The sequence below is a fragment of the Pteronotus mesoamericanus genome, unplaced genomic scaffold, assembly GCF_021234165.1.
Source record: "Pteronotus mesoamericanus isolate MK-2021 breed Mesoamerican mustached bat unplaced genomic scaffold, CSHL_Meso_final contig_645, whole genome shotgun sequence".
In the NCBI taxonomy this organism is placed as follows: Eukaryota; Metazoa; Chordata; class Mammalia; order Chiroptera; family Mormoopidae; genus Pteronotus; species Pteronotus mesoamericanus.
Genome location: NW_026555226.1, coordinates 271 through 72,359, shown reverse-complemented (window position 1 = coordinate 72,359; position 72,089 = coordinate 271). Strand labels below are relative to the sequence as shown.

Here is a 72,089-nt window from a genome sequence, read left to right as displayed (position 1 = left end):
GATATGTGTTAAGTACATTCACATTGTGTGCAACCAACCTCCCGAACTCTTTTCATCTTGGAGATATGATGCTGCTGAGCGACGGGGCCGCGCTATCCCGCGGCGGCCAAGTAGATGCCAGGCGCCAAAGCTCCTATCGCCGGCCCAAGGAGAACGCATTTGCGTTGGCGGCCAAGGGCTCCCGGAAGGTGGGTTGGGGCATGGGGCGCTGGGGTGGGGGTGGAGGGGCAGTCCGCCTTTCGTGTCTGCCTGGAGGACCACTTCAACGGCATCCTCGCCGATCCCCTGCCCACCCGGTACAGGGCAGAGTCCCCTGAGGCCAGCGTGACACTCAACAATTTGGTGACCCTATTCGACAACCGTCGGAGTTAATGAATGGTCCTCTTCATTAGCAACAAAACAAATGCACAACGCTAGTGAAAAGCAAGACGGCAGCTGCGGCAGGTGCTGCAGCCCATCTACCCCCTGTTCAGGGCCGATGCCTGATTTTCGAGGGGAGGAGCTAGGTGGCCTGCGCAGACGCAGTCCTAGTAACTCCTCTTCTGTACTTGAGGCTGCTAAACCTCTGGATATCGGATTGCTCAGAGCATTTTCTTTCTGTTATCAACAAGAAGTTGAATCCACTAAGCAAACTTAGGTAGTAGAAACAAAGCTTTGCCTGAGCAAGTTTGGATTAAAGTGGGAGGTGGGAGAAGCGCTGTGCAAACAAGCAATAAATAAAAGGAATCGGAATAGGACAGTCAGTTAGGACACAAAGTGGAGCAAACAGCCCTGGGAGAGATTCAGAATGTGGGGGAAGTCGCCCCTGTGGCCCCTGGCTATTGGCAGTCCGGGGAGTCCTCACAGCCCCACCTCGGGGAGCAGCCCTAGAGCGCCCCAGGGGAAAGGTCACAGCACAGGGAGAGGCACAACCGCACGGAGAGGGACAGAAGGCGCAGGGCCCGCGTTGTTATGATGAGTTGAATCTCTTCCTCCCATTCTGCACTGTGGAGATGAACAAGGCCACGACCCTGCAGTGGACCATCACGTTCCTGAAATATGTCCAGGAGCAGCATGGAGATTCTCTGAAGAAGGCATTTTAATGCTGAAGTTGGAAGAAAATATGCAACATGTTTGTCATATTATACTTTACTATTTCCAGAAAGGTAAAAAGATAACTGAAATGCAAAAGAGATTTGTGCAGTGTATGAAGAAGGTGCTGTGACTGATCCAACATGTCAAAAGTGGTTTGCAAATTTTGTGCTGGAGATTTCTTGCTGGACGATGGTCCACTGTGGTATAGACCAGTTGAAGTTGATAATGATCAAATTGAGACATTAATTGAGAACAATCCATGTCCTACCATGAGGGAGCCAATATACTCAAAATACTCAAATCAATAGTTATTGGTGGAAAAAAAAAGAGAGAGAAAGAAACAACCTTCCATTGTCTCTCTCACTCCCCCACCTGGGGACCTGACCTGAAACCCAGGCATGTATCCATTAAACAACTGTACCCATTAAACAACTCCCCATTTCCCATTGTCTCTATAAATTTGACTACCCTGGGTACCTCCTGTAGGTGCAATCATACATTATTTGCCTTTTTGTGATGGGCTTATTTCATGTTGCATAATGTCTTCAATGTGGTAGCATGTGTCAAAATTGCCTTCCTTTTAATGCTGCATGATAGACCATTTTATGGATATACCACATTTTGTCATCTATTCATCTGTCCACAAACAGGTTGCTTTCACCTTTTGGCCCTCATGAATAATGCTGCTATAAACATGAATGTCCAAAATTTCTTTGAGAACCTGTTTCCAATTCTTTTGGATGAGAAATGGAACTACTAAGTCATAACATAATTCTATTTTTAATTGAGGGGAGAACCATTATAAACTATTTTCCATAGCAGCTGCACCATTTTGCATTTCCACCAGCAGTGAACAGGATGTTTCTAATTTAACAGGATGCTTAATTTAAATACCTGGTTTGTCGTGGGAGCACCATGCGGGGCGCTCCTGGATCTGAGGGTTACTGTCCAGAGCCAGCTGAGGAGGGAGCAGGGCTAAGAATCCCACAGAGCCCATCCCAGGGTTGTCGCAGATGCAAGGAATAAACAAGTCATCTCAAACACTTCTCTGTTTGCCAGGATGGGGGACATGGCTCTCCCTTCCAGTGGAGAAGGCCCTGAGCTCCCATGTCCAAAGGCTTTTATTGAGAACCATATGCACAGGGGTATGGATGCAAAGCTCATCCATCAATGTCAAAAGTCATGTTTACAGAAAACAAATAGAGATTATGGATAACAATTGGAGGAACACAAGAGATCTGCCTCAGGTCAGGGTCTATTAATAATGTAAATCTTATTCCCAGTACGAGCTGATTATCCTAGCTTTTGAGGGAAGAAAAAAAAGCATGCTTCAAGGAACTTACTTCTAGGCCTGATTGTCCCTGGGAATCACCCGATCCAGTTTAGAGCTGGACCTGCCTTTGGTACTATTTCACTTCTGAGCCAGGTGGGCAGGGCAGAGCCACCAAGAGATAAAGAGACTTCTTTCAGATAGAATGAGGACTCCAGCCTTATCAAAGCCTCAAAGCAAAGCCGAAGGGTGCAGGCCTTTTTGCCATTTCTCCGTGTCCCCCAAGTCCTTGTCTGCTGCCCATACTGGCTGTATTTGTCTTAGGTCGTCCCTCCTCTTGAGAGATCTTACCCATCTTTGACTAACCAACTATCACAGGGCCAAGCAGGGTGATGTGAGGGAGGCTGTGCCCCTGCCAGGGGGACAGATTTTGTCTCCTCAGTGGCCTGTTTTCCCAAGGCCTCCTTGATTAGCTCCAGCCTTGGGGCCCTCTCACCTGTATGCAGGGCTACAGTCCCTGAAACCAGACAGGGCATTTCTCAACACTGGTTAGCTTGTCTGGAGTAGATTAAAAGCAGTAAATTAGAAGGGATCCACAGGTAAAATAATGACATGAAGTATCATATAGAAATCTTGTGTGTCAAGAATTCTAAGAAGTAAAATTAGTACTCAATTATTATAATATTCAATAATGGATACTCTTGATACTCTAGAGATGTAATGAAGAAGTTAAATTATGTTTGATTTCTATTGTATAAGGATGCAAGCATCTATATTATTTTAGAAAAACATCTATTGGTAATTAATTATGTTAATGTGTTTGAATTTTATTATTTCAAAAACTAGGAGTTCCATGAAAAATGGTGAAATTTTTCATAGGATTGATCTTTTAGGATTTAATTTTTCACTTATCCATAAATTTCACTTATACGGAATGGGGCCCTTTCCCGTTCCATATAAGTGAAATTTATGGATAAGTGAAAAATAGTAATAGTGAGACATTATTATTTCCATATATAATAATGAATCATACAGATACCTTTCCAAATATAAATCATGAAATAATAAGAACAAATACTGAGCTAAAACAGTATTGGTTGTGACATGTTTATTGATTAAATTAGAGGAAATCCACTTAGCTAGGAAAAATCTTGTGGAGATTAATATTAAAATGTGAAATGGGATACTCGAGGTTGGAATTAAAAATCAGTTTTCAGGATACTATAGGGTTCCTGAATTTGTATCCTTTTTCCTCTCATATTTATTCAGCCCAAATTTACAAACCAAATCCTTGATGAATGACAACTCTAACAATTAATCACTGTTGATGGGGGCATATATTGAACTGCCTTCTGGACAGAGCACTAGGAGTCTGAGAGAAGTGAGGAGGTGACATATGCCCTGAGGAGGGTCATGACACAGTAATGACACATAAGGGGCATTATTACAGTGTTTGCAGGGCCGCGCCTTGGGGGGAGCGGGTGGGAGTCGGGGAGAGGTGTGCACTCTGTCTTGTGCAGGAGCTGCTGTGGCCACCCCATCATAGCTGGCTGGCTGGCTAGCTGGCAGGCTTGTCCAAAGACAGCACGGGCCAGGGCATGGCAGTGAGCCCTGTAAGTGAAGCCGGAGGTCGCTAGGAAGGGAGGGTGAGCTGTGAGTCAGGAGTTATGTTCATCAGGAAGCTTGTTTGGGGTCTTACCAACAGAGGCTGAACCCAGGGAGACATCAGAGTCAGGGGGCCCAAAGTGGTCTGACTGGAAGGTATTGAAACCAAGAATAAAGAAGCAATTAATAGTTAAATAGCAGAGAGTCACTGATGGGTATGTGGAGAATATCACAAACAATGAGATTCTAATTTCAAATCTTGAATTGGGAAAACGCTAACATCACTTGGATTGCTGCACCTCACGATCCCTTTGTAAAGTAGGTGGGTTGTTCCAAATTCACAGATGATCAAACTGGGCAGTGAACCAAAGCCCCCTTCAGTCACGTCGACATCAGGAGCTGAGCTGGAACTGGAAATTACTTCCCTTGGAGCTTTTGCTACCAAGTGAGCCTTGACACTGTAATTTTCCAGTGCTAAAAATATTTTCCTTTCTAGAAAATTTTTTATTTCTAAGAATATATGATGTTTTGATTGGCATTGGGTTGTAGGGGATATAGTGTAATTTGTACAAACATAACTGTTAAAAACATAGGTTTCTTCAGCAATGTTAGCTTAGGGAGTAGCCTGAATTTAGGTGACTTGTTATTTAGGTGCAGGAAAAGAAAACCTCAAAACCTTATTTATAGACACTGATTTTTTTGTGACTTGCATTGAGACTTCTATTCAGTAGTACAGATTCTATATTAAACATTAAAATAATGTGCTGGACTAATGATTTTTATCTAAAACAAAAGTATTTATCTCTTTTATAGGCAATGAAAAGGGGCCTTTCATGTATGTTTGAAGCCTCAGTGGAGATTTCAGAAAACAATCACTAAAATGTAAGATTATCAAGATTGCTTATGTTACTTAAGGCTCTAAAAAGTAACTAGACTGATAGGCAGTAAGTCTTGGTCAACTGAAATTTCACTCATTCAGTAGCTGAATCTTTAAACCTGAGTTACTTCTAGGTAGTTACAAACAAAATAGCCCAGGGCACTGCTATATTCTAGAATGTTCTGGAAACAAGTATACAATTGATTTTTAAATGTTCTAGAGCTAAAAGAATTTTGACTTCTGTAAAGATCATGTTCATTTTTATAATACTTTTTAAATATATTATGATAAGTGAAACACATCTCATTTGGTTAGGGTATAAGATAATTCTCCAACTACTGTAAATATTAGATACCATAAGAATTTGCCAGGAAAGAAATTAGCTAGAGTATTGTTTTCCAAAGCATAAATACCCCTAATTTTAATGTCCTCAAGTGATCAACACTGCTTATTAGAAGTATTATGAAAATAGACTCTATTGTTAAGAATAACTTGATTCTGATATTTGCTTTGCTCTTAAGAGGGTAATTTTTTAATAGACATAAAATTCAGCTATTTATATTTACAATACCAGAAACAGTGGTCTACTTTCCCCTATTTTAATTCAATATAGATTTCAGATAGTATTTATTTATGCTCTGCACACACAAAATGGATGTGGGGCAACAACATCTTCATGGAGTTCTCTTTAGAATTTTAAAAGTAGTTGTAAAAATATCAGTTATATGTGGCTAACTCTGTTTTCTTGAAATATTTTCATTTGATATTCTCAAGATAAAATTAAATAAAATTCACCCTGGCTGATGTGCCTCAGTGGATTGAGCACTGACCTGTGAACCAAAAGGTCTCTGGTTCAATTTCCAGTCAGGGCACATGCATGGGTTGTGGGTCAGGTCCCCAGTTGGGAGCATGAAAGAGGCAACCAAACTATGTTTCTCTCATATTGATGTTTCTCTCTCTCTCTCTCTCTCCCTCCTTTCCCCTCTCTCTAAAAATAAATAAATATAATCTTAAAAAAAATAAAACTAAGTAAAATTTAACTTGCATTGATCTTGAAATTTGTTAGGCACAGTGTTAAGAAAACCTCTTTGGGAAAGAGCTGCCAAGGACACTAAAATGAGACCAACTCTACTTTTTAAGATTTTTTGTTTATCTTCATTTAGCACAATTAAATAAGATTTTAAAAAAATAAAGTGGACTTGCGGCCAAGATGGAGGCGTAGGTAGAAACACATTGCCTCCTCACACAACCAAAAGAAGGACAATAACAAATTTAAAAATAAAAAAATAACCAGATTTCCAGGAAATCAAACTGTATGGAAGTCCGACAACCAAGGAGTTAAAGAAAAAACATTCATCCAGGCAAGTAAGAGGGGCGGAGACGGGCACCTGGGGTGGAAAGGATGTATGGCAAGGCAGCAGCTGGAGAACCTGTCAGGTGAGGTGGCAGCTGGTGGTCCAGGCAGTCCCACACTTGTGTGCAGATAAACCAGGAGGAACAGCTAGGGAGCGAGACAGACAGCGCAATCCAGCGTTCCACTGTGGGAAAAGAAAGCCTCAAAACCTCTGGCTATAAAAATCTGTGGGAGTTGAGAAACTCCCAGCCTCAGAGGAGAGTGTGTTGGAGAGACCGACAGGGTCCCAGAGGTACGTACACAAACCCACCCACCTGGGAATCAGCACTAGAAGGGCCTATTTTGTTTGTAGATACCAGGGGAAGTGACTGAAAGCCAGCCAGGAACCAAGCATGCGGCATTGTTCCCTCTGACCCCTCACCTACATACAATGCCACAACAAAGCGACCTGGATTGCCCCACCCTGATGAATACCCAAGACTCCGCCCCTTGCAGTGTAGCAGGCATGCTGAGACAAAGAAATATGGCCCATATGTAAGAACAGATCAAAGCTCCAAAAATAGAACTAAGCGATGAACAGATAGCCAACCTATCAGATGCACAGTTCAAAAATACTGGTAATCAGGATGCTCACAGAATTGGTTGAGTATGGTCGCAAAATGGAGGGAAAAGTGAAGGCTATGCATAGTGAAATAAGATAATGAGGGGACCAATAGTAAAGGGAAGGAAACCGGGACTCAAATCAATGATTTGGAACAGACAGAAGAAATAAACATTCACCTGGAACAGAATGAAGAAACAAGAATTCAAAAAATGAGGGGAGGCTTAGGAAACTCTGGGACAACTTTAAACGTTCCAACATCCAAATCATAGGGGTGCCAGAAGCAGAAGAGGAAGAGCAAGAAATTGAAAACTTATATGAACAAGTAATGAAGGTGAACTTCCCCAATCTGGCCAAGGAAATAGACTTCCAGGAGATCCTGGAAGCTCAGAGAGTCCCAAAGAAGTTGGACCCAAGGAAGCAAACACCAAGGCACATCATAATTACATTACCCAAGATTAGAGATAAGGAGAGAATCTTAAAAGCAGCAAGAGAAAAGGAGAGAACTATCTACCAAGGAGTTCCCATCAGACTATCAGCTGATTTCTCAAAAGAAACCTTGCAAGCAAGAAGGGTCTGGAAAGAAGTGTTCAAAGGCATGAAAGGCAAGGACCTACATCCAAGATTACTCTATCCAGCAAAGCTGTCACTTAGAATTGAAGAGCAGATAAACTGCTTCCCAAATAAGGTAAAGTTAAAGGAGTTCATCATCACTAAGCCCTTATTATATGAAATGTTAAAGGGACTCTTCTAAGAAAAAGATGAAGGTCAGAAACTATGAACAGTAAAATGATAACAAACTCACAACTATCAACAACCAAACCTAAAAACAAAAACAAAAATAAAACAAATTAGACAAACAACTAGGACAGGAACAGAATCAGAGAAATGGAGATCAGAGGGGAGGTGGAAGGGGGAGAATAGGGGAAAATGTGCAGGGACTAAGAAGCATAAACAGTGGGTACAAAATAGGTAGTAGGAGGTTAAGAATAGTATAGGAAATGGAGAAGCCAAAGAACTTATACGTACCACCCATGGACATGAGCTAAGGGTGAGGGAAGGGGGGCGGGAATGCTGGTGGGATGGGGCGGGTGCAGGGAGGAGGGGAATAAAAGGAAGAAAAAATGGGACACCTGTAATAGCATAGTCAATAAAATATATTTTTTAAAAAAGAACATTATTTGGGCTTCTGCCTGAAGCAGTGTTTCCTGAATAGCTATTTGTTGGCCTCAAATAAATGCATGTTGCCTCTTAAAAAAATAAATAAATAAAAATAAAAAAATAACGTAAAATATTTTGCATCCTTATTTGTGTTCCCATTTATAATATTATTTTACTGTTTTCTTTTTTCTCTTTCTCTTTTTTTAAATTAATTTATTTACTTTTTAAATACATTTGTCTCTGCCTTCCCCCAACCTCTTTCCCTTGCCCCCTCCCACCTTCCCTCCCTCAGCTCTTCCCCTTTGGTTTTGTCCATGAGTCCTTGCTATATGATCCTTGACTTTCCCCTTCCCTTCCCTTTCCTGCCCCCGCCTTCCCTCTTGTCTCTGTTGATTTCTTTTCCTTTCAGTGTTGCTGGTCATATTTTCCTTGCTTCTTTGCATTGTTGGTTAGGTTCCGCTTATAGGTGAGATCATATGGTATTTGTCTTTCGCCCCCTGGCTTCTTTCGCTTAGCATGATGCTCTCCAGTTCCATCCATGCTGTCGCAAAGTTTAGTACTTCTTTTTTTCCTTCTGCTGCGTAGTATTCCATTGTGTATATGTACCATTACTTTTTGATCCAGTCATCTACTGATGGGCATTTAGGTTGCTTCCAACACTTGGCTATTGTAAATTGTGCTGCTATGAACATTGGGGTGCATAGGTTCTTTTGTATTGGTGTTTTGGTGTTCTCAGGGTATAGTCCCAGCAGGGGAATCGATGGATCAAAAGGCAGTTCCATTTTCAGCTTTCTGAGGATATTCCACACTGCTTTCCATAGTGGCTGCACCAGTCTGCATTCCCACCAACAGTGGACTAGGGTTCCCTTTTCTCCACAGCCTCGCCAGCAACTGTTGTTTGTGGATCTATTTATGATGGCCATTCTGACCGGTGTGAGGTGGTACCTCATGGTGGCTTTGATCTACATTTCTCTGATGGCTAGTGATGCAGAGCATCCTTTCAAATGCCTCTGGGCCTTTTGTATCTCCTCCTTAGAAAAGCATCTGCCCAGGTCCTTTGCCCATTTTTTGATTGGATCGTTTGTCTTCTGGAGTAAAGTCGAGTGAGTTCTTTGTATATCTTGGAGATCAAACCTCTATCTGATGTATCATTAGCAAATATATTTTCCCATATGGTTGGCTCCCTTTTCATTTTGTTGATGTTTTCTTTTGCCGTGCAGAAGCTTCTTATTTTGATGAGGTCCCACTTGTTTATTCTTTCCTTTATGTCCCTTGCTTTAGGAGACATATCAGTGAAAAAATTGCTGCGTGGGATATGTGAGAGTTTCCTGCCAATGTTCTCTTCTAGGACTTTGATGGTGTTGCAACTTATATTTAAGTCTTTTATCCATCTTGAGTTTATTTTTGTGTATGGTGTCAGCTGATGATCCAATTTCAATTTTTTGCATGTAGCCCTCCAGCTCTCCCAACACCATTTGTTGAAGAGGCTGTTATTGCTCCATTTTATGCTTCTGCCCCCTTTGTCGAATATTAGATGTCCATAGAGACCTGGGCTTATTTCTGGGCTTTCTATTCTGTTCCACTGGTCTATGGGTCTGTTCTTGTGCCAGTACCAGATGGTTTTGAGTATGGTGGCTTTGTAGTAGAGTTTGATGTCCGGTATTGTGATCTCTCCTACTTTGTGTTTCTTTCTCAAAATTGCTGCAGCTATTCGAGGTTGTTTATGGTTCCATATAAATTTTTGAAATGTCTGTTCTATTTCTGTGAAATACGTCACTGGTATCTTAATAGGGATTGGGTTGAATCTATAAATTGCTTTTGGTAGTATGGACATTTTAAGGATATTAATTCTTCCAATCCATGTGCACGGTATATGCTTCCATTTATTTGTGTCTTCCTTAATTTCTTTTTTCAATGTTGTATAGTTTTCTGCATACAGGTCTTTTGTGTCTTTGGTTAAATTTATCCCTAGGTACTTTATCTTTTTTCGTGCTATATCGAATGGTATATTTTTCCTGATTTCTTCTTCTTCTATTGCATTGCTGGTGTACAAAAACGCCTTTGATTTCTGAATGTTGACTTTGTATCCTGTTGTTTTGCCAAATTCACTTATTAGGTTGAGGAGTTTTTTGGTAGAGTCTACAGGGTTCTCTATGTACACTATCATGTCATCTGCAAACAATGATAGTTTTACTTCCTCCTTTCCTATTTGGATGCCTTTTATCTCTTTCTCTTGTCTGACCGCTGTGGCTAGGACTTCCAATACGATGTTGAAAAGAAGCGGTGAGAGCGGACATCCTTGTCGTGTTCCCGATCTTAGTGGGAAAGCTTTCAGTTTTTGCCCGTTGAGTATGATATTGGCTGTAGGTTTTTCATATATGGCCTTTATTACGTTGAGGAATGCCCCATTGATTCCCATTTTGCTGAGTGTTTTGATCATAAATGGGTGCTGTACCTTGTCAAATGCTTTTTCTGCATCTATCGAGATGATCATGTGGTTTTTGTCTTTTCTTTGATTTATGTGGTGTATCACGTTTACTGATTTGCGTATATTGAACCATCCCTGCATCCCTGGGATGAATCCCACTTGATCGTGATGGATAATCTTTTGAATGTATTGCTGGATGCGGTTTGCCAACATTTTGTGGAGGATTTTAGCATCTATGTTCATCAGCGAAATTGGCCTGTAGTTTTCTTTCTTTGTAGGGTCTTTATCTGGTTTTGGGATCAGGGTGATGCTGGCCTCATAGAAGGAGTCTGGGAGTCTTCCCTCCTTTTGGATTTTTTGGAATAGTCTGAGAAGGACAGGGGTTAGCTCTTCCTTAAATGTTTTGTAAAACTCTCTTGGGAAACCGTCTGGCCCTGGGCTTTTGTGTGCTGGGAGTTTCTTGATTACTGCTTCAATTTCCCCAACTGTTATCGGTCTGTTCAGGCTTTCTGTTTCTTCCTCCTTCAGTGTTGGAAGATTATACTTTTCTAAAAATTTGTCCATTTCATCAAGTTTTTCAAATTTCTTGGCATATAATTGTTCATAATAGTTTCTGATAATCATTTGTATTTCTGTGGTATCAGTTGTTATTTCTCCTCTTTCATTTCTGATATTATTAATTTGGGTCCTCTCCCTTTTTCTCTTTATGAGTCTGCTTAAAGGTTTGTCAACTTTATGAATCTTTTCAAAGAACCAGCTTCTGGATTGGTTGATCCTCTGGATTGTTCTTTTTGTCTCTATGTCATTCAGTTCTGCTCTAATCTTGACTATTTCCTTCCTTCTACTTGCTCTGGGATTTATTTGTTGTTGTTTCTCCAGTTCTTGAAGTTGTAGTGTTAGGTCTTTTATTTGAAATGTTTCTATCTTTTTAAGGTAAGCCTGTATTGCTATGTACTTCCCTCTCAGGACCGCCTTTGCTGTGTCCCATAGGTTTTGGACAGTTGTCTGTTCATTTTCATTTGTTTCCAGAAATTTTTTGATTTCTTCTCTTATCTCATTATTGACCCATTCATTGTTTAATAGTGTACTGTTCAGTCTCCATGAGTTTGCAAGTTTTTGAAGTTTCTCTTTGAGGTTGATTTCGAGTTTCAAGGCCTTGTGGTCTGAGAAAAAGTTTGGTATTATTTCAATTTTCCTGAATTTGCTGAGGCTTGCTTTGTGTCCTATCATGTGGTCTATCTTTGAAAAACTGCCATGAGCATTTGAAAAGAATGTGTGTTTTTCTTCTTTGGGATGTAAGGTTCTATATATGTCAGTTAAGTCTCTTTGATTCAGTGTGTCATTCAGCGCCACGATATGTTTATTAATGTTTTGTTTGGAAGATCTGTCCATTTTTGACAGTGGGGTGTTGAAATCCCCTACTATCAGTGTGTTGCTGTCTGTGTCTTTTTTGAAGTCATCCAACAATTTCCTTATAAACTTGGGGGCTCCTATATTGGGAGCATATAAGTTTACAATGTTGATGTCTTTTTGATAGATTCTTCCTTTAAGTATGATAAAGTGCCCCTCTGGGTCTCTCTTTATGGCCTTTGCTTTGAAATCTACTTTGTCTGATACAAGTATGGCAACGCCAGCCTTTTTCTCATGTCCATTTGCTTGGAATATTATTTTCCATCCCTTTACTTTCAATCTGTGTAGGTCTCTTGCTCTGAGGTGGGTCTCTTGTAGGCAGCATATGTGTGGGTCATGTTTTCTTATCCATTCAGCTACCCTGTGTCTTTTGATTGGGGCATTTAGTCCATTCACATTGAGAGATATTACTGATAGAAACTTACTCATCTTTTCTCTTTGTACTTGTGTTCCTCTCTGTCTCATTCTTTTCCTTCATCTGCTTAAACCAGTCCCCTTAGCATATCTTGGAGTGCTGGTTTGGTAGAGATGTATTCTTTTAGCTTTCTTTTGTCTGGGAAACTCCGTATTTCTCCTTCTATTTTAATGGAGAGCCTAGCTGGGTAGAGCAGCCTTGGCTATAGGCCCTTGCTTTTCATGGCTTGGAATATTTGTTGCCATTCTCTTCTGGCTTGGAGTGTTTCTGTTGAGAAGTCAGCTCCTAGGCGTATCGGGGCCCCCTTGTATGTTACTTTCTCCTTCTCCCTTGCTGCCTTGAGGATTCTCTCTTTGTCTTTGACATTTGCCATTTTAATGATGATGTGTCTTGGAGTGGACCTCCTTGGGTCCCTCTTGAGTGGGGTCCTCTGTGCCTCCTGGATCCATGAGAGCCTTTCTCTCCTCAAATTAGGGAAATTTTCCATCATTACTTTTTCGAGGAGGTTCTCTATTCCTTGCTCCTCTTCTTCTCCTTCTGGTATCCCTATTATACGGATATTATTGCGTTTCAGGTTGTCCTGCATTTCCCTAAATGCTTCTTCATTCTTTTTGAGCCGTTTTTCCATTTCTTGTTCTTTCTGGGAGCTTTTTTCTACCTTGTCTTCCATCTCACTGATTCGATCCTCAGCTTCATCCAGCCTGCTTTGGATTCCTTCTACTGTGTTCTTCAATTCAGAAATGATATTCTTCATATCCTCTTGTGTCTTCTTGATAGTTTCTATGTCCTTTTCCAGGCTGATATAGTTTGCTGTAAGATCCTGATAGTTTCTGTGCAGTTTCTCATAGTTATCTTTGAGCTGGCTGAGCTCATTGAGCTTCCTTAGAACCATTGTTTTGAATTCCATATCTGATAGTTCCCTTGCCTCTATTTCATTGAGCTCTCTCTGTGGGGAGTCCCCTTTTCCACTCATTTGGGGGAACTTCTTTTTCTTCCCATTTTTGTGAGAGTCTGTTAAGTATTTTTGTCCTTTACTTTTCTTTCTGGGCTTGCCTCTGATGATGTCAGTTGTTGACCCTATAGGGCCTTGGGTTGTTTGTTTGAGCCTTTCAGGAGTCTAATGCCTGTGTCTGACTCCTGCTTGGAGCAGCTCTGTGACCCCTTCGGTCAGGGTTGGGCTATTTTTTGGGATCTCTCTGCGCTCTCACGAGAGCTCCTTGAGCGCGTTCCCAGCGCGGCAGGGTCCCCCCACCTGCCTGGGCTCGCATGTGTTTGCCCCAGACCAGGGGGCTTATTCACGACCTCCCGTACTCATCTGGCCTCCCTGGCACGCGAGCTTCACGGCACTGGTCAGTTTAGGGTCTTCTATTGTGTGTTTTCCCCGCTTTTGGCTCTTTGGGTGCGTTGCTTGCCCTCGCCAAATGGGGACTACGGAAATGGGAGGAAATCAGCTCTAGGACTCTCCGGTTAATCCTGTTTCTGGTCTCTCCTCCAGGGACTCTGGGCACCTCTACTAATTTTGTGGGTCGCTCCGCAATCGCGGCGGGTAGGTCAATTTACGCCTGCCCTTGCCCCTCTGTGCAATCCCTCGCAGGCCGTATGGGTGCCAGTCTGTGTGAGGCCTTGCCGGCAGGTGCAAGCGTTTGCCAGCCCGCGTGGGTCACACACGCTCGCCAACCCTCGCCAGTCACTCGGCGCAAGTGTGCGCGCCTGCTCTGGGTGTTTTGGGGGTGTCTATGTTTGCTTTTCGGCTTTTGGCTCTTTGGGGGTGTGGCCTCTTCCCGCGCAATGGAGACTTCGGCAAGGAGAAGGAGTCGGGACTCCCCGGTTCCTCCTCCCGTTCTTTCCCCAATGCCTCCGTTTCTAGTCTCCCCTCAGGGGCCTCTGGGCAGTTCTGTGACCCCTTCGGCCGAGGATCCAACCCCTGTGCGGACTGCGTTTCAATCGCAGGCAGTCTGGTTCATGCGCTCCCCGCTTCTGCCTCTTTGGGGTCGCGCCTTTCCAGCCCACAATGGAGACTACCGAACGGGGAGGGAGTCGGGACTGCCCGGTTCCTCCTCCCGTTCTTTCCCCAATGCCTCCGTCTCCAGTCTCTCCTCAAGGCTCTCCCAGCCAGTCTGCACTCAGCCCCGTAGTTCACACAAAAGGCAGGTTAATTGATTCCCTTATGCCTGGGCGAGATGGTAGCTGCAGAGTGGGAAGTGCGTTATCACCCGGGCTCCACCAGCCACCGTGTCAGTTCTCTTCACAAAGTTTTCCTCACCAGTCTTTTCCCAGGCACCAGCCCACCCTGCTGCTGCCTCTACCCAGCGATCAAGGAGGGTGGCTGCCGCTGCAACTTTTGCGTTTGCCCTTTAAATGTCTTTTTGCATCCCCAGGCACCTGTCTCTGGCAGAGAGCACCCCTAAGCTTTTTGGGGTTGCGTTTTGTCTGTATTTTCTCGGCTTTAGCTGCTGTAGTTTAGGGGTTCCTGTTTATGATTCAGACCCCGTTCTTCTCGGGGGGACGCTAACTGGCCGTTTCAATGTCCCTCTGGTGCCAGTGCCCGTGGGCACCCAGCCCACCCTCTCGAGCCTCCACCTCAATTCTCACCCGTTGGGATGTGTGAGAGTCGAATCCGCTGTCCGCGGCACCAAGGCTCCTCTCCCACTGTCGCTCCACTGCTTTCCAGGTGATTACTCCATTATTTAGTTGCAATTCCAGTTTGGTTTTGGGAGGAGGTCAGCGTGACTCCCTTTCACTCCTCCGCCATCTTTTCCCTTCTCTATTTTACTGTTTTCAACCTTAAAATGTTTGAAATATTCTTTAAACACTAGTTTTTCATAGAAGAAACAGACTTCTTTGAGACTCTGGTCTTAATACACAGAAATCAAGATAGCTGTCCAACTTACTACCTGGAGCGTTAATGGATTTTCATTGTAGTCTTTGAAATTAAAACAGCTTTTAGTATGTAGGTGTGATTTCTCAGGCAGTAGAGTTGATAGCAAAGTCTGTTTATATTGTGAATTCACAATTTTTCATTCTTTATTAACTGACTTGAGTGCCACTCAGTACATGTGACATTTGCATATACACTATGACATCATAAACCCCACTACAAGGAACCTGGCTTCAGACTACGGCTAATCTTCTAGGTGTTAATCAGATGCTGTGTTACGCATTATGAGGTTTCCCAGTTATAAATGTCATTATTAGAATTTATTTTTAAGTTGCAAAGCTAAGTAAGGCTGTCAGTGCGTCATCTTAACTTATTTCTTCAGACCAACTACGGTCTGTAGTGGGTTTTCGGTGGATGTGGTGGCATCAGCATAACCTATGTTTCAGGCATCCCATAGAAGAGGATTATTCAGGGGAGCTGGAACAAAAGGTAAATTATGTGTATTCTGAGTTCATTCTACACACTTTCAGAGCCTCATAGAAAGAGGTATAAATTATGAAATACAAAATACATCCATTTAATGATTTTTATTTTTGAGCAGGTACCTATCTGATTGTTGGAATGTGGTAAATATACTCATAGTTCTTCCTATGGCTTTCTCCCTCTCTTCATTTTGGCTTTCTGCACAGATGTTTCCTCCGATGAGAAGCTTTCACATCGGCTGTATCCTAAAGAGCCTCCTTCCACATTCCCTAGTCATTCTCTGACTATTTTACCTTGCTTTATTTTCTTTCAAGGATTTAGCACCACCCCAGGTTATGTATTTGTCTCTTCATCTGTTTTCTGTCCCCTCCTGATCTAGGAGAACAGAGACTTTTCCTCGCTCACTGCTCTATCCCCACTGTCCAGACCAGTCCACATGGCACCTCCCTTGTTTCTGTGAGACTTGCTTATTAGAAAGTCTTGGAGTGAAGAGTTGATGTTTATAAGGAGTTTTCTATTTCTACCTTCAGTATGCATATTATAGTCCAAATGAACTGAATTTTATGTCTCTGTAACAGTGGTATCTTTTAGAAAGGAATTAATTTCCCTCTCTTTCCAGAACTGCTTTAGAATTCTGTTTGTACATTGTGAATAAAGTAACTAGAATACTCTATAGATTATGCTTTGTCAGTATTTTCTCAGATATTTACTTCCTGTCTGAGCTTTAACCCAAGCACGAGTCCCACAATTTTCCTTGCCTTTTAAACATTTCCCCCTTACTCTCCTACCATAACTTTCAACCTAGCCCTACCTAAAATTGAATCTACTACCTTTCCCCAGACAAAAAGATGCTTCCTTATTTACCCATTTTTGCCTTTGCAGCCATCAGGCATGCTCTTCGGTCAATGCCTATGTTTCTTCCATGCCATCTGTGTACCGTGATTCAAGGGTGCCACGTATTCAGTTGTGGCCCATGTGATCAGTATAATAATGAAATAATGCTAAGATGTTAAAGGTAGGGAACCATGTGAATGTTTTTCTTATGAGTAATGGTGAAATTTAGCCTGTTAACTCTACCAACACAATTACTAAAGGCTTAATGCTACCCACTTAATGCCACTCCCTTTCGGTAGTGAGAATATGGAAGGTCTGATAGTTTCTCTAGATCTAAGGGTTTTTGTTGCTTATTTTATTTTTGTTTTTAAGGGTACATCTGAATTCTGACCCTAGGGTATGTCACTTGTGCTGGTGCTTAGCCTTTATTTCAGTAGTTTAGTCAAAGAGTTGTCTCCTGAGCTTTTACACTACCCAGAGTTTGGACATAGAGAAGTTTCGTAATAGAGCTCATCCCCAGGATTCCAGGAATACAGTTTTGCATTAGTGGGTAGAGCTCCTTTTCTGCAGCAGGTATCTCGACACTAAGCCATTGTGATAGGGTGATTGTTTAATAAATTAAAATCCTGAAAGTTACACTTGAAAGACAGTTTAAACAACTTAAAGCATGACTTAAACTTATCAAAACCCATAACTCTTTTGAGTTGTTCTTCAGTCCTTCAAAATATTTGATTTCTTTGAAGCTGGGTCATTTTCCCACAGAAAGTGGATGTGAGCACTATCTGCTCTCTCAACCCACAGGCCTAGTCTGTTAGAATACTTGTGGTACTCTTGGGTATACTATATATAATACTTTGCTCAATCTCTGACATATGAACTCTCTGTCAAGATTATTGGATGTGGTGGTTTGGCTGTGGAGATGAAATCACAGCCTGCCTCAGCATCCTGCTCTTCAAGCTGTGTGCCAGGTGTAGCCCCTGTTAGGAGAGAGCAGCAGTTTTCAAAGTGTGATGCACAGAAACCGCGGGGAGTCTGAGGCCTCTTCCTGGAGGCTTGGGAGGATAAAACTATTTTCACCCGATGCTAAGATGTATTCTCCTTTTTTCTCTGTCTTGTCATTTGCATTAATGGTACAAAAACAATGGGGAGTAAATTGTTGGTACCTTAGGAGGAATCACGTCAGTGGCACCAAACTAGATAGTCATCATTGTTTTCTTCACTGCCATTCACTCGCAGTAGGAAAAAAAAAAAGTCAGCTTCATTTAGGAATGTTCCTGATGAAGCAGTAAATATTAACAATTGTATTAAATCTTGACGTCTAAATACATATTGTTTTAAAAACATTTTCTGAGTTATGAAATTAGGACATTCACTGGAAGCATTTCTGCTGCATGCGAAGATTGATGGTGTTCTTGGAAATAAAAACCAACACGAATTATTGTTTGAATGGCAAGATGAACTAGTGAAGTTTTTTTCACAGGACATCATTTTTCTCAAAAGAATGGCTAATAACCAAACTGGCTATTCGAATTTATTTGATAAAACATTTTATCAAATGAATGAGTTTGTCACTTCAAGGAAAACAATTGACAGTTTTTATTGTCAATGATAAAATTCCAGCTTTCAGGCAGACGTTTTGAATTTTGGAAAACCTGCATCTGTTGTTTTGAGCTTGACAGCTTCCCGATATTTATAGTTTTCTGATGAGATTGATGTTGCTTTTAATGAAAGTGCTTTTCTGATGGCATACAGTGATTGGGGAGACATAAGAGTAGCTGTGATTTGTCAGTGTAGAGGCAAGGCATTAGATTGCATCTGGAGTAATTCTAGAATATCATGTTGAACATTTTATTTGTTAAAAAATAATTTACCGCATTGAAGTTCTGTCTATAATTTCTCTTAAGTTAGAAGGGGTAGTTTATACTCTGGCCTAAATAAGACTTCACTGTTAGTAGTTGTGAGGTAGTTTAACTGCTTTAGAACTTTGTGCTTGGAACATTCTTAGCCACCGAAGCATGGGAACCAAAGGCGAGCGGTGTGGGTTCTTTACTATCTATCACATCAGAGAATGACTGTTCCAGGACAGTGACCACCTCCTGATGGTAAGGACCCCAACTTGCTTGTTATTTCTTGGAAGCAGGAAAAATAGTCCAGTCATCGTAGTAATGCTGTTTCTTTTGTTTAAAAAAGCAAAAAAAACAATAAAAAGTTCTAGCCTTAACCCTCAATGATGATTGTTTCTGCAGGTTTCTGTAGCTGGATCAGGCACCGGAAGAGGCTCCCCCGCTCTGACTCTAGTGCAGTTACCTTCGGGCCAGACTGTCCACGTCCAGGGAGTAATTCAGACACCACAGTCATCCGTTATCCAGTCACCACACATACAAACTGCTCAGGTTAGCTTCCTTCCTGCGTGGTTTGTCTTTGACTTTCTCGAGCCTGGGCTTTTTTTTTTCTTTATTAATTTATCATCTTTTCCTTGTGTAACTTTTAAGCTCAAGTTGTTTTATTAGAGATTTGGAGGAATTTCCTTTTACATATGAAGCACATTGTACTCTGTTAGATACATAGATCTGACTTAAGAGTTGCCATTTTGTTGTCACCTTTTAATTTGCAGGATGAGTAATTGCCAGATGAATAATTCTTCAAATGGTTCTCTGCTCAAACTGGGATTTACTTAGCAGAGCTCTCCAGTGGTGCTTAAAAATATTTTGAGGATTTTTTGGAGAAGATGTCTGATAAACACAGTAATATAAAAGATTATAGTACTGATGCTATTTTCATGAATACCCACATTATTAGGTGGGTAGAAATTTAAGTGTATGTTTAATTCAATACGTGCAACCCATAGAAAATAATGATGTCATTGTCTCTTGGTCTTATGTTTATACATCATGTACCCCTCTCAGTTTTAACCTCGGTTTTGTAGATGTGATTAGTATTATGGTTGTGATCCAGCGATGTGTTTTATTGTTATCAAGGTTGGTTGTAAACCCTTAGCATTTCTTGAAGCGTACTTTTTGTGTTTACTGAATTTACTTCTCTTTTTTTAGGTCAGTTTGTTATTGTCCTATAAATGTTAGAAATAATTAAGCCTAATTGATGACAAAAAGACCTTTGAGGAAAAAGTAAATATACTAATTCGGTCTTGTTCTTTTTTTTTTTTTTGTAGTCTTGTTCTTTTCCTGCATATTTGTGTATAATTTATTGCAAAACCAGAATGGGGGTGGTAATAAAGCCACGAGCAGTAAAAGCTTGGTTGCCTGTGCAGCACTACGTGTCTTAATAATTCTCAGTACTGTCTCCCTCCCCCCACTTGATGACTCTTGGTTCCAAGAGTTTCTGACTCTAATTATAAAATAAGAAAGTCTTTCCACTCTCTTTTTGGTATTATGACTTGTATTTGGGGTGCAGGTATTTCTTAGTTTTAACCTAGCTGGTACCAGAAGAAAGTTTTGTCTTATATTTAGAAGGATATTTTTTTTTTATTTTGTGAAACAATGATTTAATTATCTTTGTACAGATACATGATGGGGGATCTTGTCTTAAAAGTCCTACCTGTTGAAGGATGGACAAGTCCCTTAATCTCTCTGTGTGAACTTCAGTTTTTGCCTTTCTGAAATGGGTAAATAAACAGCCTGCCTCACACAAGGAGGTTGTTGGGATTTATATGAGAGATGTATGAAAGCCCAATGTAAAGTGATAAATGTTTGATAGTGATACTGCAACAACATTTTTTCTAATAAATTCTATTTATTGGCTATTATGCTCATTTGTTGGGTGTCGGTGAACAGAGATGTGTTGTCATATGTGCAGGTGAACATGTATGCTCATCCATGTCCTTGGGAAGTATGTATTCCTTCTTGCACTGTTGACATATTTTTTTCCTTACCCAAGGATATTTGTTTTTCATTGCTTTTAGAGAGAGAGGAAGGGGGAGAGAGAGAGACATCAATGCAAGAGGGGAGCATTGATTGGTTGCTTCCTTGACTGGGGATCATATGCACCTGGACTGGGGATAGAATCTGCAACCTAGGTTATGTGCCCTGACTGGGAATTGAACCCTGCATCCTTTTCAGTTACCGGATGATGTTACAACCAACTGAGCCACACTGGCCAGGGCACATTGTTCATAGTTTAATAAGCTCTTTTGATTTTGCCCAAATCAAATTCCCATGTAATTGTAATATTAAGTAAAATGAGTTTTGTAAACTACTAACTATCCTAGGCCTTAAATGATAAATGGCTGTATATAATGAGAGCAGTCATGTTGTAGATTTTTAATTTTAGTCCTCTGACTTTGTTTAATAATCATGTTATTGTATTATTGCTTGACTCGAAAAAAATGAAATCATGCTTAAAACTGATCTTTTTTCTTTTCTTTTCTATTTTTATTTTATTTTATGTTATTTTATTTTATTTTTTATTGTTCAAATACATTTGTCTCTACCTTCCCCCCACCACTTTCCCCTGCCCCGCCCCCCGCCACCTCCCTCCCTCAATCCTTCCCCACTTTGGCTTTGTCCATAGGTCCTTTATACATGTTCCTTGTTTTAAGGAGAAATTCCTTATTTTGACCTTCAAGACTTATCATTATCAAGCTTGTTGTAATATAAATCCTAACTTCAACCAGGCTTGTGTTATCTGCTTAAATATTCTTTCTTCTTGGGACCTATCTAATGTCTAATTTGAAGACCCAGCTCAAGTCAGCTGTGGTATTGTGAAAAGGGCAATGAAATTGAGACTTTTTTCCTGCCTCTGTCATTCGTTCATTTCCTGCTGGATTTGTGAGAGTATTTTCAGGGTTGGGACGTGAGGTCTTATGTATCATATATTTAGGCCTTTCCTGTGAAGCCCCACTTGACATTCCAGCCATTATTTGACTTGCATTTCTCTAGTATTTATTATCTGCACTGTTCCTTTCATACACGCTTGTCCTATAACTGAAATGCCTGTGTCCGTGCTTCCTTTCCTAAGCCAAGTGTGAGCTCCATTAGTGCGGGCGCAGTGTGTTCTGTTGCTGGGTGCTTCCCAGCACCTGGCTTAGTACTACTGCACATGGAGACCCTTAGTCGCACTTTTTGAAGGAAGGAAATCACATCTTTTATGATGCATTTCAGAAACTCTTCTATTATAGGTAGCAACAATTGCAGAGACAGATGAGTCTGCAGAATCAGAAGGTGTAATTGATTCTCATAAACGTAGAGAAATCCTTTCACGAAGACCCTCCTATCGGTAAGTTAAGTTTCCACTATAATCATACTTTTTTTCAAAAAGTGAGTGTTATTAGACATCAAACCAAGGCTTTCACTATAGCTTTTCTGTTTTAAATCTCTTTCATATATCTTAATTATTTGTTAAGTTGTTCTGTTATTGTTAAATTCTGTTGTAGAAAAATACTGAATGAACTTTCTTCTGATGTGCCTGGTGTTCCCAAGATTGAAGAAAAATCAGAGGAAGAAGGAACGCCACCTAATATTGCTACCATGGCAGTACCGACTAGCATATATCAGACCAGCACGGGGCAGTACAGTATGTATGCTGCAATTCAGTACCATACAGTGCCAGCTTTAAGTCTTCTCTCGTTACATGGAAGCAACTCGGGTTTTGCATTAAACTGTTCCACTTTAAATCATAATACATAATCTGTATAACGGAATGAAAAGTACATGTTAAAGGACTAAGGGATTTGTATTGACAGCTGTCATATAATTTGAAAAGTAAAATTTTTTTTACTGAATATAAAAGAAAATTTTGAGTTTAAAATAAAGGGAGGTTTTTTCTTATTTATATATTTATATTCATGTTTAGTAAAACTTTAAAACTTACTTTTTGTTGCCTTTATGATGCATGCAAACATAATAGATATAAATGTCTGTATTTCATTCTTGTTGGCTTTTACTACCAACAATTACATTTTCTACTTACTAATTTAAAAGACATATATATGTTTTCTAAATTATGTTTTAAATGTAGTTCTGTTTTCACTGCAGTTTTGTGCTGCAGTTTTTCCTTAGACAAGAATGGAAAAATGATTAATTTTTAAAGCTACAGTAATTATGTTATTGTATTTGAAATTTTATTTTTCCTTTGTATTATATTTTATGGTATTTTAAGTATATTTTATTGATTATGCTATTACAGTTGTCCCATTTTTTTCTCCCCTTGGATTTCCCTCTACCCTTCACTACCCCTCCCTCTAGAATTCCCCTTCCTTAATTCATGTCCATGAGTTGTACATGTAAGTTCTTTGGCTTCTCCACTTCTTATACTATTCTTAACCTCCCCCTTTCTATTTTGTACCTAATATTTATGCTTCTTATTCCCTGTATCTTTTTCCTCATTTTCCCCCCTCCACCTCCATGCTGATAATCCTCGATGTGATCTGCATTTCTGTGATTCTATTTCTATTCTAGTTATTTGTCTAATTTGTTTTGTTTTTGTTTTTAGGTTTGGTTGTTGATAGTTGTGAGTTTGTTATCATTTTACTGTTCATAGTTTCTGACCTTCATCTTTTTCTTAGAAGAGTCCCTTTAACATTTCATATAATAAGGGCTTAGTGATGATGAACTCCTTTAACTTTACCTTATTTGGGAAGCAGTTTATCTGCTCTTCAATTCTAAGTGACAGCTTTGCTGGATAGAGTAATCTTGGATGTAGGTCCTTGCCTTTCATGCTTTTGAACACTTCTTTCCAGACCCTTCTTGCTTGCAAGGTTTCTTTTGAGAAATCAGCTGATAGTCTGATGGGAACTCCTTGGTAGATAGTTCTCTCCTTTTCTCTTGCTGCTTTTAAGATTCTCTCCTTATCTCTAATCTTGGGTAATGTAATTATGATGTGCCTTGGTGTTTGCTTCCTTGGGTCCAACTTCTTTGGGACTCTCTGAGCTTCCAGGATCTCCTGGAAGTCTATTTCCTTGGCCAGATTGGGGAAGTTCACCTTCATTACTTGTTCATATAAGTTTTCAATTTCTTGCTCTTCCTCTTCTGCTTCTGGCACCCCTATGATTTGGATGTTGGAACGTTTAAAGTTGTCCCAGAGTTTCCTAAGCCTCCCCTCATTTTTTGAATTCTTGTTTCTTCATTCTGTTCCAGGTGAATGTTTATTTCTTCTGTCTGTTCCAAATCATTGATTTGAGTCCCGGTTTCCTTCCCTTTACTATTGGTCCCCTCATTATCTTATTTCACTATGCATAGCCTTCACTTTTCCCTCCATTTTGCGACCATACTCAACCAATTCTGTGAGCATCCTGATTACCAGTATTTTTGAACTGTGCATCTGATAGGTTGGCTATCTGTTCATCGCTTAGTTCTATTTTTGGAGCTTTGATCTGTTCTTACATATGGGCCATATTTCTTTGTCTCAGCATGCCTGCTACATTGCAAGGGGTGGAGTCTTGGGTATTCACCAGGGCAGGGCAACCTGCATTGCTGCATTTAGGGAGCTGTATGTAGGGGAGGGGTCAGAGTGGGAACAATGGCACTTGCTCAGCTCTTGCCCCACTTTTAGTCACTTCCCCCACTACCCACAAGCAAATTGGGACCGTCTAGTGCTGATTCCCAGATGGGTGGTTTTGTGTATGTTCTAGGACCCTGTGGGTCCCTCCAATGGACTCTCTTGTGAGACTGACAGTTTCTCCCACTGTTGCAAACCCCACAGATTTTTACAGCCAGAGGTTTCGAGGCTGTATTTCCCCATGCCAGAACTTTGGATTGCACAGTCTGTCTCACTCCCCAGTTGTTCCACTTCATTTATCTGCATGTAAATGTGGGACCGCCCTGTACAGCACCACCGTCCTCTCCACCCTGGCTGCCTGTCTCTGGCCCTCCTACAGTCTGGATGAATGCTTCTTCTTTAACACCTTGGTTGTCAGACTTCTATACAGTTCGATTTTCTGGAAGTTCTGTTTGTTTTTTATTTTTAAATTGGTTGTTGTCCTTCTTTTGGGTGTGCAAGGAAGTGAAGTGTATCTACCTACGTCTCCGTCTTGGCTGGAATTCTGTATTTTAAACACCAGAACATTTAAATAAACAAATTAGTCTTGTGAATTTTAATAGGTTGTTCATTCTGTGCTTTTTGCTTTAAGCACAAATATTTTCCCCCCAAACCAAGACCATTTGATAAATAAAAATACTTTAGTAAAAAGTAGATCCAGGAAAAAAAAACGTGTGTGTGTGTGTGTGTGTGTGTGTGTGTTGGGAGTGGGGGGATAAGACAGCAAAAGGACTGAAAAAGAGTAAAAAAAAAACCCAAAGCTGCTCAGGTACTATAATATGTGTGATAATAAGTACTGTGTTGGTCCAAAAACAGTTAATATTTTGGATATGTTTTCTGTTGTCCTTTAAAAAGTAGGAATGTGTAGAAAAGTCTCAAGTCTTAAGACATGGCTGTTAAAGCAAGCTGTAATCTCCTCTAATCTATGGGAAAACCTAAAGAGTCATTAGTTTTTTAGGGTTTTACTTACAGTGGTGGATTTACAGCATTAAACACTGTGGTAATTTTGGTTCCTTGGGTAGCTCCTACCATAGTACCTGGCAGAATTGGGGTATAACTTGTCCACAGCCTCTACAGGACGCTGAGTGGACATGCCTGAAAGTCCATGTTAGGAAAGGAAAACTCCCCGCTGTCTATAAGGATTGGACCCTGAGAGTATCACTCTTGTTTCTTTTGTTACGTCTCTGATTTGTATGCCTTTGTGTCTGGCTCTCTGGGAACACATGGTGGGAGTTGTAGAACTGAAAACTGGAGTTTGCCAGCTGTGGGCTTGGCAGAGCAGCACACGGGCCACAGGGGCACTGAGCTCCTCCTGCCCTCGGCCCCAGAGTGGCTCTGCAGGGTGTACGTGGACCTGCTGGAACCTCCTGGCTGGTCAGCTGTACACATATTATCATTTCCTATTTGGGCTGTGAGGAAAAGGCTGGAAATTACTGATGAAATAATGCTCACACACCTTAAAGTTTGGAGAACTATCCAAGATGCTGTCATCTTGAACCTGTCATCTTGAACATCACCATGCATATGCTAATGCCACCTAGGAACTGATAAAAACAGTGATCTCTGTACAAGGCAATATGGATAGGGATGCCATGGGTTAATATGCTTAGATTATTAGCTGAAAATTTGATATCATGAAAACATCGGGTTGAGAGAATGTTGAAGCTATAGATGATGTGGAGAAGGCATTCGTTCTGGTCCTGTCATTTGCCAACTGCATCAGAGCGAGCTTTGTTTTCCCATCTCAGGTGTTTAGCGTTTGAAGTGGGAATGATACTAGATTGGGAAACTCTGGGGTCAGTGTGAGGACACAAGAAGATAACAGGTAGAAGTGGGGAAAAGAAACATACTACTTTGACATGTCACAGAGAAATGTATGCTAGCTGCGGCCATGTGTCAGCCATGTTCCCAAAGCCTTTATTTCCCTGCTCTTCGTGTGGCTTGGAGAAGAGAGCTCAGCATGAATCATCACTGTGACGGGGGCGGGCAGGGGTGCAGTCAAGAGCTCTGCTTGAGAACTAGGAAATCTGATGTTTAGGAGTTGGGGGTGTATCTATCTATTTGCCACAATAGAAGTCCTGGGCTGTCTCCTACTGAGGTTTCTTAATTTGGACCCACACAGTATTGACCCTGGCAATTATTTTAATGAAATTTGTGCTGGTTCTATATATGCTGTCCCCTTGTAAAAATTCGATTTATTGGTTCACAAAAAGTGATACTGCTTTTGCATTTTGCAAAAATGCATTTTGTAAGCACTTAATGACACATTTTGGTACGATAATTCTTTTGATTGAAGAGTGAATATTAACATTTCAACTTATTAAAAACATTTACTTTAATTGGAGGGTAAATATATATTCACACATACACAAGATCTATTTTCTTTTGTTTTATTTCTTACTAAATATAACTTAAGAGATATTAATGCTTTAGTGTTCCTAGATATCTAGATATAGAAACAATCTGGTGTCCTTTGGTTTTTAGACTAGAGGCATTTATTTTACTAGAATTTCTGGAGATTTTTCTATGTATTTTTGTGTTCCTATTTTTGAAACCCTTTCATAACCTTTTATTATAAAAGTTAATTCTTCAACATTTTTCCTTGGATGACTTCCCTCCAAACTTTGATTTGCTTCTTTTTTGAAAAATTATTATATTAGATTGTTCGTTTATCATTAAAATTTTTTTTAAATCATGTTTATTCTATTACAGTTGTCTCAATTTTTCCCCCTTTACCCCCCTCCGCCCACCCCACCCCGCCCCCTTCTCCCACAGTCAGTTCCCACTCTGTTGTCCATTTCCATGGGCCATTCATACATGTTCTTTGTTCTAGTCCCTTCCCCTTCTTTCCACCATTTTCCTCTTTCCTCATCCCCTCTGGTCACTTTCAGTTTGCTCCATGTTTCCTTGCCAGTGGTTTATTTTGTTCGTTAGTTTATTTTGTTGAACAGATTCCATTTATAGGTGAGATCATATGGTATTTGTCTTTCACCGACTGGATTATTTCACTTAGCATAATATTCTCCAGTTTCATCCATGTTGTCGCAAAAGGTAGGAGTTCCTTCTTTCTTTTTTTAAGTGCAGATTGATTTTATGTATTTATTTTTTAAATGTCAAGATCCATTATAAAATATTAAAAAATTTAAATCCATTATAAAGTCTTAGCAATTAAAACATCATGACACCAGCACAGATATAATCAAGTAGATCAAAGAAATATAATGAGCATTCTAGAAACAAACTTATATATGTCAACAATATAATATATAATTAAATTGATGTTTCAAATGAATGGGTAAAATAAGGCTTATTCAACAAATAAGGTGCATAGACCACTATTACTTGAAATAAAACAAACATAGAGCCCTATTTCACACATTATACAAAAAATATTCAAGTGAGTTAAAAATCAATGTGTAAAATCTCAGGAGGTTTAGGAGAAATACAAACTAATATTTTTCTTACCCTGAAGTAATGTATTCAAACCCAGAAGCTATAAAGTAAAATATTGACAATATGACTATATTAAATATTTAAGATTATATAGTAATATACATATAAAAAAGTTAAAGGACAAGTAATAGAATAGGAAAGTATAACACATCTAAAAAAGGGTTAATAGGTTTTTTTTAGGGAAAAAATTCTACAAACATTTAATCAAAATATGGATAAAGAATGCCAAAGAGTCATTTAAAGCTTTTTAAAATTAATCAAAATAAGCAAGAAATAGACTAAAACAGGTTTAGTTTCAACAAATAATAAAGTAAAATTAAAATAACATCATTGTCACAATCAGGTTAATAAATATTAAAAATATTGGTAATATCAAGTATTGGTGACTATAAAGGGAACTGGATAGTCATAGACTCTTTTTCTTCACCTTCTTAAAGCAGTCCCTTTAGCATATCTTGCAGTGCTGGTTTGGTGCAGGTGTATTCCTTTAGCCTTTTGTCTGGGAAACTCTTTATTTTGCCTTCCATTTTAAATGAGAGCCTTGCTGGGTGGAGGAGTCTTGGTTGCAGGCCTTTGCTTTTCATGACTTGGAATATTTCTTGTCATTCCCTTCTAGCTTGTAGTGTTTCTGTTGAGAAGTCAGCTGCTAGCCGTATTGGGGCTCCCTTATATGTTACTACCTCTTTCTCCCTTGCTGCCTTTGGGATTCTTTGTTTGTCTTTGATATTTGCCATTTCAATGATGATGTGTCTTGGAGTGGGCCTCATTGGGTTCTTCCTGAATGGAATCCTCTGTGATCCATGGTCTTGTGTGACTTTTTCTGTACTCAAATTAGAGAAGTTTTCCATCATTATTTTTTCAAACAGGTTCTCTATCCCTTCCTCCTCTTCTTCTCCTTCTGGTATCCCTATTATACAGATAGTATTACGTTTCAGGTTGTCCTGCACTTCCCTCAACGCCTCTTCATTCTTATTGAGTCTTTTTTCATTTTCTTGCTCTGTCTGGGAGTTTTTTGCTCCCTTGTCCTCCAGCTTGCTGATTTGATCCTCTGCTTCCTCTAGGCTGCTTTTGATTCCTTCTATTGTGTTCTTCAATTCAGAAATTGTATTCTTCATTTCCTCTTATCTCTTATTGATAGTTTCTATGCCCTTTTTCATGCTGAGGTAGTTTGCAGTAAGTTCCTTGTAGTTTGTCTGTAGTTTCTGGTAATTCTCTTTGAGCCCACTGAGCTCATTGAGCTTCCTTAGAAGCATTGTTTTGAACTCAATATCTGATAGTTTACTTGCCTCTATTTCATTTATTTCTCTTTGTGGGGATTCTTTCTTTCCTTTGATTTGGCGGTGTTTCTTTGTCTTCCCATTATTTGTGAAGCTCTTCTTTTTTTGCTTCTGCTTCTTAAACTGATCTCTTGACTTCCTGACTTTGTGGTGTGAGCTCCTATGGTAGGAGACTGCTGGGTTTTTTTTTCTTTCTGGATCTGCCTCTGATGATGTCAGATGTTGACCCTGTCTGACTTTAGTCAAGTCTGTTCAAGGCTTCCAGGAATTTACTGTCTGTGTCTGTCTCCTTCAGCTATTAATCTAGTCACTCTGCACTCAGCAGACTGGCTTAGAGACACCATGGGGTGGGGCAGAGTCCCTTCTGGGGGTGGGATTATTGGGACTTCTTATGCTGTTGCCACTCAGGGAAGTGGTCTGCCTATGTCAGATGGCTGCTGCCATATGGGGGAGGAGTCAGCACTCTTTCCATTCCCTCCCCTAAGCCTCCTTTCCCAGTCTCTCTTCAGGCATCTCTCCTACTCTGCCTCAGCCCTTTTGGAGACCAGGGTAAGTGGTTGCAAATAAAAATTTATGCGTTGGTCCTTTAAACGGCTCTTTGCATCTCCAGCCTCCTGTCTCTGGCAGAGAGCAACCTTGCTGCTTTTCACAGCTGGCCATTATCTGTGTACTTTTTCAGCTCTGGTGCTATAGGCTGGAGATCTCAGCTTATGGTTTAGACCCTGCTCTTCTCAGGGATATCCAACTGGCCGTTTCAATATCCTTCTGATGCCGCTGCCCTTGGCACCCTGCCCACCTTCTTGAGTCTCTACCACACTCCTTACCAGTTAGTTTGTGCTAAAGCTGATTCTTCTGTCTGAGGTTATAAGGATCCTCTCTCGCTATTTTTCTGATATTTGTTCCAGGTGATTTCTCCACAATTTAGTTGTAATTCCAGGTTGGTCCTGGGAGGAGGTCAATGTGACTTCTACTTACTCCTCCACCAACTTGATTCTCCAACCTATTTATCATTAAATTTTTTTTGTTCTTTTACTGATTCTACATAGGGGGGATGGGAAGGAGAAAGAGAGGGAGAGAAACATTGTACAGTTGCCTCCCATATGTACTCTGATGGGGATCGAACACACAACCTAGGTATACGCCCTGATCAGAAGTCAAACCGAAAGCTTTTTGTATATGGGATGATGCTCCAACCAACTGAGATACATGGCCAGGGCTAAAGACAATTGTTTTTTTTAATCCCTCACTCTACTTTACCCAACCTGACCTCTTCCATTATCAATTAAGTGCTATTACCCAAGTCTTCAAATTATTTTCTTCCAAATGTCTCTTATCTCTTTCTTTGTTCCTACTTTATTTTACTAGGGATTTTTAGAATGAGTTACTTTTAACTCATTTTTACTGAAATTCTTATATACTAAAGGTAAGTGGGTCAATCCAAAATCCACCATTATGAGAAAGACACATTTATGAACTGTGTGGACTGATGAAGAAGTGATAATTCTCAGGATACTCATGAATAAACACTAATTCCAATTCTTCATTAAAAGAATTTGCATAGGACAGGCTTACACAATCTAAAGTAAATGCAGTTGCATTTATTATTACTCTTAATGACTTTGCTTACATTCTCCCAAGGTAATTTTCAAAGCAAACATAGAAGGTATCTACTTTATATAAATCTGGATTCTAATATTGGTGTTGCTATTCTTGTTCTAATTTAAGGCTGTTTTACTATTTCTTCTGCTTTTAAGAAGATACTTCCATGTTAAGTCAATGAAAATTTAATCATGAATCTTTTCGTTGCAATCTGGGATAAAGATGATTTTAAATTATCATTACTTAACATTTACATGTTTATGGATTTGAACCTGGGTCTGGCCGCGATTCCCAGCCCCCGCACTCTGCAGCTGCCAGGGCCGCCTCCTGTATTGGAATCAGCTCATTTATACAGGTTTAGGGTTAAAAAGATGTTAGCATTAAGTAAAAAGAGAGCAGATGAAATTTTTTTAGATTTTATTTATTTATTCTTTAAAGAGAGGGGAAGGGAGGGAAACAGGGTGAGAAATATCAATGTGTAAGAGAAACATAATAGGTTGCCTCTTGCACCCTCAACTGAGGACCTGGCCCAAAACCTAGGCATGTGCACTAACTGCGAATTGAACCAGTGACCTTTCAGTTTGTGAAACAATGCCCAACCCACTGAGCCACACCAGTCAGGGCAAGCAGATAAAATCTTAAATAAGTTCCCTTTCCCCATTTGCTTATGTACCCTGCCTCATTTTCTATCCTTATTTATATTTCCCCCCTTATTTATTGACTTTATAAGACTTTAAAATGCTTTTGAATTTTCATCTTGTAAATAATATTTTCTTTTTTTAAATTTTACTTTATTTTTTCAAATACATTTGTCTCTGAATATTTTCTTTCAATGATATTAATAGTTTTAAGAGAGAAGTGCTCAATGGCAATGAGTAGTGGAAATTGCAGATTTTTAAAATATGGTTCTGTACACCAGGAATAGCCCATTTCCAGTATCCTAAAGCATTAGGAAATCTTGTACATTGTCAATGAGAGGTAGCATTTGAAATGGGAATGTCCTTTTTTATTTGATAATGCCAAAATTAAGAGTATCTTTGTTATTAAATAAATAAATAAATAAATAAAAGCTAGACTTAAGTATAAGACTTATCAGTAAAAATGGTCCCTCCAGAGCCAGTTTGTTTGTGTATTTAGCTTTTGTTTTTCACATCTCATTATATAATGATTTAGCCAGAAAATGAAGTGATAAGAGTAACAGATTCTTGCTGTATCAGCTTTTCAGATTGTGAAGACAATAAGTTTTGCTTGGAACTATGGGGAAACAGTGAAAAAAAAAAAAAAGACAAAGCAAGGACCTTGGTTACTTACCTATTTCATGGTTCATATCTCCAGAAGCCACTACTCTTACCTCAGACATTTTTTTTACTAGTCCAAAAGCTTACTAACTGGTATTGAATTGAACTTTTCTAGATTCCCAAATGGCTTATGGCCTGTCTTGAGGAAATGACAGCTATTCATTTGTCATATTGAGTGCCTGCTGTATGTGGTTGTGAAAAATACCAGGAATGGGCCATTTTAAAATGGAGCTCAAGCAGCCATTCCAGAGGAACTGTCTTGCTTGTGCTGTCTCTTGAAACTGTGGACTGGGGCCAAACCACAGTTGTTTTATAAACAGTTGTTGATAAGGTCAGCAGGACTCTCTGATCACAAGGACTGATGATTATGCACCCTCAATCTGAAGATAGAATCGGGAAGCAATCACATGTAGCCAGTAGTGGCTCAGCATGTGAGCACCAATAGGATTTTTTTTTCTTTTTTAGATAATTACTTCTTTCCTTTTTCTCATAAAACCTCTTGCTTTCATCCTGTAATCAGGACAGAGTTCTACTTGAAACTGTGCTCCCAAAATTACAATTCTTTGATCCTAAATACAAGCTTGTTGTCTCATTTTTGCTTTTAAAATTTAGGTTAACACTAGGCTTTGTGCTTCTTGTACATTGTAGTTATACTGCCTGTTCTTGTTTTTTCTAAAGCACTATTGCTGTGACATCAACTGAAAATTACACATTCAATTCAAACTAATTATCACCTGAAAATACACATTCAAATGTCTGATAACATATAAAATTTATCCATGTTCAGCCATGAAGATTTAAGGAAACATTACCTCTTATTTTTCTTATGTCTCTTTTAAGAAGGTAGACATAGATCTCTCCCAAACCCTTTTATTGTAAGGAGGGAACACTGAGACCCTTGAAATCTTTGGAGAGTCATGGTAAAATATTGTTTTTAAAATGTGTACAGAATATAAGGCTCTAGATTAGCCAGAAAAAGCGATATTGCATCAGAGTTTATCAACCTGAGCACAACTGATATTTTGTAACTGATTCTTCAGTTTCTGTCGATCCTATTCTAATAGCAGACTGTCAATGAACTAAAACAAAAAGAATGTATCTATGTTGAACTCTTTAAAAAAACGTCAACCCATCTTCTTGTGTTAGGCTTACCCCATCAGGTCTTCACTTAAGTGATCCTTTGCTTAGATACTGTTAAAATGGCTAGGTAATGACTTGGAAATGTTCCAAGTATATTTTAGATGCTACTGTAACATTCCTATAAAGCATTTACATTGATTTATCAGTGTTGCGTTATTCTGATGATGTATTATTTTTATCTTCATTGTTAAATCTAGTTAGCTAGTTTATATGCCATCTGTTTTAAAGGATAGCCCTTGTTCCGCTTAATCTCTAGCGTTTAAACTAAAACGTGGAGTCATAGTCTTATGTTAAAGTATATTAACTCTCAGATATTTAGATTTATTCATCTGTTCAAGTGAAATTTAAAAACATTTCACTTCATCAATTCTTCTTTTGAAACTCTCAGTTAATATGTTACTTTTGAACATGACTGGCGAATCTCAGTATTTAGAAGAAACCCTCCTCATATTTGTTGCCATTGGCTGAGATAGTTATTTCAAGACACTTGGTAGAGGTAAATATTGCAGCACAAATGGTTTCAGTAGTTACCTTTTAAAGTCCTTACCAGCCTAATATTTTATATTTCAGGTTTCTCCTGACATAGTCAAAATGGTAAAGGCTTTAAAACCCAATATTTTCTATTGGTTTTTATTACTATTGAATAGCATGAAAAGCTATTTTCTTCTGATGATAAATTAGAAAAGTAGTTAGCTGAATGAAGAAACAAATTCATTGTATGCATGATGCTCAATGGAATGTCACTGATCATTTCTTAAATATAAGAAGAATGCTCTTTATACAGATCTAAAAATATCTGAAAGAACAGAGAAAATCAAGATGCTGGACTTTCTCCCTGTCTGTATCTCTATTCTTCCTCTTAAATAATTTAGTTTATTAAAACTAAATGCAGCAGAAATAAGGGTAAATTGAGAATGAGAAGCATTGGTAATATCTAGACCCAGAGTACATTCTTCCAATATGAGATGATTAAAAATGAAGCTTGGAATTCTCTAATATTTCTTTTCTCTTTCTGTTAAGTTGCTATTGCTCAAGGTGGAACAATCCAGATTTCTAAACCAGGATCTGATGTTGTTCAGGGAATGCCGGCATTAACAGTGACAAGTTCAGGAGCTCCTCCACCAGGTGCTACAACTGTGCAGGACACAGCGCAGGCAGCTGACGGCACACAGCAGTTCTTTGTCCCAGGCAGCCAGGTGGTTGTGCAAGGTATAGTTTATTAACCTAACGCATTTAGAGTACCTGTGGGTTACTAAAGCACACCACTCTGGTGGTTTTATAGTTTTCTGAGACACACAGGAGGTAGAAGGGTTTCCTTAAAGATTGAAGAAGTATTTTAGTATATTATACATTACATGATTTTTATTCTTTACCAGGTTTTATTGGCTGTAAAGAAAAGTTAAATTCAGAGCAGCATAATGAAAAAAGGGAGTTGAAAACATGAGTGAATTCTTTAATTAAGTAAATAATATTTTATTTGAGAGGATGATAAATGTTATATCTAAATGTTTTTTACCTACAGGGTCTAGCACAAGTAACACCCTGTTTTATTACAAAATCTTTTATTATAAAATCATAAGCATGTAACATAACAATATCACACTCAAGCACACTATATGACATTTTAGATGAAATGTTCAAATTAAAACTACAAATTATCATACCTATGTTATTACCCTACCAACCACACTCAAGCAGACATTATTTCTGCCAGACCCTGCAGCTTATGAAGACTGAAGTAGCCAGTCTGTGATGTTCTGACTTTGGGTCTTTCCCCAGCTGTTACACTCAAGCCTTAATTTACAGACATCTTATGTCAAAACAGTTGCTTATTTTCTTTTCTTTAGACTGTTCACAGTATATTTGAATTCTGAGGTGCCCATTCTACCTCTTATGGAAGCTGATAGTAGTGATATAAGGTGGTTGGAATGTAGCCCTAAGCTTTTAGGGGAAACTAAGCTTTCAATTAAACTTGAGTTAGGCATTATTTTAACTTTATTCAGTTGTGCTTATAATAACTATAATGTGTTTATTAGAACTTCAAAAATTCTATTTTTTTAACTTAATTCTTTTCCTTTTGGACTACTTGCTGAGGACTTATGATATAGCACTAATTTTAAGGGGAATAGTATTAGTCCCTTTAATTTGAAAGTCTTCCAAGTGTAGAAAACAGTAGATTACAACTGATCAATCTTTTGTTAATTAGCTTTCCTCCTAGGTATTTGGGAGGTTAACGTGGACTGTAATAAAAGTGTATGAAGAACTGCAGTGGTGGCATTTATGGAGTATGAGAAAAGTTCATAGTATTTACGCAATACTCTAATGTTTCCTTTTAAATGCATATTAAAGCCACCCATCAGAGATGCTCCTCAGCTTATGGTGGAATTACATCCTGATAAACCTATCGTAAATTGAAAATATAAGTAAATTGAAAATGCATTTAAGACACCAAACCTACTGAACATCACAGCTTAGCTGACTCTGCTGTAAGCATGCTCAGCTGGGCACAGTCATGTCACACACTGAACACTGCAGAGTATGGGCTGTTGACCCTTGCGATCACCTGGCTGACTGGGAGCTGTGGCTCGCCGCACCTGCCCAGCATCAGAGAGAGGGTCAGACCTCATACCACTAGCCCTGCACAAGGCCAGAATTCAAAATTCCAACTGCAGTTTCTATTGAATGTGTACCACTATTTTGTAGATAAGAATCATATGACACAATCATATGAATGTGTACCACTATTTTGTAGGTAAGAATGTAAAGTCGAATAATTGTAAGCCAAACTATCTCAAGTCAGGGACTGTATATATCCCTCATACTCATGAAACCTCTATATCTAAATGAATAATCATAAAGAATCATCATTTCTTCTAATTTGTTTATTATAGAAAGTCCACCACAAACTCGATGCTTTAACAATGAGAGGTTTTTAATTGATACCCTACCAATGAGAGTTTTGCACAGATAACACACAAGTGTTGTGATTTGAGGGTTTATTTAAGAATTCTTTTCTTCCAAAAGTCACAAAGATATTTTCTACAAAAATTCTATTAGCTTCATAGTTTTACCTTTTACATTTAGGTTCTTAATTCACCTGAGGTTCACGTCTGTATGTAGTATTAGGTGGGAGTCTGGAGCCACTTTTCTCCTGCTGATGGTTTATCCTCTCCCAATTAATTTATGAGGCAGTCTTAATTATATAGTAGGTTTTCGTGTATACTTGGATCTGTTTCAGAACTCTATTTGTTATCTCACAGGACAAGTTCATCTTTTTTTGTCTCTTTTTTTAAAGTGCTGATTTAGCTTTTGTGAACCGTTACTCTTTCATGTGCATTTGGAATAAATTTGAGTTTCTAAAGAATAATAATATAAAATCAATAATGAGATTAAATTTAATTTATAGATTAATTTTGAAAGAACTAAAGTCCTTTTTTATTGTGATATAACTGACATATAACATGATATTAGTTTCAGGTGTACAACAGAATGATCTGACATTTGTGTTAAGTCACAATAAATGATCACCACAATTGGTCTAGTTAACATCTATCCCCACAAATAGTTATAAATTTGTTTCTTGTGATGAGAACTTTTAAGATCTACTCTAGCAACTTTGAAATATACATGCAGTATTAACTGTAGTCAACCAATGTATACATCACATCCCCCAAGTTTTGTTGCTCTTTTGAACAATAACATTCTATTGCATTTTCTAGTTGTTGGTGGTATGGAGAAATATTATGGATTTTTAAAAAAAGTATCTTTTGACTATTAACCTTCAAAACTCTAATTACTTCCAATGATATGCTAATTCTTTGTGACTCTATCTGTGATACTATGTGAATATTTATATCAAATACATATAAGATACTTTGTTTCTTCCCTTCCCATCTTTATTCTTCTTGTTTTCTTTTTCTCCTTATCCTGTCTCTTCTTTTTTTCCTCTTTTTTTCTTCTTTTTAAAAATAATGATGGCCAGGAGTTCTAGTTTGGTGTTAAGCAGAGCTGGTTGGTGGGCATTCCTGTCTTACTCTCTATCGCATTGAAAGGTCACAGCAATTTCTTTCTGAGATCTCAGTTCTTATCTTGATTGAATCCCTCCGCAGTATTTAGCACTGTTGACCTCTGCTTCCTTCACTTCCCTGATACTGCTTTCTTACCATTTTTTTCTTCTGTCTCTCCTGCTTCTCTTTCAGGCTCCTTTATTGGTATAACCTTCCTCTCCCATCTGTAAGTGTTAGTGATGTTCCTTGGGATTGCATCCCGGGCCTTCTTCCATCTGACTTGGGTGCTGTGCCTGGATGAACTCATGCCTGCCCATGGCCTCAGCTCACGGTGACTCTGCCCCTGATTCCAGTCGGCTACTGACATATTTCTCACACATCTCAACTTCTTAAATCCAAAACTCCCCATCCATTTCCCAGCCCCAGTTCCCCTTTGTTTACTTCAGTGATGGATCCTCCCACCCTGTTGCTTTAATTCAGAAACCTGGGTGTCATGTCTTACTCTCCCTCACCTTCTCCATTCATTCTTCTTCTTGCTAAATCACAAGCCCCTGCACCCTTCTCCACCCCTGTCAAAATTCCAGGTCCAGCTGCTGTCCCCTCTCGCCTGACTCGGGTCTGCCAGAGGCCTGGCCTCAAGCTGGTTGCTCTGGAGCAGCGTCCTCAGTTTCCTAATCATGCTGGGGACAACATATCCCTTGGCCTGTTTTTCAGGAAACTGTTCTGAAAGTTCAGCTAGGCTCTCTTTCTTCATCCCTCCCAATGATTCTGGGAGCTGATAGTTCTTAAAAACAAAGCCTGTGTCTCCAACATTTCCTTTTCTCCATTACACTCTCGATTCTGCAGTTCTCAGTGGTAATTCTAGAATTCACATCTCATTGTGTCAGCCTCATGCCCAAAACCCTTCAATGGGTGAAAACCTATTACTTGTTGGACACAGTCAAAGTCCTCAACATGGCCCAAACGCCTGCCTGAGCTGGGCCTTACTTCCTCCTTCTCACTTCTCCCTCTTATGCTGGATTTCTTTCATTTCCTGTCATGTGTTGTGCCCGCTCTCCTCTACAGCCTTCGCACATCGCTGTTTGCCTTGAGACATTGTTCATGTTTCATCTTGGATAGCACTATCCCCCGGGACGCCTTCCGTGACCTCCACAACTGGCTTAGGTCACCCCTTGCAGCATCCACTCCACCTTCTCAGAGCACATATCACTGAATTGTGACTCTCGGGGTCCTGCCTAGATGGTAACTTCTCTTTGCACAGGGACTCTTAGTCCCTAGTACAGTCCCTGGCATATGATAAGTGGGTTCAGTAACCACTTACTGAATGAAAGTAAAATACATTTCCTCTAGTCAAAATGCTACTAGTTCTGTGTGCTGATTAACTGAGTTTTTTGGGCGCAGGGAATTTATTAAAACTTTACTAAGAGTAGTCAGTCAAGCAGCCAATTTCCCTCTTTCCTTTCCTTCTTTACACTTTCCTTTACACAAATATTTATAGAGCATCTAAGTGCCAACTTAAACAAATATTGAGAATAATTTGAACTTTCTAACATGTGAATAAAATCAACTAGCAGTATTAGATCCAAACCCTTAGGTGTAGCTGGGATGACATGATTTTTTATGGAGCCTCTGATGGGCTTGATGTCTCAGGGGCTCCCCAGACTTCCTTATACATTAGCAGGACGTCTTCAGTTTATATGTTCTGGGGAATTACTGGAAACACAGGTTCTCCCTGATGTTTCTCCTCCTAAGCACCCAAGTGTCCCTAACTTTAGTAGAAGATGTTTCTTTGAATAAGGCAAAAAATGTAGTAGGATGTACTTTCATTGACTTAAGGTCAGCTTGAATCCTAATCATGCAGGGGACTGGGCCTTTTACAACACACTGATGAAAGTAGCAGGTCTCAGGGACATGTCACTTACTTTTGTGCTACAGAGATGCAAGTCTTTTTTTCCCCAGGCTATGGTCCATTATACTGTTGAACATGTGCCAGTTTTGTGCCCAATCTTGAAATTGTTAAATTTATAGTGACCCAGGTCTTTGTGTGCCAAATCTTCATTAAGTAATCTAAATAAAATTGGACATATTTTTAAAATTTATGAATAGTAATTACAATTATTTATATATTTTTAAAAGCCACAGGATGCTTTTTAAGGGATTTTAATTTAGTAAAATAATGTGTTAGATCAAACCACATGTAACTGCTGTTTTTGTGGGCCAAAAAGTCAAATATGAGCAAGTTCATATGATTAAATCTAACATTAATGAAAGAATGCTATATTATACTTGCTACATTTGAAATTTTAAAATTTCAGTGTCTATTCTTTTCAAGTGAAATTAGCAAATTGTATGTCACCTTAGGAACAGCTGGATTTTCTAGTGTAACAAATAGAGAAATGTATTATAAGCAAACAAAGGTGGCTAGGTATTTCTTACCCAGAGAATCTAGAAATGTCTACAAAATACATTTCTGTTTACTTCACAGCATCTCCCTGGACTGATTATCAGTTGTTTATTTTTTTAAATCTCTAAGTGTTTTCTCCCCCAACTTATGAAAAATCTGTAGGGCTTTATAGTCCCTTTGTTTATTTAGAAACCTTGGACAGACTAATAATAAATAGCCCCATAAGAAACAAGCAGGTATCTTTTAATGCTAATGAGACTTTCCTTTTTCTGCAACAGCCCATCTCAACAGATTTTTGTGTAAAAATGAGAAAAGAGCATTCGATGGTTTATTGCAGGGTTTTTACAGGGCTTTGGTTTCAATGAGCTCGTCTGTGACAAAGCAAATTTATGGCAGTGGTAGCCTAGTGATGTCATTGTGATGTCAGTGCTGCCACTTGTAACTGCACACGCTGCTGGTCAGAACACTTTGTGTTGACCTGTGAAAGGAAGAACGGGGCAGTTCTGTATGCAGACGCCCGTCATGGCTGTAACTGGAGATGAAACAGGTAAGAACTTCAGAGAAAGATTTAATTCTGCAAAATTATTTTTGAAGTTTTGAAAACTTATTTAGGGACCTCTGAGTGTATCAAAGATACTACTTTTCTAGTAGCTGAGGAGTTTTATATCCATTCCACACACTTACAGGGGTGTCCAACCCGCGGCGCAGGATTGCTACGAATGCAGCCCAACACAAAATAATAAATTTACATGTTTGTGTATTTAATGTGTCGCCCACGACAACTTGTCTTCTTTCATTGTGGTCCAGAGAGGCCAAAAGGTCATGTTAAAGGCCGCCCTGCAAAGCATGTTAATGGAATTGGTTCTTTGCTCAACGCTACATCGCTTACTTGATCAAGACAGTTTCTCTCTCCCTAAAGCCCCCCAGCTAAAATAAGCTGTTGCTTCATCTGCAACCTGTTGCATATACAGTGCAGCCACAAATTAAACATACTGTGCAAGTTGTAAAAAAAATTAACCTTCTGATTTCATTGCTATGGACAAATGTAGCTCCAAAGCAGACCAGAGTGTTAGGATGTTTGTGTGCTTCCTCTTTTCTTTGCTCGAGCGTCTAAAACGGCCTGTTCCTCCCTAACGGAGTTCAAAGGGCTGACGTCATTGCATTTCCTGGAATCGTGGTTCCTTGGGAGAGTGGAAAAGTTAAACTCCAAGCGGGCTGCACATTGACGTCAGCCCGGAGGCCAGGCTGTGACTGAGCCAGTTCCTTTCCGCTCTGTCCAGCGCTGCTGACAGCTTGAGGTTGTTAACCAGCTCCCCACTCGCCTGTCTCCACGATAGCTCCTGGACCGAGTAGCTTGACTTCTAAGCCTCACTTTAGCCTTTCTCTGCAGGTAGGTATCTGCTGTAGGCAGCCAGCACCGCCCCCATGTATGAGCAGATCCCAGGAGCTCTGCTCCACTCCAAGGACCGCGCACGTGCGTGGGCTCCGTCCGGGTCAGGGGCCCTCACCCCATCGCTCTATGGGATCTGCCGCTCACGGCGCCGGCGCACAGTCAGGGAAGCGCATGTCCGAGAATCCTTAACTCTTTCCGTGGTTTGGTTTCCTTAGATATAGGTAATGCTTCTGACTTAGTCACTAATGTTCATTATGTTGTCGCAACTATGTTTATTGAGTGGTGTCTTATTTCTAACTAAGTACTGGTTTGCATTTGAATTCATGAAGAATAGGTTATTGTAAACACCTTGCTCACGATTTACCTTCAGAGTTAGTGGGTCTCAGTTCCTCCTCCTAAATAGAACATTCCATTGTCCTGAGCAAATAGCACTTGTATAAAATTGTTTTAAAAATTACCTTGAGCTATTGTTGTTTCTCAACACTTCTGTGACGTTTTAGAGATGCTATAGATTACAGAAGCTCTCAAAATGGCAAATTTATTGTAAGATATAGATGAACTTAAATAATCTTAAATACTGCATGTCATGTGATTCTTAGAACTAAAAAGCGCTTTTATGTATATATTTATTTTCTAACAATTATTAGTTGGTTTACAAATTTGAATTCACCATTTGGCTTCTGTAAGCATGAGAGAGGATCATAACAAAAAAGAAAATAAATGATTTGAAAATATTCAATACATTTAAAGATGAACATTTAAGGTAAAAATTTACATAAATTTTTTACCATTGTTTATGAATAAATGAACATTTACAGAATGAATATAACATCTTTGAAGAGATATTTTCACAGTTTTACCCATAATGCTTATACATGATTTATCCTTTCCAATTCAAAATTTTCTAAATGATGAAAATCTAAAATGTCAGAGTTTTTCACTCCCTCAATGTACCTTTGGAAATCATTGTTTTTTGAAATCTGGTCAGTCCTCACAGAATCAATTGTATTTGAGATGCTATTTGAAAATGGAAAAGACATTTCTCTCTCTCTTTATGTCTCTCTCTCTGTCTTTGAGATTAATTGATACAGACTCTTGGCTTACCAACTTTTTGACTGTGTCCTACACCTTCATCACAGTAGTCTTGTGTGTGCCTTAGGTTTATATAAAATACACTTCAAAAGTAATGCTTAGTCTTAGTGTATGTAATATGGTCATACTTTTCTATTTCATTTTATAAAATGCTGTTCTTGACCCATGAAATTGATTTTATGACTCACCAATGATCTACAACTTACAGTTTGGAAAACTGATCTAGATCAGAATCAGCCTTCTGACAATAATGATGGGTCTGGAAGAGTTTTTAGAAGCATTTACATACAGGACCAGGGAATCGAATGTGCAAAGGGAATATTTATAGTTTACAGAATTATATTATTCTGTTGGATGTAACTTAAATTTTTATTAAAAATAGTTTTGGCTTTATAAGCTGATTGTTAAGAGTCTAACTCTTTATCTTTTAGTCTCTGGGTCTAAAAATCTCTAATGAATTGTATTCAGCCTGGACTCTGAATTATTAAAAACAAACCTTCCAACTTACTCAAACGTAAAAAATAGTATCTTAATTAATATTCAATATAAGAGAATAAGGATACATTTTACCTTTGTGAAAGGAAAGGTTTTTTGGAAATTTTCACATAAAAGAACGTTTCATATCAGGTATAATAGCTCCTTGAAGTTGGTAGGAAAGCAAGTTATAATCATATTGGAAGTGAAAATATAGAGGAGTCACTTACCCACCTTAAGTTTCAATAAAACTCCAAATATGTATGAAATTGCCATTATACTATTTTCCCACTATTTTTGAAAAATTTTTAATGAAAGATAACTTAGGATAATTGTTTCACTTTGCCCAGCTTTATTTGCCTATATAAATATACTGACTAGTAAAATAATACTTTGCATTTATGTAAACTTTAAAATAAAAAATTACTTAAGGTCACAAATAAAATATAAATATAAATGTGATAAGTATTATCAAAGAAACTATCAGATTGTGAGAGACTTTAAAATTTAAAAAATCACTTAACGTTACAAACAAAAATAAATATAAATTTGGTAAGTGCTATCAAACTGTCAGGTCGTGAGAGACCCGCAACAAGTATAGGTTGAAGGATCAGAGTAGGCCTCGCTGAGGAAGCCATATTTAATACGTACAAGGAAAAGCACGTTTACGCATACCCCCCATTTACTCAGGGCAGATATGATTACGTTCATTTTGCATATACTTAATCACACAGATCAGAGTGGGTATATGACTGTTACAAGCTTATAAAGCTAGCAAGTGGTGAACCAGTTTGACTCTTCAGAGTCCTTATTTGGCTCTGTTCACACCATATTATGCTGCTCCTCAGAATTCACCTGACATTGATAAACTAATGCTAATGTTAGGTGAGTTACAATAGCATGCTACACACTGCCTAGAAAACAAAATAAAGGTAGCATCGTTTTCAGTAGTCAAAATAGATTTTTTTTCCTAGAGTATTTTTACTCTCATAGCACAACAGAGCATATGTTTGTTATTACATAGAACTAGAAATATCAATATAATTTCTCATTTTCTACAAACTTTTTTTTACTCTTAAGTTCTTCACTGAATGCATAACTCATGTGTAACTTAAAGTAAAAACTATTTAATGACTTAATTCTGTATGGTCTATGTGTTGCGACATATTTGAATGTTCAGTGCTTAAATAGTCCTGTTTATGTGGGATTTAATTTTCCGGGGAAGCCTGGAGCAATGGAGGAGGGAACCTTCTGGACAGAGTGAGGCACCAGGCAAGGACAAGCCCTTTTGGGCTTTCGGCGTTAGGAGCACTGGTGTGGTCCTAGGGAAGGAGAGAACCAAACCAGAAAGGCGAAGATGTCAGTAGCTTTCTGGAGCTCCCTGCTTCTCAGTATGACTTCTAAGTTAGCTCTATTGCTTATTACTTAGGTGTGTTTGTGATTAGTGACATATCGTAAAAAGACATTATGAAAATGGTTTTGTTCAGTTAATGTGCTCAGTACTATAGTGATATCAATCAATCAGTCAATCAGTAGGCAAATATAGTCACCATTGTGGGGTGTTGATAAACTTTCACTTTGGAAGCTATCAAGGTGGGCATTGGGCTGGGTTTCTCATTTCTTTCTCTGTTAGGAAGAAACAAGCACCTCTTTGGCTTGTGGATTTTTTCAATTTTCTTACTACCACTCTGATGAGTGTGTATCATTTTTTTTTTGATTCTTCACCTTCACAGTTATATATTTTAAATGCTTACATATATTTAAATGGATATTTTGTAATACTATCTTTTAATAATTTATTGTCTAAAGGGATATAATAAAATACAGTATAAATTTTAAAAGTTTTTAATAGGCTTTTTTTTTTAACAAAATAAAGAATGAGAGCCATACATTTAAATCATTCCATTACCCAGGTTTGTTAGAAGGAAAACTCCAGGAAAATAATTTATGGATTTTATTTTCCTTTTAATTAATATGCAGTATAAGCATAATTTGGAACATCATCTTTCAGAGCTTAAGGGAGGGAAGAGGAAGGGAACTAACATTTGCTGAATGCCTACCATGCGCCAGGCACTGTGCTAGACACTGACATACATTGCAGGGTTTACTGTGAGTATTAAATGAGATAATGTATCCTCATTTTGCAGATGAGGAAACAGAACTTGCCCCAAGTCACATGACTGGTAAGTGGCAGAGCTGCACTAGAACCCAGACTCCAAATACCATGCTTTTTCTTCTGTACCGTGTTTAAAGCTTGCAGAGAGGTATGAGGTTCATGACCAGAATTTGAGAGTTCTAGGCATTTTTTTTTTCTCATGAAATGTTTGCTACCGAACCTAAAACATTTTTTCATGGCAGGATTTAGATGGTTAGACACACTATACAGTATTTAGAACTCATTTACTTCTAAAATGCTAAGTTAGATGACTAGAATCTAAGGGAAGACTTAGGAAATAATGCCTTATATCCAGAAAGGCCAGTTTGAATAAATACATAACATCTTTTAGGACTTTCCATGTCTTAGTGTTGATGACCTAGATATGATAATGGCTAATAATAGTCTTATAATAATAACAAGACTGCTTATTTGAAACATTCCAGCTAAGAAGGGGCTTGTACAAAACCCTGGGAAGTTCAGCGCTTCCTTCCTAGTGCACAAGTAATGTTATATGCCAAGTGTTGCTGGGTTCTAAGGAACTACGTACAAGGCACAAAAGATACCTCGGCTTCTCTAAAGCTTTTGCTGCCTCAGAATGAAATTAAATTAATGTATCTTTTTTATTATCTTTCTTGGATCATAAGTTTAAATTCCCCACTGGTGACCCATTTATTTTTAGAAATAATTCATACAGTGAAATATTAGAATAAAAAATAATGTTGGCACATTAGTAGCTAGATGGAGCAGGAATTGGCCTTTATTAGCCTACAGGGGTAAGAACGTGACATCCAAGAATGCAGGATGCTCTTTGAACTGTGATGCTGGGTATCTCATCTGCGCTAAATTACCACTGAATTTTTGTATATGAACTTTTTATCACTTGCTTCAGTAACAAAACTTCTTGACACTTGGATTTCCTTAAAACAAGACCTTCTCTTTGCCCATACCTTTTTAATGTATTTAGTAATAAGATCATTTGAATATATGGAATTCATCCATTGATATTTATTCAGTGACCCTTAGAAGTGTACCATCATCAGAGAGTTAAACTAACTCCTGCTCACTTATACTAATTCATGTTTATGGCTTGAACCAGTGAGTTGCAATTCAATTTTTGTTGAAAGAGATAAAATGAATGTATAGTATATCTGAAATATTGTAATAAAACCCAGTTTGTAAGCTAACATTCAAGGATTAATACATCCACATATATAATCCTTTCGGTTTACCATTTTAGGGTATATTTTCTAAGCCGTTGTTCAAAATGTTTTAAGAATGCTTCTTTTGGAATTGCCATTATCCTTCACAGTGCCACATTCAGCCTTTTGAAGCTGGCTTCAGTTTTGGAAACAGGCAAAAATTTAGAACCATTTCTGAGTCCAAGACCAATGAATGAACTTCCATTAAAAAGAATTTATTTACTTATTTTTAGAGAGAGGGGAAGAGGGAGGCAGAAAGAGAGGGAGAGAAACATTTTTTTGGAGAAAAGAAACATCAATTGGTTGCCTCTCCCACGCCCCCTACTGCAGACCTGGCCTGCCGCCCAGGCATGTGCCCTGACCGGGAATGTAACCGGCGACCTTCCTGTTTGCTGGAGGATGCCCACCTGTCAGAGCCACACCAGTCAGGGCTGAACTTTCTTTTTCATCTGTGAAGTATCCCTGCCTTCCCTTTTTAACTTTTTACTGGGTACCCTCAAACTAACTTGTATATTGTGTGAACATCCTGCTTTAACTTTAAGTACAGAGAAAAGTAGATGTATACAAAACTAGAGAGAAAGAAATGATCCTTTCTGTACCTTTGTATTAAGTTTATTGCACTTATTTGTGAGCTATTTGGCAAGAACAACCCTAGACCAAGGTCTGCATCCCTGCTGCTTACATATGTCAGTGTGATGCCAGGAAACTTCCCCTTCGTCACTGCCATTGTTCCAGTTTTGGAAAGCCTTTGCCTCCTCCAGCTGTCGCATTGTTTCAGCCTTTATTACCCCTTAAGCTTCTTCCCTGATGTGGGTAAAGAGAACTGTTTATTCTAGGCTCCACTCTATCTCCTCTACAATATGATTTAAATATATATTGTTAAATCTTTAGTAAGTTAACAGTTTATAGCTGACTTTAAAATTCTCTTCTGAACTATTTCAAAGGTATAAAATTTTCCATGGCGTATAATGAAACATCTGTGTATATAGTATTTTAAATTGTCACAGAAACAAATTTAGGATTTTCCCCAAGTTGGTGATCATCATTATATTTATCACAGTTACAACTGTTCATCATTGTGTCTTAAATTATATATAGAAGGCCCTTGCTGGTGTGGTTCAGTAGACTGAGTGCTGGCCTGCAAACTGAAAGGTCACCGGTTAGATTCCCAGTCAGGGCACATGCCTGGGTTTTGGGCCAGGCCCCCAGTAGGAGACATGTGAGAGGCAACCAAACAATGTATCTCTCACACATTGATGCTTTTCTCTCTCTCTTTCTCCCTCCCTTCCCCTCTCTCTAAAGTAAATAAATAAAACCTTAAAAGAAATTATATATAAAAGGAAGAGGCAGTATAGCTTTACAATCTTTTGAAGACCTTTAAGTGATCTTCCCCCAAAGCCATGTTTTTAATGCTTTATTCTTTCATCTAATTCTTAAGTCCGGGGGTGATAAAAACCTGGCATTTACCCGAAAAGAAACACATAGATCAATTTTTTATTAACCTTTAAAGCAGTTGGCTATTTTCAGTGATTATATTCCATTTACCTGAAAAAAGCCTTTGTCTCCCTTTTGAGTAAAATTTCGGTTCTTATTCAGTGAAATATGGAAGCAATGTGTTTCATGTTTTGATTGGCATTTGCTTTGAACCAACTTTTATAGGATTTTATAATTTTTAACCCATTTTCTCGCAGTAAGTTCTGAGAAAGCATGCATTTTGTCATATCAGAATGTCACATGACTCTGGACTGTATGTTCTCAAAGTTGAAACAGTGGTGGCAGGAACATGTTTCATCATTTTAATCCATCTTTCTTAAGGAGGCTGTTTATTGCGGTAGATACACACATGTAGAATATAAATTAGGACACTTTGAGGACTTTAGGATTCAATCTGAATAAATAAATACTAAGTCTGTCATTTAACTATGATTATACTACAATTAGAAAAATATTTTTTAATGAATACTTAGGAATATATTATTATCCCAAGAAAACTAAGGCAGACAAAAATTACCATTCCCCATAGAAACCAATTTTAAGTGGAGCTTTGCTGTTTTGTATGTTATTTTTTGCTTTTAAATGAAAATACAATGAGCAAACATTTCCCTTCTAGTACTTGTCCTGGTAATAGGAGTTACACTTAAAGACATTAGGTGAGGATAGAGGCTATAGGAAAATCTAACTGGATGGAAATGTTCCGTTTCTTAAAATTTCTGCAGTGGCGTGCTAGAGCAAGCTCTCACTGATTTGCTAGAGCTGATTGTTAAATTTTCAGGATTTTTGTGAGCTGGTTTTTAAATTGGTATTAAAAATTTAAAAATATATTTAACAAATTACTTAAAAACATTAATAAGTATTCAAAATTTATCATTTATACTTTTTAAGTCCATGCTCTTGCAGTTATTTACATCTATTTTATCTGCATGCTGTGCTACTTACGCTATGTGTCTTCCAAATTCTGCATTCACTGAAGTCATATTGGTAGCTTCAAGTTAGCCACAGTGAAAGTATTTACATCGTGGGAATTGATGTGCTACATACAATCTCAGGTTGCTCCCAGAGAGCTGGCTGTTAACCTTTATCAGCACACCACTGATTTTAGGCTCAACAAACTCTCAGTTGAAAAGCCCCTCTACTTTTAGCCTTTGATAACAACCTACCTAAAATGCGTTGGGGCATTTTTCTACCTTAAATGTGTAGAGCATGCTAAATATCATTGTTCCTAGTGCTGAAGAAGATCTTTCATACCTACAATTTCTGTAACGCTCAGAATAATCATCTTAAACAATAGCCACATCACCCCATAAGACATGAAAACAGAAAATGCTATTTCCAGGTCAATTTTATATAGAATATCCAGTTGTAAACTGTTTATAGAAATATGTAACATTTCATTGCAGCTGCCACTGGTGACATGCCAACTTACCAGATCCGAGCTCCTGCAACTGCTCTGCCTCAGGGGGTAGTGATGGCTGCCTCCCCAGGAAGTTTGCACAGCCCCCAGCAACTTGCAGAAGAAGCCACACGCAAACGAGAGCTGAGGTTGATGAAAAACAGGTAAGATGTTCACCAGAAATCAGCAACCACTTAGAGGACATATAACTGTGGGGCTTTTTCAAAAATTACTTTTCCTAAGCTATTTCCCCCAAGTTCAATGTTAAGTGGCATTTTATGTGGGTTTGTGCTCTGCATGTGATGATAGACTGTCTGCTAGTCATGAAACTATTTCCCTATGTGTGAGAAAGGTAATGTCTCTAAGATACATTAATTTTTTTTAATGATGATGGGGGACTTTATTATAAGTAAAATTTTGTTTTGTACTTGGCATTTACTTTGTGAAATTAGGTGATAAGTATAATTTCCTAGTTCTTTATGAGCAACAAATTTAAGTGTGAGTTAAGTATTTTATAAGTTTTTTACATGTTGTTTCCTTTTACTTATTTTATAACTGTTTTTTTTCTGATAGTACTGAAATACGTCTTTATTCTGATAAATTCTAGTCATGTGAAAATACAAAACAACAGAATTAAAATTACCCATAACCCCACCACCTAGAGATACCTACTAATATTATAGTATATATGTTTCCAGACTGCTCTCTCTCATTTTCTCACTTATTCTTGCACTGTCTCTCTGTAACTTTATTTTTTAAAGGGCAGTATATCATACAAATGCTGTTTTCCAGAGTTCTTTTTTAAATCTAGTGTGCACCCTGGCTGTGTGTCTCAGCTGGTTGGAGTGTCATCCCATGTGCCAAAAGGTTGTGGGTTCAATCCTTGGTCAGGGCACATCATATTAGAGGCAACCAATCAATGTTTCTCTCTCATATCAATATTCTCTGTCTCTCTCCACCACCCTCCTCCCTCCTTCTTCAGTCTCTAAAATCAATAAACACTCCCTCTGGTGAAGATTTAAAATAAATAAATAAATCTAATTTGCATATCATTTTTTGGTTTTCTTTTTTATTAGGAAGAATGGTGCAAATTAATCTGATTTTTCAAAATGAACAGAATAAGAACAGCCTTTTCCCAGGAGTCTTGTCACCTCATTCCTAAGTTTTAATAATGTCCTTGTAAGAAAACAAAACATTTCAGATGGAATCATGTGTTTGCCTATGATCAAGACTACATGGTAGTAGTTAATTTACTAGGTGTTAACAACCAAGTTAATGCAGAAATTGTGGCTTGTAAGACTCTCAAATAGAAGAGAAGAAGGTGGTGATGTAGGTGGGAGCTGAGCTCGTGCACCCAATGGGGACCCTTAGCCTATCTTCCGAAAAACAAAGTGAACAGCCAACAGAATCTCAGCTGATATGAAGTTTGGAAGTGTGCAGAGGGTGCTTCAAAATGGGCAGTAAGAAAATCCTATAGGCTGACGGAAAGGTCCCCAGGCCTAGTGCTGGAGACTGCAGCTACCATGGGTACATTGGAGGAGAGCGGGGTCTGTGATAGCAGCCTAGTGGCTCCAGGGTGGGGAAATCCTAGACCCACACCAGGAGAGACCTGGTAACATCGCTGGGGGTGAAAAAGGCAGCAAGCGACACACAGCCAGTAGCATACCCAGGCTGGAGCAGCAGTTGCCCACCGGGACATTGCCAGAGAATTTGGGGGATCCTGGTGGCACATGGAGCTGGGAGAGGAAGTGGGCCGCAACTGGCCATGACCCTGATAGACTCTGGGCTGTGTGGAAAGCCAGGCAGTTGTTCGGAGTGGCATGGCACCCAGGAGACTTTTTGCAAAAGAAGAACTTAGGCACATCGTGTGGGGACTTTGTGTGCACAGTGGCCTGGCCAAAAAAGAGGGAGGAGTGTGGGCACAATTTGCTCACACTCAGTGCACCTCATGGACTGACCAAAGGGGTGCAAGGCGAGGTGGCTTATTGCGCTACCTGGGCACAAATGCTCAGAGCGGAGAGTGCAGGCCACACAGTGCTCAGAGGGCTGCGCTGGAAACTGGGCACCTCTGATTATTAGCCCAGACTGAGCCCCTCATCCTGGCAGAACCACAAGGAAGGGAAAAACAGAGCCCAGCTCCCCTCTACCAGCATGAAACGGGAAGTTCTGCAAAACCGGCTGGATAGACATTTTTTTTTCTTCCCAAGAGCAAGACAGTAAGAACTGGAGCTGAGAGAAAACCCGAGACAAAACAGAAAGAAGTCAGAAGGCAAACACTAACAGCTGAGACAGATTTCACTTTGCTTTTCATCAGAACTTTCATCTTTTAAAATTTCTCTCTTCTTTCCAGTTATTCAGTTTGTGTTCATTTTTATTGTTTTTTATTCTCTCTTTCATATTACAATTTAATTTTTCTTCTTTCTCTTCACTCACATTCTAAATATAACACAATACTCTTGGTCTTTTACTTTTTATTCTTTTTAATCAGATTATACATTTCTTTTTTTTATATCTATTTTATTGATTACGCTATTACAGTTGTTCCATTATTGTCCTGCCCTTTATTCCCCTCCATCCTGCAGCGCACTTCCTCACAGCATTCCACCCCCTCCCCCGCCTTAGTTCACACCCATGGGTCACACATATAAGTTCTTTGGCTTCTCCATTTCCTATACTATTCTTAACCTCCCCCTGTCTATTTTGTACCTACTATTTATGCTGCTTATTCCCAGTACCTTTTCTCCCATTCTTCTCCCTCCCCTGCCCCTCTGTTTTACTGTTCATAGTTTTTGATCTTCTTTTTCTTAGATAAGTCCCTTTAACATTTCATATAATAAGAGCTTAGTGATGATGAACTCCTTTAACTTGACCTGATCTGGAAAGCACTTTATCTGCTTTTCCATTCTAAGTGAGAGCTTTGCTGGATAGAGTAATCTTGGGTATAGGTCCTTGTCTTTCATTACTTTGAAAACTTCTTACCAGCCCCCTCTTGTCTGAAAGGTTTGTTTTGAGAAATCAGCTGGTAGTATGATGGGAACTCCCTCATAGGTAACTGTCTCCTATTCTCTTGCTGCTTTTAAGATTCTCTCCTTCTCTTTAATCTTGGGTAATGTAATTATGATGTGCCTTGGTTGGTATGTGCTTCCTTGGGTCCAACTTCATTGGAACTCTCTGAGCTTCGTGAATCTCCTGGAAGTCTATTTCCTTGCCCAGATTGGGGAAGTTCTCCTTCATTATGTTTTCAAATAAGTTTTCACTTTCTTGCTCTTCCTCTTCTGTTTCTGGCACCCCTGTGATTCTGATGTTCGATCATTTAAAGTTGTCCCAGAGGTTCCTAAGCCTCTCCTGAATTTTTTGAATTCTTGTTTCTTCCTTCTGTTCTGGTTGAATGTATATCTCTTCCTTCTGCTCCAAATCATTGATTTGAGTCCAGGTTTCCTTCTGTTTATTGTTGGTTCCGTATAAATTTTTCTTTACTTCGCTTTGCATAGGCTTCACCTTTTCTTCCATTTTGCAACCATACTCAACCAATTCACTAGGTATCCAGATTACCAGTGTTTTTTATTATTATTTACTTTTATTTTTATTGTTCAAGTACATTTGTCTCCATTTTCCCACCACCACTTTCCCCTGCCCAACCCACCTCCAATTCCCTCATTCAATCCTTCCCTGCTTTGGCTTTGTCCATGAGTCTTTATACACATTCCTTGATTTGACCCTTCCCCTTCCTTTCCCCATTACCTCATGCCACTGCCGGGTTCTTTTTTCTTTCAATGTTGCTGATTATATTTTCCTTGCTTGTCCATTTTGTTGATTAGGTTCACTTATAGGTGAGATCATATGGTATTTGTCTTTAACCCACCTGGCTTATTTCACTTAGCATAATGCTCTCCAGTTCCATCCACGCTTGTCGCGAAGGGTAGTAGTTCTTTTTTTCTTTTCTGCTGTGTAGTATTCCATTGAGTAAATGTAACACAGTTTTTTGATCCACTCATTTACTGATGGGCACTTAGGCTGTTTCCACCACGTGGTTATTGTTAATTGTGCTGCTATGAACATTGCGGTGCATAGGTTCTTTTGGTGTTTTGGGATTCTTTGGGTATAATCCCAGCAGTGGAATCGCTGAGTCAAAAGGCAGTTCCATTTTTAGCTTTTGGAGGAAATTCCAACCTGCTTTCCACAGTGGTTGTACCAGTCTGCATTCCCACCAACGGTGTACTAGGGTTCCCTTTCCTCCACAGCCTCACCAGCACCCGTTGTTGATTTATTTATGACCGCCTTTCTCACCAGTGTCAAATGCTATCTCATCGTAGTTTTAATTTGCATCTCTCTGATGGCTAGTGATGCTGAGCATCCTTTCATATGTCTCTGGGTCCTGTGTATGTCCTCCATGGAGAAGTATCTGTTCAGGTCCTTTGCCCATTTTTCAAGTGGCATATTTGTCTTCTTGGAGTGGAATCGTGTGAGTTCTTCTTATATTTTGGAGATCAGACCCCGTGTCAGAGGTATCATTGGCAAATATATTTTCCCATGCAGTTGGTTCCCTTTTCATTTTGCTGATGTTTTCTTTAGCCATGCAGAAGCTTCTTATTTTGATGAAGTCCCATTTGTTTATTCTTTCCTTTATGTCCCTTGTTTTAGGGGACATATTGATGAAAATATTGCTGTGTGGGATACCTGAGATTTTCCTGCCTATATTCTCCTCTAGGACTTTTATGGTATCACAACTTATATTTAAATCTTTTACCCATCCTGAGTTTATTTTTGTGTATGGTGTAAGTTGGTGGTCGAGTTTCAATTTGCACATGTAGCTGTCCCAACACCCAACACCATTTGTGGAAGAGCGTATGTTTACTCCAGTTTATGCTCCTGCCCTCTTTGTCAGATATTAATTGACCATAGAGACATGGGTTTATTACTGGGCTCTCTATTCTGTTCCATTGATCTATGTGTCTGTTCTTATGCCGGTACCAGGCTGTTTGGATTACAGTGTCCTTGTAATACAGTTTGATGTCTCCCTATGGTTTTGAGCTCCCTTGTATGTTACTTCCTGTTTCTTTCTTGTTGCATTTAAGATTCTCTCTGTGTTTAAAATTTGGCATTTTAATTATGATGTGTCTCGGAGTGGGCCTCTTTGGGTTCATCTTGATTGGGACCCTTTGTGCTTCCTGAACTTACATGGCTTTTCCCCTCTCCAGGATAGGGAAGTTTTCCATCATTATTTTTTTTCAAACAGCTTTTCTATCCCTTGCTCCTGTTCTTCTCCTTTGGTATTCCTATGATTTGAATGTCGTGTTTCATGTTGTCCTGCAGTTCCCTTAAGCTATCTTCATGTTTTTTTAATCTTTTTCTGTGCTGCTCCTCTACCTTGCTATGTCTTTATACCTTGTCTTCCAGCTCACTAATTCAGTACTCTGCTTAATCCAGCATGCTTGTAATTCTTTCTACTGTATTTTTTATTACAGATATTGTATTCTTCTTTTCTTCCTGGCTCTTGTTTATAGTTTCTATTTCCTTTTTCTTGCTGTTGTAGTGCCCACTCAGTTCCTTGTAGTTGTCACAGAGTTACTTGAGCATTCTTATAACCATTCTTTTGAATTCTATGTCTGATAGTTTGCTTCCCTCCATTTCATTTAACTGTGTTACTGGGGATTCTTCCATTCCTTTCAATTGTGGGTTCTTTCTGCCTTCCCATTTTAGGTGATTCTTTTTGTTTGTTTCTGTGGCTCCAGATGCTCTACTTTGCCAGAGTCTTCATGTGGTGAACTTCTGTAGTAGGGGTTCTATGTGACTTAGTGGTCTGGTCTCTTTGATCCTCTTGTCTGGATGTTCTAGGGTTGCCCTTTTGCCTGCTTTTGTGGGTTCTCTTGTTGTACTTGGGCTTTACTTGTTGGTGCCTTCCTTGTTGGTCAGTTCTCCCCTCCAGCAGGCTTTCTGGCAGTCACAACTCCCACCTTGTCTTTTATGCAATTGTACAGGTGTTGGTTAACAAAGAAGTATTACCAAACAACCAAACCTACACCAGCAAAAAGAACCCCCCCTTCCCTGCACCACCACATAAGCAATCTCAACTGCAATTGAACTAAGGTTAATAAAGGTGAAGAGAGATTGTGGATATTATAAGATATGTCAAAGGGAATATGAGATGACTGTAAGACGGGAAAATGTTATTGAGTGGTAAGAGGAAGGAAACTTGATAAGAGTTAGGATAGAACCAAGATGAAAAAAGGGAGAGAACAAAATTTGAAATGTAAAACAAAAACACAAAAGTAAATCACAAAAGGGAGAAGTAAAACACAAAAGGGTAATGGGAAGAAAGGAGTAAGGAAAGGGAAGAGTATGCTATGAGTTTTGGAGTAAAATTGAAAAGGTACTGGTCCCATGGGAGCAAAATTACAGAAAAGTCACAGCAAGAAAAATTGATGGCAGTGACAGCTGAATGAAGTTTAATAAAGGTGGAAAAGGAATAAGAATACTGTAGGAAAGCAAAAAGTGAATATGAGCTGTCTACAGTAAAGAAATACGATTTTGAGAGGATAGGGGAAGCAAACTAATACGAGTAAGAAGCCCAGATTGAGAGAGTGGGTAAAAAAGGGAGAGAGGAAACAGTTAAATAAAATTCCTCCCTCAACTGATCGGGGCAGGGGGAAGGTGAAATGGAGTAAGATAGTGGGAGAGTATTCTATGGGAGTTAGAACACAAATAAATAGGAGTTCCTTTGGAGAAGAAGTGCAATAACCACGGTAGTTCACTCAACTAGCCACTGTTTATAAAAGGTGGAAAAGAAATAAGATGCTTATTGTGGGGGGGGGGTGGAATGTGAGCTGAGTTAAGAAGGAAAAGTGCTAATGTGAGGTTAGATGAAGGAGAAATAGTGAGAGTAATGGATAGAAACTTGGCATAGTGTGAGAGAAAATAAAGTTTACAACAACTGTAATAAAGCTCAGGAAGATGGCAAAAGGGATTAAGACCAGGGAAGAGTGTAGTGTGGGATTTGGAATAACAGTAGTATGATAAACCCAAGTGCTTAGTTCAGAGCAGCATTCACAGATAGTAGATTCCTGGCCAAAGCGGGCACAGAGATGCTTAAGGAGAGTCTGGAAATGGAGGCTTTGGGAAGAGAGCTGAGGGAGTAGCCAGCCAGAACCCAGTGCTGATGACTCCCCCATATGGCAACAGCCATCTTGTTCAGTCAGACCACTAACCTGAGCAGCAGCGACCTGAGAGGAAATAACGACACACACAGGAGGGACTCTGCCCCACCCTGCGGTGCCTAAGCCTGACTTCTGAGAGCAGAGTGACTATATTAACAACTGAAGGAGACAGCCACAGAGAGTAGATTCCTGGAAGTCTTAAGAAGACTGTCTAAGGTCAGTTGGGGTCAAGCACTGACATTATCAGAGGCAGGTCAAGAAAGGGGAAAAAAACCCAAACAGGTCTCCTACCATAAAAGTTCACACCACAAACTCAGGAAGTCAAGACTGATTAATTTAAGAAGCAGAAGCAGAAAAGAAGAGTCTCACAAATAAAGGGAAGACAAACTAATCGAAGGGAAAGGAGGAATCCCCACAAAGAGAAATAAATGAAAGAGAGGCAAGTTAACTATTGAGTTATTGAGTTCCAAACAATGGTTCTAAAGAAGCTCAGTGAGCTCAAAGAGAATTACCAAAAACTACAGGGAAATTATGAGGAACTTACTACAAACTACCTCAGCATGGAAAAGGACATAAAAACTATCAGTAGGAGGCAAGAAGAAGTGAAGAATACGATTTCTGAATTGAAGAACACAATAGAAGGAATCAAAAGCAGCCTAGAGGAAGCAGAGGATCGAATCAGCAAGCTGGAGGACAAGGGAGCAAAAAGCTCCCAGACAGAGCAAGAAAATGAAAAAAGACTTAATAAGAATGAAGAGGCGTTGAGGGAAATGCATGACAACATGAAACATAATACTCTCTGTATAATAGGGATACCAGAAGAAGAGGAGGAAGGGATAGAGAACCTGTTAGAAAAAGTAATGATGAAAAACTTCCCTAATTTCAGGACAGAAAAAGTCACACAATTCTAGGAAGCACAGAGGGTCCAATTCAAGAGGAACCCACCGGGGCCCTTTCTAAGACACATCATAATTTAAATGGCAAATACCAAAGACAAGAGAGAATCTTAAAGAAAGCAAGGGAGAACCAGGAAGTAACATACAAGGGAGCTCTGATAAAGCTTCTAGCTGATTTCTCAACAGGAACACTGCAAGCCAGAAGGGAATGGCAAGAAATGTTCCAAATGTGAAAAGCAAAGGCCTTCAACCAAGACTGCTCTGCCCAGCAGGCTCTCAATTAAAAATGGAAGGCCAAATAAGGAGTTTCCCAGACAAAAGGAGGCTAAAAGAATACACTTCCACCAAACCAGCGTTGTAAGATATGCTAAAGGAACACCTTTAAGGAAATGAAGAAAAAGAGTGAGAAAGAGAGGAACACAGGTACAAAGGGAAAAAAATGAATAAGTACCTATCAATAATAACCTTAAATGTAAATGAATTAAGTGCTCCAATCAAAAGACATAGAACAATTGAATGGATAAGGAAACATGACCCACACATGTGCTGCCTATAAGAGACCTACATCAGAACAAAAGACCTACAAATACTGAAATTGAAGAAAAAATATTCTAGGCAAAATGGACAGGAAAAAAAAGTCAGGGTTGCAATACTTATATCAGGCAAAATAGACTTCAAAACAAAGTCCTTAAAAAGAGACACAGAAGGACACTTCATAATTCTTAAGGGAATAATCCATTAAGGAGACATAAACGTTGTAAACATATATGCACCCAACACAGGAGCACCCTAATATATATGGAAAATCTTGGAGGACTTCAAGAAAGATATAGAAAGCAACACACTGATAGCAGGGCATTTTCAACACCTCACTGTCAAAAATGGATAGATCTTCCAAACAAAACATCAACAAGGGTACTGTGGAACTGAACAATGCATTAGATCACATGGACTCAACTGATGTCTATGGAGCCTTTCACCCCAAAGAAGCAAAATATGCATTCTTTCCAAATGCACATGGAACATTTTCTAAGACAGACTGCATGATAGGGCACAAAACAAGCCTCAACAAATTCAGGAAAATTGAAATAACAATGCACATTTTTTCAGACTGCAAGGACTTGAAACTAGAAACCAACCTAAAGGAAAAAATTCAAAACCACTCAAACTCATGGAGACTGAATAGCATGCTATTAAACAATGAATGGGTCAATATCAACTTAATCGTATATTATATTCTTACAGATATACATTTGTCTCTAGAATGCTCATTGTATTTGATTGATCTACTTGATTATTTTTGTGCTGGTGTCATGTTGGCTTAATTGCTGAGACTTTATAATGGTTTTAATTTTTTAAAATATTTTATAATTAACTTTAACATTTAAAAAACAAATAAAATCAATCTGCATTTAAGAAAGAAAGAGAGAGAGAGAGATGGAACTCCTACCTTTTGCGACAACGTGGATGGAACTGGAGAATATTAAGCTAAGTGAAATAAGCCAGTTGATAAAAGACAAATACCATATGATCTCACCTATAAGTGGACTCTCTTCAACAAAATAAACTAACAAAGAAAATAAACCACAGGCATGGAAACATGGAGCAGACTGAAAGTGACCAGAGGGGATGGGGAAAGAGGGAAATGGTGGAAAGAGGAAGGGACTAGACAAAAAACATGTATGAATGACCCATGGACATGGACAACAGGGTGGGAATTGACTGTGGGAGTGGGGGGGTGGGTGTGGGATGGGTGGAGGGGGTAAAGGGGTAAAAATTGAGACAACTGTAATAGAATAAACATGATTTATAAATTTAAAAAAATAAATTTAAAAAATAAAAAAATAGTGAGATCAAAGAAGAAATCAAACGTTTCTGGAAACAAATAAAAATGAACACGCAAAAGTACAAAATCTATGGGACACAGCGAAGGCGGTCCTGAGAGGGAAGCTTAGCGCAAATGCAGGGATACCTAAAAAAGACAGAAACATTTCAAATAAATGGTGTAACCCTATAGCTTCAAGAACTGGAGAAACAACAACAAATAAAGGCCAGAGCAAGTAGAAGGAAGGAAATAATCCAGATCAGAGCAGAATTGAATGACATTGAGACTGAAGGAACAATTCAAAAGATCAACCAATCGAGGAGCTGTTTCTTTGAAAAGATAAACAAAATTGACAAGACTTTAACCAGACTCATTAAGAAAAAAAGGGAAAGGACCCAAATAAATAATATCAGAAATGAAAGAGGAGAAATAACAGCTGATACCACAGAAATACAAAGGATTGTAAGAAATTACTATGAACAATTATATGCCAAGAATTGGAAAACCTGGGTGAAATGGACAAATTTCTAGAAAAATAGAACCTTCCAACACTGAAGGAGGAAGAAACAGAAAGCTTGAACAGACCAATAACAGCTGGGGAAATTGAAGCAGTAATCAAGAAACTCCTGGCACACAAAAGCCCAGGGTCAGACGGTTTCCAAGTAGAGTTTTACAAAACATTTAAGGAAGAGCTAACCCCTGTCCTTCTCAGACTATTCCAAAAAATCCAAGAGGAGGGAAGACTCCCAGACTCCTTCTATGAGGCCAGCATCACCCTGATCCCAAAACCAGATAAAGACCCTACAAAGAAAGAAAACTACAGGCCAATTTCGCTGATGAACATAGATGCTAAAATCCTCAACAAAATGTTGGCAAACCGCATCCAGCAATACATTCAAAAGATTATCCATCACGATCAAGTGGGATTCATCCCAGGGATGCAGGGATGGTTCAATATACTCAAATCAGTAAACGTGATACATCACATCAATAAAAGAAAAGACAAAAACCACATGATCATCTCGATAGATGCAGAAAAAGCATTTGATAAGGTACAGCACCCATTTATGATCAAAACACTCAGCAAAATGGGAATCAATGGGGCATTCCTCAACGTAATAAAGGCCATATATGAAAAACCTATAGCCAATATCATACTCAATGGGCAAAAACTGAAAGCTTTCCAACTAAGATCGGGAACACAACAAGGATGTCCGCTCTCACCGCTTCTTTACAACATTGTTTTGGAAGTCCTAGCCACAGCGGTCAGACAAGAGAAAGAGATAAAAGGCATCCAAATAGGAAAGGAGGAAGTAGAGCTCTCATTGTTTGCAGATGACATGATAGTGTACATAGAGAACCCTGTAGACTCTACCAAAAAACTCCTCAACCTAATAAGTGAATTTGGCAGAACAGCAAGATACGAAGTTAATATTTAGAAATCAAAGGCATTTTTGTACACCAGCAATGCAATAGAAGAAGAAATCAGAAAAAAAATACCATTCGATATAGCAACAAGTAAAATAAAGTACCTAGGCATAAATTTAACCAAAGACACAAACGACCTGTATGCAGAAAACTATACAACATTGAAAAAAGAAATTAAGGAAGACACAAATAAATGGAAGCATATACCGTGCTCATGGATTGGAAGAATTAATATCATCAAAATATCCATACTACCCAAAGCAATTTATAGATTCAACGCAATCCCTGTTAAGATACCAATGACATATTTCACAGAAATAGAAGAGACATTTTAAAAATTTATATGGAAGCATCAATGACCCCGAATAGCCTCAGCAATTCTGAGAAAGAAAAACAAAGTAGGAGGGATCACAATACCGGACATCAAACTCTACTACAAAGCCACCATACTCAAAACAATCTGGTACTGGCACAAGAACAGACTCATAGACCAGTGGAACAGAATAGAAAGTCCAGAAATAAGCCCAGGTCTCTTTGGGCATCTAATATTCGACAAAGGGGGCAGAAGCATAAAATGGAGCCATAATAGCCTCTTCAACAAATGCTGTTGGGAGAGCTGGACGGCTACATGCAAACAATTGAAATTGGATCATCAGCTGACACCATACACAAAAATAAACTCAAGATGGATAAAAGACTTAAATATAAGTTGCAACACCATCAAAGTCCTAGAGGAGAACATTGGCAGGAAACTCTCAGATATCCCACGCAGCAATTTTTTCACTGATATGTCTCCTAAAAGAAGGGACATAAAGGAAAGAATAAACAAGTGGGACCTCATCAAAATAAGAAGCCTCTGCACGGCAAAAGAAAACATCAGCCAAATGAAAAGGGAGCTAACTGTATGGGAAAATATATTCGCTAATGATACATCAGATAGAGGTTTGATCTCCAAGATATATAAAGAACTCACTTGACTCCACTCCAAGAACACAAACGATCCAATCAAAAAATGGGCAAAGGACCTGGGAAGACGCTTTTCCAAGGAGGAGATACAGAGGGCCCAGCGACATTTGAAAGGATGCTCTGCATCACTAGCCATCAGAGAAATGCAGATCAAAACCACCATGAGGTACCACCTCACACCGGTCAGAATGGCCATCATAAACAGATCAACCAACAACAGGTGCTGGAGAGGCTGTGGAGCAAAGGGAACCTTAGTACAGTGTTGGTGGGAATGCAGACTGGTGCAGCCACTGTGGAAAGCAGTGTGGAATTTCCTCAAAAAGCTGGAAATGGAACTGCCTTTTGATCCAGTGATTCCCCTGCTGGGACTATACCCTAAGAATACCAAAACGCCAATACAAAAGAACCTGTGCACCCCAATGTTCATAGCAGCACAATTGACAATAGCCAAGTGTTGGAAGCAACCTAAATGCCCATCAGTAGATGATTGGATCAAAAAGTAATGGTACATATACACAATGGAATACTACACAGCAGAAAGAAAAAAAGAACTACTAAACTTCGCGACAGCATGGATGGAACTAGAGAGCATTATGCTAAGCGAAATAAGCCAGGGGGCAAAAGACAAATACCATATGATCTCACCTATAAGTGGAACCTAACCAACAATAGAAAGATGCAGGGAAAATAAGACCCGCAACACTGAAAGAAAAAGAAATCAACAGAGACAAGAGGGAAGGAGCGGGGGTGGAGAAAAGGAAGGGAAGAGGAAAGCCAAGGAACATATAGCAAGGACTCATGGACAAAACCAAAGGGGAAGAGCTGAGGGAGGGAAAGAGGGAAGGGGCAAGGGAAAGTGGTGGGGGGTAGGTAGAGACAAATGTATTTGAAAAAATAAATTAAAATTAAATTAAAAAAAAAAAAGAAAAATGGGCAAAGGACCTGAACAGATTCTTCTCCATGGAGGACATACACAGGACCCAGAGACATATGAAAGGATGCTCAGCATCACTAGCCATCAGAGAGATGCAAATTAAAACTACGATGAGATAGCATTTGACACTGGTGAGAAAGGCGGTCATAAATAAATCAACAACGGGTGCTGGTGAGGCTGTGGAGGAAAGGGAACCCTAGTACACCGTTGGTGGGAATGCAGACTGGTACAACCACTGTGGAAAGCAGGTTGGAATTTCCTCCAAAAGCTAAAAATGGAACTGCCTTTTGACTCAGCGATTCCACTGCTGGGATTATACCCAAAGAATCCCAAAACACCAAAAGAACCTATGCACCGCAATGTTCATAGCAGCACAATTAACAATAACCACGTGGTGGAAACAGCCTAAGTGCCCATCAGTAAATGAGTGGATCAAAAAACTGTGTTACATTTACTCAATGGAATACTACACAGCAGAAAAGAAAAAAAGAACTACTACCCTTCGCGACAAGCGTGGATGGAACTGGAGAGCATTATGCTAAGTGAAATAAGCCAGGTGGGTTAAAGACAAATACCATATGATCTCACCTATAAGTGAACCTAATCAACAAAATGGACAAGCAAGGAATATATAACCAGCAACATGGAAATGAACACACTGACAGTAACTAGGGGGGAGGGGATAATGGGGTAAAGAAGGGGAATAGTCATCAAGGAACATGTATAAAGGACCCATAGACAAAGACAGCCAGAGTGGGGAGAGGATTGAATGTGGGAGGTGGGGGTTCGCAGGGTCAGGGATTATAATGAGGGGGAAATGTGGACAACTGTAACTGAATAACAACAACAGAAAGACTCTCAAATCCAAAAATAATTGCTAAGTTCATCATTGGTCTTTGTAATTGAGTATGAAGTAGTAGCAGCTATATTCAGTTTACTAATAGCCTTTTAAATGTCGCTTTTTGATGTATTATAGTACTTCATATGTTCACTACATCTCCCAGACTTATTAGTTATCACAAACCACTGGATGGAGTTTTGTACCCTATGGAACTCGACAGATTACGGGCAATAGGACCGGGAGATACACACATCTTTATCAGTGGTTGCTCCAGGTTGTAGGTTCTGCTGGGCTCACCTTTTGCATTGCCAGCATTTTGGTCAGAAATCCTGAAGGGGCTGAATCGGCGGGGCTCACATAGTATCATTGTTTCGTGGAGATCTTGTTATTGAAGATCCCTACCTTTGATCAGATGGAGGACTATGGATACTTTAAAACTGCACTTTTAGAGATACTAGGAGCTTTGACTATAATTGGCTCTCTGGTCCCACAGTGTACATTGTGAAGTCCAGTTTATAGTGTAAAGTGTGATGACAATGCAGAATTGTTCATTGATGTCGTATTTTCCCAAAGAAAATTAAAAGGAAGAACTAGGAAGTTAGCCTTCTTATCTCCCTTTTCTCATTTTATACCTTTATTTTTAGATTAAACATTTTTTTCAGAACTACCAAAATTAAATAGATAACATATTAGACAGTGGGTTCCTATAAAAGGTGCCCCACAGCTACCTACACATACATATGACCTCTCCTTGAAGGAAAAAAGTATAAAAATTTGGGTTTAAAAAATAATTTGTTAATAACTATTGGATAGCATTTATGTTTGAACTCTAAATAACCAAAGGGAATGGAGGCTTAATCTTATAGTTGGTATTTTTTTAGAGATTTTACTTATTTATTTTTAGGGGGGAGGCAGGAGGGAAAAAGAGAGATAGAGAAAAATTGATGTGTAACAGAAACATCTATTGGCTGCCTCTCACATGCCCCCAGCTAGGACCTGGACTGCAACCCCAGGCATGTGCCCTGACCGAACGGAACCAGTGACCTTTCGCTTTGCGGGACGATGCTTAGCCAACTGAGCCACGCTGGTCAGGGTGTATGTCACATTGTGGGTCCAGAGGTACATGCAGCCAGAACAAAGGCTCCATGGTGTCATCCAGGATGCAGGCTCCTCCTCCCTGCTCTGCCATCTTCCATGTGACATTTGTTCCTGTGACCACAGTAAGGCTGCCACCCCTCCAGGCATCACATCAGCTAGGAAGAAGGGAGAAGAACTGAAGCTTAAAAGAGGGGCTGGTTGAGTCTGACCCTTCTAAAAACTTTCCCTGGAAGACTCTGCTGGCAACTTTCACACCCATTTCATAGACTAGGAATAGCTAATAGGATCCATCCCTAGCTTCAAGGGATTCTGAAAAGGGTCTGTTTTAGCTTTTCAGATCTCAGTTTTGAAGCAAGACAAGAGAAAAGCAGAAAATAAATGGCTATTATTACGTTGCTTAATATCTGTTGAGTGAGTACCATATGCACATTTTAAGTCCTTTATTTCTATTGTTTCTGTAACTGTCACATAACTTTCACATGAGAATAGGTCTGGTTATTATCCTTACCTTACGGATGAGGAACTGAGGTTCAGAGACTTTACATAGTAAGCTGGTTAATATCACACAGTGCAAACTAGACTGAACCTAGATATGCAATGAGGCAGTATTTATTCCAGAGCTGGTCCACTACAGTAACACCAGAGTCAGCCCCAAAAGACCTCAGCATAAGCTTCAGATATAACTTTATGGAAGGAATGTAGATTTTACTCTAACATGAAAGACTTTTAATATATTTTTCTCTTTTTATTCTTTGTCTAGCACTTATAATGGGTATCTAATTATATTTCTAACAATCCGCGACAGTTTTTCTTTCTTTACAGATTTGTCAGCTTTTCCCGTTTACCATGTATTTTCTCTCCATGCTGAAGATATATGCAGACAAATGCAAGGCCTGAAAACTGAGCTCTAACTATTAATAGAAGAAACAGGTGTTTTTCATAGCGGAGAAGTACTTAGGAGTGTGCCTTCTACTAGTCTGATCAGTTAAAGCTTTGTGCTTGCAACATTTGACTCTGGTAGTGGTGCATGCACATGTGTGAAATATCAAACATGGATGTTTACAGTAAATAGTACACCTGGAAACAAAATTTTGAAAGTTAAATAACCACAACACTTCTATTAGATATTTAAAATTTCATTTAATGGTGACTTTTGTAAAATGACTTCCTTCCTTCCAGATCTAGAATTTAATATAATGATTTAATCATGTAAATCTTGGTATTCATTAAATGTAAATTTTAGTTCCTTTGTGGAAGAGATGAATTCTGTTCCCAAACTGGTATGTTGTATAAGTGTGCTTGGATTTATTCTTAACTTTTTCCTGTTCATCATTAGATTAAGTTAATCTGTACTATCAGATTCAATTCACTTATACATTGTTACTTTCTTGTTAACCAGTTGAGAAGCCTGGGAACTTCGTGGGTTCACAGGTTGAGCGTATGTTCTTGGCTGGGAAATAGGGGCTGATCTTTTCCTGCAGTTCATTGGCATTTCTAGATCTCTTTATTTCTGCTGACTCTGGCTTCCCACAGAGAAAACACATAACCAGTTGTTGGTGAGAGTCAACTACCCTAAAAATAAAACAGAATGGGCTGGATCTGTTGTACGCACCACTCCTAGTTCAGACTTGCAAGAATGGTAATTGACATTACAGTAACTGGTATTTGGACATTCAACACAATTTTTGTTAAAATATACTTAAATTCTTTTTTTAAAAAATTTATTTTAGAGAGAGGAGAGGAGAGGGAGAGAAACATTGATTTGTTGTTCCACTTACTTATGCATTTATAGATTGATCTTGTATGTGCCCTGACCAGGGATTGAACCCATAGCCTTGAAGTATCAGGATGACACTCCAACCAACTGAGCTACCCAGACTGAATTATCTTTCAGTGTAGGATTTTTTGATGTGAAGGAGATCCCCAAGGCAGTTATTCTGAATTGAAAACTCCAAAATAAAACTGTTAATAGAATCTATAGAGTAATTAAATAATGTAGTTGCCACCCCCTCCCACCTTGAAAAAAAGGAGAGAGAAAATGTTGGCTGTATTTATTGTGGGTTTGTTGTTTTTTGGGTGTTTTTTTTTTTTGGTGGGGTTATGCATGAAAATGACTGTGACTCATCTATTTATTTGTATTGGTTGCTTAGGCATTTCCTTTGGGTAGGCCTACAATGTGTTAAAATTCAGTAGATTAGATAGCAAATGCATGTGATGAGAGAACAGTCAAGTTATTAAGTAGCTTTCTTTTCAAGGTTTTAATTGTGGTGTTTTTATATTCCTGGATTTTAATTGTCTGAACTATTGAGTATTGTATTTTGTACCCTCCCTTATTTCCATCTTTAATTTTCAGAAAGAGCCCATTTCATTTTGGTTTATGAAAATGTGTGTGATTTATGATTCATTTATTATTATTTTTATCCATGTTGTTTCCCAGCCAACAACTGTCTTTTGCAGTCCTGATTGATTTGTTTCATTGTGACTTAGTCTTGAAGAATTAAACTCTCCATTACTGACATTTAAGGTTTTGGGCGATTAACTTTTGTAATCATTCTTGATCAAATAAATTCAACTCATTGTGATGGAATGTATGGCTTTTGGTGGACAAAAATGACTAAGAGACTCAGAAGGATCTGTAAATGTTTCTGTAGAAATTCCAGTTGGAAATATTGTTCTATTGTTTTAGGTAACTGAAAACCATTCTGGTCACTGTTATCATGGACTGTGTGCTCTACAAAAACACCATTTATGATCAATGCTGGGCAAATGGACTGTGCTCTCAAATCATTCCTGTTGTGTTAGAGTCACCTTACAAAAAGGCATGGGCTTGGGTACATTTGTTGTGTGGCTTTGTACAGACCTTACCTGGGATTGATTGGCTGTTGAATTCTGGGGACCAAAGTTCACTGAGCCCCTCTGGATTGTGCTAGGAGGTTGATCCTGAATCATTTGCCTTGCGTTGGTTCCAGGGAAGCTGCCCGGGAGTGTCGCAGGAAGAAGAAAGAATATGCCAAATGTCTTGAAAATTGTGTGGCTGTGCTTGAAAACCAAAACAAGACTCTCATTGAGGAACTCCAGGCCCTTAAAGATCTTTATTGCCATAAAGCAGAATAACTGTCTTTGACTTCGACCTTGTTTACTGTGAACTCTAATCAAGGCAGGAGATGCAGCAGTTCTACTAATTACTATGTAGACATATGGAAGGGATACTTGTGACCCTTGAGAATCCTGCTTGGCTTAGTGTTTAAAATTGAGTTGGGAGTGTTGTTCCAAGATTTGGAATGCAACCATGATCTCATATACCAAGCTCACTTCAGCCTGTTTGTCAATGACATGCAAAAATTGTTTTGTTTGCCCTTTTGCTTTTTTTTTTTTTTCAGGGAAGCTGCTAAAGAATGTCGACGTCGAAAGAAAGAATATGTAAAATGTCTGGAGAGTCGAGTTGCAGTGCTGGAAGTTCAGAACAAGAAGCTTATAGAGGAGCTTGAAACCTTGAAAGACATTTGCTCTCCTAAAACCGATTAGTAGTAGTACTTAACTATGAACTGATTACAACATGTACAGCTGCTTTTGAAGGCAATACAATATGTAGTCGGCAAGAATTATGGCTTTTTTCCTTTGTATCATTCATCATATTCTCTAATCTCTAACATTCCTAAAATGCTTCATTGTATGTAGTGAACTCTTAGCTGTAACTTCAATTTTTAAAAAGACACAAACTGTAAAAAAAGTGTATTTAGCAAATTCTTTTTTAAGTATATATTATTGATTATGCTCTTACAGTTGTCCCATTTTTTCTCCCCTTTATCCCCCTCCGCTCTGCACCCGCCCTCCATCCAGCATCCCCCCCACCCACTTAGTTCATGTCCATGGGTCATACATATAAGTTCTTTGGCTTCTCCATTTCCTAAAGAATTCTCAAACTCCCCCTGTCTTTTTAGTACCTACCAATTATGCTTCTTATTCCCTGCAGCATTTCCCCCACTCTCCCTTCCCCTTCCCCTTCCCCACTGATAACCCTCCATGTGATCTTCATTCCTGTAATTCTGTCCCTGTTTTGGTTGTTTACTTAGTTTCATTTTGTTTTTATTTTTTAAGTTCAGTTGTTGATAGTTGAGAGTTTGTTGTCATTTTACTGTTAGTAGTTTTGAAATTCTTCTTTTTCTTAGATAAGCCCTTCTAACATTTCATACACTAAGGGCTTAGTGATGATGAACTCCTTTAACTTTACCTTTCTGGGAAGCACCTTATCTGCCCTTCCATTCTAAATGATAGCTTTGCTGGATAGAGTAATCTTGGATATAGGTCCTTGCCTTTCATGACTTTGAATACTTCTTTCCAACCCCTTCTTGCCCATAAGGTTTCTTTTGAGAAATCAGCTGTAGGTTCATGGGAACTCCTTAGTAGGTAACTCTCTTTTTCTCTTGCTGCCTTTAACATTCTCTCTTTATCTTTAATCTTGGGTAATTTAATTATGAGGTGTTTTGGTGTGTTTCTTTTTGGGTCCAACTTCTTTGGGACTCTCTGAGCTTCCTGGACTTACATGTCTATTTCCTGTTCCAGATTGGGGAAGTTTTCCTTCATTATTTTTTCAAATAAGCTTTCGATGTCTTGCTCTTCCTCTTCTGCTTCTGGAACCCCTATGATTTGGATGTTGGAACATTTAAAGTTGTCCCAGAGGTTCCTAAGCTTCTCCTCATTTTCCTGAATTCTCATTTCTTCATTCTGTTCTGGTTGAATGTTTATTTCTTCCTTCTGTTCTATATCTTTGATTTGAGTCTCATTTTCCTTCTTTTTATTGTTGGTTCCCTACACATTTTTCTTCCTTTCACTTTGCATAGCCTTCACTTTTTCCCCTATTTTGCAACCATACTCAACCATTCCTGTGAGCATCCTGAGTAAACCAGTGTTTTGAACTCTGCATCTGATAGGTTGGCTATCTCCTCGTCACTTAGTTATTTTTCTGGAGTTTTGATCTGTTCTCTTATTTGGACCATTTTTCTTTGTCTCAGCACACCTGTTACATTGCAAGGGTGGAGCATTAGGTAATAGCCAGAGTGGTGCAACCCATTTTGCTGCATTGTGGTGTAGTATAGATGAATGTTTGTTCTTTAATTTCTTAGTTGTCAGACTTCCATACAGTTCGATTTTTCTGGCAGTTCTGGTTGTTTTTTGTTTTTAAATTGATTGTTGTCCTTCTTTTGGTTGTGCAAAGAAGCAAAGTGAACCTACCTATGCCTTGCCAGAAGCCCGTATTTAGCAAATTCTTAAAAGGCAACATTTGTAAGGCTTCTTCCAATGCCACATATTTGCAGTTCTCAATCTCTGTGTCCTGAATAGAGTGCTGTACAATAAAATTTACTGCGGGTCTTTCAAAAATCATTTTAGGAAAGGATGATCAAAGATAATTCATCCAGCAGTACAATAAAACTATACCACAAAAAATATCTTAGGAAAGAACTGAAAGAATCTAATAACATGACTATTTGAAAAAAATAGCCTATAAATGAATTTATGGCAGGTACAGATTTTTATATTAGTTAATTTGTAAAGAAAATATTGCATTGCTGTCCTTGAATGCTATAGTTGGAGAACATTTTGAATGGAACCATGTTGGCTACACTTGTAGTGTTTGGTGGTCATTTAACTACCTGAACATTTCCTACAGTTTTTACGCCTGTGTCATAGAAAAGATCTCACAGAACCTCTAGTGATGGTTTGATATTACCTATAGAAAATTACAAGTTTTTACTACTTAGAATGAATTAAAAGTTAAAGTTAGAATAGCATTTGCATACCCTCAGGGGTATGTGAGCTGATTTGCACACAGGGTCTGATTTCTGGAAATGCTCTGCCATCTCTCCAGGAGGATTCCCTAGACTTTCTACACAGAAGAGCCACTATAAGAGGTTCAGTATGTGTGATGGAGTAGGCCTTTCTGTATATTGTCTGGAAATCTTTGTAGGAGTCTTGACGTAAAGACAACCCAAGATTTTATTTTCCATTTCAAAACAGCTTGAAGTCTACATTATATCAAATATTTTTTATGTCATACATTTAGGTGAAGTCCATTACATTGAGACAGCAGCGTTATTACTGGTATCCACATTTCATTCTATGTTTACAATAAAAAGCTCCAAGGTATAAGCCCAAAGCCCTAACCATATGATGCTGTGTCTTCCCTCATTCACTTGTGAGACCTTTGTTGAAGGCCTGCTCTGTGCTAGACTCTGCTGTATTTTCTTTTTTTTAAAGTATATTTTATTGATTATGCTATTACTGTTGTTCCAATTCCCCTCCCCTCCCGCCCCCTCTGCCTGGTACCCTCATTCCCTCCAGCAATTCCCCCACTCTTAGTTCATGTCCATTGTTCATGCATATAAGTTCTTTAGTTTCTCTGCTTCCTATATTATTCTTAACATCTCCCTGTCTGTTTTGCACCTACCAGTTTGTACTTCTTAATCCCAGTATCTTTCCCCCCATTCTCCTCCTCCCCTCTCCCAGCTGATAACCCTCCATATGATCTCCATTTTTATGATTATGTTCCTATTCTGGTTGATTGCTTAGTATGTTTTTGTTTTTTAGATTCAGTTGTTGATAGTTGTGGGTATGTTATCATTTTAATGTTCATAGTTTTGATCTTCTTTCCTTAAGTCCCTTTAACATTTCATATAATAATGGCTTGGTGAGAATGAACTCCCTTAGCTTTACCTTGTCTGGGAAGCTCTTTATATGCCCTTCAATTCTAAATGATAGTTTTGCTTTATAGAGTAATCTTGGATGTACGTCCTTGCTTTTCATCACTTTGAATACTTGCCAATCCCTTCTTGCCTGCGAATTTTCTTTTGAGAAATCAGCTGATAGTCTTATGGGAAATCTTTTATAGGTTACTTTCTGCTTTTCTCTTAATGCTCTTAAGATTCTCTCTTTATCTTTAACCTTTGGCATTTAATTATGATGTATCTTGGTGTGGTCCTCCTTGGATCCAACTTGTTTGGGACTGTGCTTCCTGGACTTGTATGTCTATTTCCTTCACCAAATTAGGGATGTTTTCTTTCATTATATTTTCAAATAAGTTTTCAATTTCTTGCTCTTCCTCTTCTCCTCCTGGCATCTCTATGATTCAGATGTTGGTACATTTGGAAATGTCTCAGAGCCACCTTATTCTCTCCTCATTTTTTTGAATTCTTGTTTCTTCTTTCCATTCTGGTTGAATGGTTATTTCTTCCTTATGTTCCAATTTGTTGATTTGAGTCCCACCTTCCTCCCCTTCACTGTTTCCCTGTGACGTTTTCTTCATTTCAGTTAGTGTAACCTTCATTATTTCCCTTATGCTTTTGCCATACTCAATGAGATCTTTAAGCATCTTTAGCACCAGTGTTTTAAAGTCTGCATCTGATAGGCTGGCTATCTGTTTGCTTAGTTCTTTTACTGGGGTTTTGTTCTATTCTTTCATATAAACCATATTTCTTTGTTTCCTCAATTTGGAAGCCTCCCTGTGTTTGTTCTGTGCAGTAGGTAGACCTATTTGATACCCTGCCTTGGTGCACCTGTTACATTTTATGGGGTGGAGCATTAGGTAATCACCAGGGAAGGGTAGTCCACTTTGACATTTTGTAGCTTTGTATGTGGGGAAGGGGTCAGAGAGGGGGCAATGCTGCTGCCTGACTGCTGGAGGCTTGTTCAGCACTTGCCTGCTTTTTAGTCACTTATGCAACTGGCGCTCTTCTAGCTGTTGCCCTGGTGGTGATTCCCAGAGTAGGTGGGTTTGTGTGCATTCTAAGACACTGCAGGCCCTTTAAACAGACTCTCCTGAGACACTGGTGGTTTCTTCTGCTGCCCCAACCCCTACTGGTTTTCGTCCAGGAGTTATGAGGCTTTATTTTCCCTGTGCTGGAACCCTGGCCTTTGCAGTCTGGCCTGGGGCTCACTCCCCAGGTATCCCTAATGTGGGACCACTCATTCTACCACCTCACTGCTGCTACACCACATCCTTTCCACCCAGCTCCCTGTCTCTACCCCTCCTACCCATCTGGACGAATATGTCTTCTTAAATCCTTGGTTGTTGGTCTTCCATAGAGTTTGATTTTCTGGCAGTTCTGGGTGTTTTTTGTTTTGAGGTTAGTTGTGATCCTTCTTACGGTTGTGGAAGGAGGCAAAGTATGTCTGCTTATGCCTCCATCTTGACCTGAAGTTCCGCTGTATTTTCTGCTATCACTTGTGATTTGTTGAGGATGCCTCCACCTCACCCCTATTTTCGGTAGTAGAAATGGTCCATGCATATGGGAGGTACAGCAACAGGAGGTCATTTATATAACATCTAACTGCCGTTCCCCTGTTTCATAATTCTGTTACTTGTGTTTTTAAAAGATTTTATTTATTTATTTTTAGAGAGGAGAAGGAAGGGAGAAAGAGAGGGAGAGAAACATCAATGTGTGGTTGCATCTCACGCTCCCCCTACTGGGACCAGGCCTGCAACCCAGGCATGTGCCTTGCACTGGGAATCACACCGGCAACCCTCTAGTTTGCAGGCTGGTGCTCAATCTGCTGAGCCACACCAGCCAGGGCTCTTACTTACTATAACTCCCAGAAGGCAGGGCATACCACTTGGGACTCTGTTTGTAAATACTGATTCTTCCTTTAGAATCTGAGCTTTGAATTTCTTTTATCTCAATTTTTGTC

General features: G+C 39.0%; 1 protein-coding gene and 1 pseudogene across 8 annotated transcripts; both read left to right on the top strand.

The window, feature by feature from the left end:
* The first annotated feature begins 65 nt into the window (after positions 1-65).
* On the top strand, positions 66-1,082 carry LOC129076818 (transcription factor-like 5 protein; annotated as a pseudogene).
* A 14,405-nt stretch (positions 1,083-15,487) lies between these two features.
* Positions 15,488-67,115, top strand: LOC129076817 (cAMP-responsive element modulator). Of its 8 annotated transcripts, XM_054580966.1 has the most exons (7): positions 15,488-15,562; positions 21,525-21,622; positions 21,780-21,919; positions 33,669-33,857; positions 44,166-44,201; positions 48,273-48,429; positions 66,788-67,115. In XM_054580966.1, exons 1-7 carry the CDS (start codon positions 15,488-15,490, stop codon positions 66,930-66,932), a joined length of 840 nt encoding a protein of 279 aa, XP_054436941.1. In that variant the 3' UTR covers positions 66,933-67,115. The 8 variants fall into 8 exon arrangements, with proteins under 8 accessions (XP_054436941.1, XP_054436942.1, XP_054436943.1 ...); XM_054580967.1 differs by lacking the exon at positions 44,166-44,201; XM_054580968.1 differs by lacking the exons at positions 33,669-33,857; positions 44,166-44,201.
* The last annotated feature ends 4,974 nt before the right edge of the window (positions 67,116-72,089 follow it).

Coding starts and splice junctions, on each gene's coding strand:
- LOC129076817 (XM_054580966.1), top strand. CDS start 15,488: ATGTGGTGGCATCAGCATAACCTATGTTTCAGGCATCCCATAGAAGAG. Junction 21,920..33,668: donor GACCAGCACGGGGCAGTACA/GTATGTATGCTG, acceptor CTTTCTGTTAAG/TTGCTATTGCTCAAGGTGGA. Junction 48,430..66,787: donor CTGAGGTTGATGAAAAACAG/GTAAGATGTTCA, acceptor TTTTTTTTTCAG/GGAAGCTGCTAAAGAATGTC.